At 36.1% G+C, this 72,089-nt stretch overlaps 1 protein-coding gene and 1 pseudogene across 2 annotated transcripts; one reads left to right on the top strand and one right to left on the bottom strand.

Moving 5' to 3' along the window:
- Nucleotides 1-12,404: 12,404 nt before the first annotated feature.
- Nucleotides 12,405-64,041, bottom strand: Bms1 (BMS1 ribosome biogenesis factor). 2 transcript variants are annotated; one of them, XM_076834554.1, is made up of 23 exons: nucleotides 63,854-64,041; nucleotides 62,766-62,968; nucleotides 61,663-61,853; nucleotides 60,576-60,655; nucleotides 58,082-58,270; nucleotides 57,367-57,509; nucleotides 57,146-57,267; nucleotides 56,547-56,740; nucleotides 55,713-55,852; nucleotides 52,476-53,233; nucleotides 52,159-52,260; nucleotides 51,114-51,265; nucleotides 46,815-46,896; nucleotides 24,083-24,156; nucleotides 23,350-23,526; nucleotides 21,544-21,732; nucleotides 21,280-21,460; nucleotides 21,046-21,104; nucleotides 20,191-20,313; nucleotides 18,943-19,090; nucleotides 18,390-18,565; nucleotides 14,453-14,614; nucleotides 12,405-13,993 (listed from the first exon to the last, which is right to left on the bottom strand). In XM_076834554.1, exons 2-23 carry the CDS (start codon nucleotides 62,939-62,941, stop codon nucleotides 13,769-13,771), a joined length of 3,843 nt encoding a protein of 1,280 aa, XP_076690669.1. In that variant the 5' UTR covers nucleotides 62,942-62,968; nucleotides 63,854-64,041; the 3' UTR covers nucleotides 12,405-13,768. The 2 variants fall into 2 exon arrangements, with proteins under 2 accessions (XP_076690669.1, XP_076690670.1); XM_076834555.1 differs by having other exon boundaries at nucleotides 63,927-64,041.
- Nucleotides 41,046-41,966, top strand: LOC143381361 (protein-L-histidine N-pros-methyltransferase pseudogene; annotated as a pseudogene).
- Nucleotides 64,042-72,089: the final 8,048 nt, after the last annotated feature.

The raw sequence follows: 72,089 nt of genomic DNA, 5'->3' as shown, positions 1-72,089 counted from the left end.
TTATCATTTACATGTTCTATTGATAAAAGACACATCCAATTTTATCTGCCTAGAACTTTGGCCAAATTACTGAAGGCTTTAATATAGGTTCCTGAGTCCAAATAAAACAACAGTATTTTATAATCTTTTGTTTTTTCCTTTCGTTCTGTGACTATCTTTCCATTATTTTTACTTAAGGCCCAGAAGTCAATCTGGGGGAATTTCAGTGTCTTTTCCTGTGCCAGCAGGAATTTTTATTTAAAGATTCAACACCCCCACTGGAGGTTTCTTGCACTTCTCCCCATCCCACAGTCCTGGGTGTGGTCTAATGTTTCTGAATAGAGGCTTAACCACCCATTTTGGAAGTTTCTTGCACTAACATCTCAGTCACACTCACACAATTTCCAGGATGTCTCAACCACAAGGAAGTACTTCTTTGTCAAGAATAGATTCCTATTTCGCAGATGATATACATATATGTCTGCTTTATGTGATGTTTGTGCCCATGTGAAAGAGGTGCTTTCATTTATTTAGACGTTTTAGTATAAGTGGGAAGAAGTATAGATGGAATAGGAATGGCAGGATGTTAACAGCTATTGAACTTAGGTGACATGTACACAGAAATTGTTTTTTATTTCTTTTGCAAAAGTTTGGAACTACCAAATTTATAAATTAAGAGATATCCTAAGTGAAAAAAAAATTAGTATAAACTGAAATATGAATAAAGTACCTACTAGGTGCAAAAAAAACACAACAACTCCTACCTTGGCCCTTGCGTGGATTAATTGGTCACTATGGTGCTTGATTGGACCCTTTCCATACACTGTCAATCAACTTTTTATTTCAAGTTCATTGTCAGCTTCAGGGGTTGCAGGTTCCTCCCCCCACAACCCCCAACTCTGAGGCCACCACAACAAGGCAGTGGGATACATTCCTCTAAGGAATGGGTCTCCATGATCCCTGGATGACACAATTATTCCAGATGAGCCTTCAAGATTGTTAGAAATATGAGGGTGCCGCAAGAAAGCAGGCACATACTCAAAAGTCACTCAGCACTTCAGCAAGGCAAACTTTGCAGAAGGGTGTGCTACCAAAGTGTGGCAAGCAAGCACATGTCTTTTCTTAATTATAAAAAATGTACAGTCATTTTTTTCAGATATTTCCTCTTATCTCTTTCTGGCTCTTCCATTAGATAAACATAATCACTTCTTTTTCTTAGCTTTGACTTGTTTCTTTTAGAAGTGCTCCCCAGCCTGACCTCCGACCTCATGCAGTTATTATTTTAGTCTTCCCACAAAGCTCATCATTTCTCTACTTATATTGTTCTTGCATAACTGCTTCTTCTGGCATCACATTTGCATTATGCTCCTGTGGACATGTTTCATGCATATGGAAATGCTTTTTCCTTTCTTAAATGTTCATTTGCTGCCTCCAATGTTCAGCTTGTGATCTTTCCCTCTCCCATGTGATCTCTCCTGTCATGAATCTCATGTTTCCTATTGGCCACTCTCTTTCCCTGGGGAAAGTCAGCCATCTTCACTGGTCAGGTATACAGTTATCTCATATTATCACAGGAGACTGGCTCTAGGAACCCCTGTAGACACCAAACCAAAGATGCTGTAAATTCCTTCTATAAAACGGTGTTGTATTTGCATTTAACCTATACATATCTCCTGGTATACTTTAAATCATCTCTAGATGATATATGATACATAATACCTAATACAATATAAATATTATGTAAATAATTATGTTGTATTGTTTAGGGAATGATGAAAAGAAAAAAAGTCTGCACATGTTCCATACAATTGCAATTTTTTAAAATATTTTTTATCTGTGGTTGATTGACTTCTGGAATATGAAACCTACAGATATGAAGGCTGACTATCCTTGGTAGAGACCCTTAGAACCAAGATGATACCTTCCAGATGGATTTCAAGGCAGGTGGCTTCTCTGGGCAGAGTTTAGGGCAGAAATCTAGTTCCTCTTTACTCATTTCCATGGGGCTACTCTGGCCCCCAAGAAACTTATACCTTCCAGATGGATTTCAAGGCAGGTGGCTTCTCTGGGCAGAGTTTAGGGCAGAAATCTAGTTCCTCTTTACTCATTTCCATGGGGCTACTCTGGCCCCCAAGAAACTTCCTTGTCCTTCTAACCTGGGTGCAGTCTGGGTGTTGTGATTTGACTTTCCCTCACAGTAGGGAGGAAGGAGTTTTCCGGTACTGTCAGCCAACCTACCCAGGTATCCTGGCACTCACTCCACTTTTATTCATAGAAGTGATAAACCTCTACCAAGATTGACAAACACAAAAAGAGGGAACACACAAATCACTAATATGAGGAACAAAACAGAGAATGTTATAAAAGATACTGTAGCCATGAAAAAAAGGAATACTATTAATAATTTTATGCTCATAAATTTGACAACCTAGGGGAAAAAATGGACCAATTAACTGAAAATCACAAATTACCAGAGCTCAGAAAAGATGAAATATACAACCCAAATAATCATATAATCATTATATGAATAGGATTTATAATTAACTGTCTCTGAACATGAAATATAGGGGCCCAGGTAGTTTCACTGGAGAATTTATCAAACATTAAAAAAAAAATTTTTAGATGTTGATGAGCCTTTATTTTATTCATTTATTTATATGTGGTGCTCAGAATTGAACCCAGTGCCTCACACATGCTAGGCAAGCATTCTACCATTGATCCACAATCCCAGCCCCTCAAATATTTAAAGAACAATTAATACTGGTTTTATGCAATCTCTTCCAGAAAATAGAAGAGGAGGGAACACTTCCTGACTCATAAGTCCAGAATTGTACTGATATTAAACAGGACAAAGACAACACAGAAGATAATGAAGGGAGGGAGAGAGGGAAGAATAAACACTACAGACCAATATTGCTCATAAATTAGATGAAAAATTCCTCAAGAAAAATATTAGCAAATCAAATTCAGCCATGTAGAAAAAGAATAACAGATTACAATCAAGAGGAATTTTATTCAAGTTATGCAAGGCTGTTTCAATATTTGAAAAATCAATGTGATCTCCATATAAAAGGTTAAAAATGAAAATTATATGATCATATCAATTGATCTATAAACAAGTTTGACAGAATTCAAAATGTATTCTTTTTTTTAATTAATTTTTATTGTTGGTTGTTCAAAACATTACATAGTTCTTGATATATCATATTTCACACTTTGATTCAAGTGGGATATGAACTCCCATTTTTACCCCGTATACAGATTGCAGAATCACATCAGTTGCACATCCATTGATTTACATATTGCGATACTAGTGTCTGTTGTATTCTGCTGCCTTTTCAATCCTCTACTATCTCCCCTCCCCCCTCCCCTCCCTTCTTCTGTCTCTACCCCCTCTACTGTAATTCATTTCTCCCCCTTATATTTTTCCCCCTTTCTCCTCACTTCCTCTTGTATGTAATTTTGTATACCCCTGAGGGTCTCCTTCCATTTCCATGCAATTTCCCTTCTCTCTCCCTCAAAATGTATTCTTGATACACTCTCTTAGCACACTTATAATAGAGGAAAATTTCCTCAATTTCATAAAAAGTGTATATAAAAATCCATAACTAACATCATACTTAATGATGAATGATTGAATGTTTTCCCCGCAAAAGCCTTTTACCACTTTTATTCAATATAGCACTACAAGTCCTAGCCAGTGCAATAAGGTAAGGAAAAGAAATATTATATTAATTATATTATATTAATTTATTTAAACTGGAGATTGACCCTAGGAGTGCTTAACCACTTAGCCACATCTTTAGCCCCTTTTTTATTTTTGATTTTGAAACAGAGTCTTAATAAAGTTGCTTAGGGCCTCACTAAATTGCTAAAGTTGGCCTCAAACTTGCAATGCTCTTGTCTCAACCTCCTGAGTTGCTAGAATTACAGGCATGCACTACTGGTGCCTGGCAAGGAAAAATTTTAAATGTGCAAATTTAAAATAAAAAAAAAAAACCAGTCTATTTGCACAAGGCTTGATCATCTAGTGGGGTGAAAAAACCCCAAGGAATATATAAAAACATTCTTGATCTAATCAGAACATCAAGGCCACAGTACACAAGATCACAAACTGCACTTTGATGTACTAACAATGAACAAGTGAAACTAAAATAAAAAATAGCAATACTATTTACAAGTGCTCCAAAATAAAAAACAGGTATAAATCTGTTTTAGCTTTTTCACTGCTGACCAAAAACCTGACAAGAACAATTAGAGGAGGAAAAGTTTATTTAGGGGGCTCACAGTTTTAGAAGTCTCAGTCCACAGACAGCCTTGACAGCCAGGGCTCAAGGTGAGGCAGAACATCATGGTGGAAGAGTAAGGCAGAGGAAAGCAACTGGGAACGTGGTACCAGGAAGCAGAGAGAGACTTCACTGCCAGATATAAAATATATACCCCAAAGGCATACCTCAAATGACCCACTTCCTCCAACCACACCCTACTTGCCTTCAGTTATCACCCAGTAGATTTAACATAATTCCTATCTAAATTTCAAAATTTTTTGTGTATTATGTGCATGTGTGTGTTATATATTCTAAAATTTAATAACTTAAATTATTATAAAAAATTTGGTAAAAGAGAAATGGCTCTAGAATAGCCAAAACAATTTTGAACCATAACAACTAAATGGAAAGAATCACTCTAGCCAATAAAGCTTACTCCATACAGTAATCATAATGGGGAAATGATCGAGATGTTGATCAATGATGCAAAAACAGAGAACACAGAAAGAAACATGGAAATATGCTGAGTTTTTCACAAAAATCCAACAGCAACCTAGTAGAGAAGAGACAGGCTTTTCAACAAGTACTCCTCAAAAACTCAGACATCACAGGCAAAAGCGACAAACCTTGACCTAAGCTTCACATTTTATATAATATTTAATTTAAGGGTTATGGATTTAAATGTGAAAATATACTTTCAGGAAAAAAAAAAACCACAGGAGAAAATCTTCAAGACCAGGAGCTATAGGCAGAGTTCCTTAGACTTTGCATCTAAAGTCCATAAATGGAAAAATCAATAAATTGGGATTATTATTATTATTATTATCTCTGCCAAAGATCCTGTTAGGATGATGAGAAGAAAAATTATAGATGGGAGAAAATATCTACAAATCACATATCTGATGGAGAACTTACGTCTAGAATAACAGAAGTCTCAGAATGACATTAAATAAGAAATCCAGTTTAAAAATGTGTAAGACATGAACAGATATTTGATCAAAGAGGTTATTCAGACAGCAAATAGGCACATGAAAAAATGTTCAACATCATTAGCCATTAGGGAAATGCAATTTAAAACCACTGTGAGATATTATCACACTCTATTAGAATGGCTTTAAAAAGTGGTAACATAAAATGCTGGCAAGGATGCAGAGGAAACTGGAGCATTCATACATTGCTTGTGAGAATGAAAAATGGTAAGCCACTCTGGAAAAGGTTTGGTAGCTCCTTAAAAACTAAAATAGAGTTTATGGAATAACCTAGAAAATACAACCAGAGAAGTGAAAACTTGCTTTTACACAGAATCTTATATGTAATGTTCAAAGCAGCTTTATTTGTAGATGTGAAAAACTGGAAATTACTCAGGTGTCATTTAATGGAGAATGGTGGGTGGTATATCTATATTATGGACTATTATCACAAATTAATAGGAACTAATGATACAGCAGCGATGCTGAAGGAAAGTATGCTGTGTGAAAAAAGTAAATCTTACAAGAATACATACTACATGATTCCATATATAAAACACGTGTGAAATGGCATAATTACACCAATGGAAAGCAGATTAGTATTTTCTAGGGGTTAAGGAAGGTGGGGGGAAGGGTCATGTGGCCATAAAGTAATAGGAGGAAACCTTGTTGTGATGATAAATGTATCATGATTATGGTGGTAGGTACACAAAACTATACATAACTATATAGAGTTATTCACATATACACAAATGAGTAAGCACTAACTCATTAAATCTGAATAAACTCTGTGGGTTGTACCAATGTCAATTCCTTGATATTCCTATTACTTATGCCAGATATTAGCATTAGGGAAAGCTGGGAAAAGGGCACAGAAACTTCTTTGCAACTTTATATAAATCTATATTTATTTAGATAATAAAAATTTTTACATAGCGAAGGGATCTTATTCATAGTAATTCATTTTGAGGAAACTAACTAAATAAGGAGAATTTCAGTTTAGGGGAAGCAGACTAAGCATGTTTTACCTTTCAGTTTTCACTGAATGCCACCATAAATATAGGCCAGTAAGCATGGAGAAGCTATTTGAGGACTTTTAAAATCAAATAATTGCAGGTATTTTAAAAGAACATAATTCAAATTTTCACAGAGCTGTCACTGAATTTTACCATTTTCCCTTCCCTGAGATCTCCCAGCCTGTGCTCATAGTGCAAACAGAGTAGAAGCCTTCAGATCTGGCTGGAGAGCTGAAATAGCTCCCTTCTAAAACCCAGAATGCAAGAAACTCCTTTTATTCTTTAATCCATTTCTCATTTCCCAAACCCCTGTGGCCCCCAGGTACCTTCTTTTCTGATAGGTAGAACTATGACCCAAGCAAAGTAGATCCAAGAAGGGGTCTAAAGGAACAGAATCTTGAGAATGAGTTTTCTGAATAGGTTCTGGGATTTCTAGAATTGTGTCTCTAGTCTGATTAGGTATACTAATAACTATTTCCAGTAGCAAAGAGAACACTGATAGTCCTGGCCTTATCTAGTTATAGAAATTCACAAAATATCACTTGGATAGAAGTACCACTTTTAAGAACCAAGGATCTGGATTACACATGCATACTATTACTTTGAAATATTTTTAAAAAACTAATGAATATAATGAGATCAGCTGATTTCTTCTATTGTCACTGGACAAAATGGGGAAAGGAAAAGATAAGCTCAGGTATTCAAATCCTCATATCGAATGACATACAAATAATCTGAAAACCCCCATGTTTTCCCTCCAACCGACCCTTAATTCCTGTAGCACAGGACTAAGATTGCTGAAAATCAAACTCAAAATCTTATCCTGTGAATGTGTGAATTTAATGAAGTTAAACTCACAGCCTTACAAAGTGGGTTTCTTCTGTTAAGGTTAGAAAGGAATGGGGGAGACGGGGTCGTGACAGTTGGAATGGAAATGGATGGAAGACTCTGATGAAGCTGGGGACATGAAGTCCTAAATTCTGATAAGTCTCCTTTGCCAGTAGAATAGGCCTCCCTACCCTCATTTGGGAGCACTGGCCCTATATTGCAGGAGGAAACTGTAATAATTCAGCCCCTGAAGTAGCTGCATACAAGACAATGCTAAGTCTCCTCAGGACCCACCTTCACTATTCCTATTTGCTTCTAGACCTATAAATAATTTTGGGTCTAGCAGGCCCCTAAAGGAAGGAGGTAAACTACAATTCAAAAGAATTACTGGAGCTCACTAATTTATACAATCAGGAAATGAGTATAGGAATAGATACTAAGACTATGGGATAATGATGGAAGAAACAAAGTTGGATCAGCCAAATTTATGTTCACTTAGCAGAGATTCTGCATGTAATATTGTAGCCTGAGAGAGTTGAAAATGCTGGACCTGTCATGGTTTAATGTAAAAGAAGGGATTAAAAGGCTTAGGGAGATGTGGATGTTAGAGTAGACCCACTCATCCACACACAGAGGGTTTAGAAGACATGATTCACCATGACTGAAATAAATTTGTGAGGGGAGCCTTGCCATCCTTGAAGAGTTCTGTGATTGCTCTTCTCTTTAAGTCAGACCTGATAATGGAAATTGCAGTCATTGAATTGGAAAACCTAAAAACAATGACCATAATTGGATCCTGTGGTGTCAGAAAACAAGTGGCAGCACTTAACTAATTCAGGCAAGGTAGGTAAGGTTACTGTAATGAGTGAAGTAGTGATCAGAATAGTTTGACTCATGCAGACTTATCCTACTGCCTAGTTGATCATTGTGTCCCTGTTCTTAGAAATGAAATAGGAAGCTTATTAAATTCTTTCTTGATCTAAGCAGAAATTCTCTAGGTCAAGCAAACATAACTCTAACTTGAATGAAAACAAAGAATCACAGGTACTCAATTCCCAAACTTCAGCCTCCATTTAGACATCTAGTACCCTTTGACTAAAGGGAGGTTGCCTCAGTTTGTTCCTGCTAATGTAACAGAATGTTTCAGTCTGAGTAACTTATGAATAATAGAAATCCACGATTAAGTTCCCAGAAAATCTAGTGTCTGGTAAAGTCTCACTCTCTACTTCATAGCTGTCACCTCTTGCTGCACCTTACATGGGAAGGGGAAAGGCAGCTCCCTCTATTCTTTTATAATCCCATTCATTAAGTGCTGCCTTCATGATTTATTGCTTCTTAAAGTCCCTATCTCTTAATACCATTGTATTGGGACTTAGGTTTCAACATATGAATTTTGAGGGGACATCTACATTCAGGCTATAGCAGAAGTAAAGTCCCCTTGATGAAGTTCATGGCACACTGCCCAAAATCTATATTGTTAAATCTTTGTCATAGTCTTCCCCAGAAGAACCTATGGCTGTTTACCAGGGTAACTGTGCTTTAGAGAAAAAGAAACAATCAGATTTTAGGGGACTATTAGATACTGGTCCTGAACTGAAACTAATTTCAGAAGACCCAAAATGTCACTGTCTCTCTCCCCCAAGTCAGAATCAAGATTTATGAAAGTCAGGCGATAAAATGAGTTTTAGCTCAAGATCTGTCTCACAGTATATAAACCTTATTTATTGATTATTTCAATGCATAATTGGAAAAGATACACACAGCAACTGGGAGAACCCCTACATTGGTTCCCTATAGAGTGAAGGCTATTATGGGGAGAAAAGCTAAGGTGGAAGCCAGTAAAACTACTTCTACCTAGAAAAATAGTAAACCAAAATCATGCAGGATTATAATGGTCCAGGGCCATCAGGAAAAAGGCTAGACTGGTAAAGAACCATGACCAGCTCTAGTTTACTGAAGGAAAGGGAACACAGAATGGGAACTGGAAGAAATAGTCAATGTGACCAGTTACAAAACCAAGGACTGTAAATGTCTTGAGTATTTCCTCCTTATTTGGTATGCATACATTTGTACATGTATACATAGGTGAATATGTATCTCTCTCTCTCTCTCTCTCTCTCTGTTTGTGTGTATGCAAGATTTTAGGAGAAAAATTTTCATGACTGAGGTTAGAAAACGAGTTCATAGAGTGACACCAAATGTATAATCCATAAAAGCAAAAACAAGGTTTACCAAAACAAAATTAGCTTGGGAACTACATGTTGGGAGTAAATATTTGCAAACTACATATCCTACAAAGTGAATATTCCAATATATATAAAGAACTCTTAAGGGAACAGGGTTATAGCTCAGTGGTAAAGACATTGCTTGGCATGCACAAAGACCTGGGTTCAGTCCTCAGCACTATAGGAAAAATATCCACTAGTCAAGTTGGAAAATGATTAAAATTAAAAGTGCGTAAAAAGGCTTGAACATAAATTTCACCAAGGAGGACACTAGTGGAAATGTGAAAAGATGCTCGACATTATTAGTTATCACGGAAATGCAAATTAAAACCACAATGAGATACACACTAGAATGGCTAACAAAAACTGGTGGCAAGTCCAAGTATTGGGGAAGAGGCAGGCTTGAACTCTCATTCTTTGCTGATGGGAGTGCAAAATGATATGGCCACTCTGGAAAATGGTAAGACATTCTAAAAGTCCTATTTCTGATTATTACCCTGGGATTTTAACTAAAAACTTGGTTCTTTTCCCCAGTGCCAATTTAATAATGAGGGCATGGTTTTGAGAAAAAGGAAAAAGATTTATTGCTTTGCTAGCAAAGGAGAAACACAGGGGACTCCTGTCCTAAAGGCTGTGACTCTCTCCATCAGGAGGGACAGGGGGGTTTTAAAGGAACACTTCAAGGGTTATACTCCAGGTGTGCTCTGGTAGGGGGGTCCAAGGCACTGTGATGGTTTGTTGATTCACTTCTTAATTTGGGAGATATTCACTTCCCAAATCCTCAGCAGTCATCTCCTTCCTGTAGTAGGTTCAAGGGCAATTAACTAGAGTAAGAAAAGATAACCCTGTCTCCCTAATCTTATTAGGGAGGGGGAAAGGGGAGAAGACAGAAAAACATTTTTTTTTTAAAAAAAAATAAGCCTCACAAGGGCTATTTCAGAAGGTGAATGAACCACTGTTACAGGGTAATGAAAAATTATGTTTACAAAAAAACCTCTACAAAAAATGTTTACAGTATATATATTCATAATCACCAAAATCTGGAAAGAACTTCAGTGTCTGTCCATTGGTGAATGAATAAACAACTATAATCTGTATAGTTGGATACTATTCAGCAATCAAAAGGAACATACCACTGATAAAACAACTGGGATGCATCTTGAAGGTATTATGTTTAGTCGAAGTAGCCAGTTACAAGGGACTACATACTGTTTTCACTCACATAACATTATGAAACAACAAAGTAACATATCAGCTGGCAGGACTACACATTAAGAGGAAATACTTTTCAGTGATGTGACTCTTTTCCATCTAGTTTATAGTGATGGTTATGTGACAAAATCTTTACACTTCGAGGACCTCAAAAAGTTTTATCTATCAACTTTTACTCGGAAGCCTTCAAAAAGTTGAATTACAGACTGTTTTTTTTTTTTTTTTTTTCATGTGGTCATTTGTTTCTGAAAATGGTGGCATGTCACCAAATAGTATTATAGCAGTTTCAAATTAAGAAAGTTCATGTGTTTAAAAAGAAACAATCTAGCATTTACACTGAGAGGAAACCAGAAATATCTAACAGTTTGGTATGGAATATTATATGCACTTTAGGCCAATATTAGTTTAAAAAAAAAACAAACAAACAAAAAAAAACTACAACCACACGTCCGTACTAAAAAGATAGGTATAAAACGAGTGGCTTATCTCAATTCCCAATTTTTGTCAAATGCAGTATCTTATAACAAAAAAGAATGTTTTATAATTTATAAAGCTTAATACAATTGAGAAAGTGTGGGGAAAAGTGCATGGAGTACTATATACATGGCATACATTAAGGGCATCTGAGTGGCTAGGCACATAGGCAGCAAATCACTTAGCCCTGGGCGTGAAGCCATGTGTTGCAGTCCTTGCGCTTGCTCCTTGGTCCAGTCCTCGACTGGTAGCTGCAAGGACAGTTGCCCAGAAATTGTATTGGTAACTGCCTTTAATCTGCTTACCTACTGCCTGAACATATATACATGGTAACTGCACAATAAAATCAGACCTGCTTCCTGCTTGGTCTCCGGAGGGGGTCTTGATTAGCAACTCTGCAGCCACACTCTCCTCTGCCCTGTTCTGTGGACCTCTTCATCAGAGGAGAGCCCATGCAAGAAAGGTTTCTATTAAAAATCTTAACATATTTTAGAGGGTGAGGGCATACTTTGCATAGCAACTTCAGTTGTCTGAAATATCTTTTCTTCATCATTCCAAGCAGATGTTTGTTTATTGAGCACTTATTTTATGTAGGCTTGACTCTAAGTGCTAAGAAAGTAAACAAGCCAGTGTCTGCTCTCAGGGAACTCACATTCTGATAGAATTTACTTTTGTAAAAAGTATTCTAATAGTATCAAGTGACTAAGACATTAATGTTAAAAAGTAATTTTTAAACTCTTTCAGGCTAGTCCCTACTTAACTACACTACCTTCCTCTAAAATGAATGCAAACTTCAGTTATAAAAATTATGCACATCTTATTGACTGAGCCTGTCGGGATCAAAACCAATAAATATTCTAAATATTCTACAAGAAAAAGAACATTTATGGTAACTTTCAAATGAGAGGTTTCTTCTTTGTTTTTTAGTTGTTGATGGACCTTCATATTATTTATTTATATGTAGTGCTGAGATTCAAACCCAGGGTCTCACACATGCTAGGCAAGCGCTGCACCAATGAGCCACAATCCTAGCCTGAGAGGTTTCTTAAATTTTAAATATTCTTGATATGTGAACTTTTCATTTCTTTTGTTCTCCAAATATAAGCCCAGATTTTTAATATTAGCAGATATTATATACACATACACTATCTTAAGACAATTATCTGCAATTGTTTAAACATTCTTTTACTCTATGGCTAAAGAACATCACTCATTTGGTTAAAATATAAGAGACTAAACAATTATATATAGTATATTACTTGCAATGCTCACTCTGAACAAGTTTACTACTATGAGACACTTTTAAAATTAGGTTTTTGTCTACTCTGGATGACCTTGTAAAAATACTTAACTGAAAAACATGATATGGCTTAGAATGCTTTTTTTAATTGAATTATAGTTTCATATTTTAAAAGATATTAATTATGCCACATAACAACAGAAATTAAAGTATTTTATTAGCACAATGACATATCCAACTACTCCTTAGGAAAAGAGAAAAATATACAACTAGAGTTCCTCAGAAGGGTACAGGCTTATTCCAACTGTTGTTTCCCAGGCTGACGCAGTCTTGGCAGAATTTTCACAGTTCCATCACTTTTTTAAAATTTTATTGGTTCTTTTTAGTTATACATAATGTTAGGACTTTTTTTTTTTTTTTTTTTGTACTGGGGATTGAACTCAGAGGCACTCTATCACTGAGCCACATCTCCAGCTCTATTTTGTATTTACAGACAGGGTCTCACTGAGTTGCTTAGCACCTTGCCACTGCTGAGGCTGGCTTTAAACTTACAATCCTCCTGCATCGGCCTCCTGAGTTGCTGGGATTATAGGAGTGCATCACTGAGCCCGGCACATTAGGACTTATTTTGATCCCATCACTTATCATGAAGAAAAAAGACCCAGCACTTTCCCATTGATAGCTGTAGGCTTTCATAGAACCTACCAGATTAAGCCGATTACTTAAATTCTGCCAGAAAACTCAGCAGTTGGTCCCTGGTGAATTTTCTTTGGCCCACATGTTTTCAAAGGCAACATGGTATTCATATCAGCAGCACAAACTAAAACTGAATCAATATAAGAGATGATTAGCATGACCCTTCTGCAAAGATGATTTGAAAACTTATATAGTTACATAGTGTAATGCATAAGCACAGTACAAGAAGCTTCATCAGTACACTCCATTTCCTTATTTCCTATATGTACCTTGTCTAAAACAGTATAGTTGTTGTTACACCAATGTGCAAAAATATATTAAATAAAATATAAAATGTCCATTAGAGTCAATGACTAAAAAATACAACAAACAATAAAAAAACCCAAAACTCAAAAACAATCACACACCCTTCTCTAAAATTTTACACTAAAGCTGAGAATTCAAATATAAATTTTCCCCCTCCTGGAAGACTTATCATTAAGATAATAGAGTAAGCTATTATTCACAAGCAACTCTCAGGCATTCATACCTAATGAAAACTACTAAATCAAAATTAACACAAAATTATTTTAATATTTTCTGTAGCACAAAATAATTAAATTGAGACAGATATAAGAAAGAGTTCACATGCCAATAAGTTACAGTGCTTTAAATCTTTATATAACTGGATGCTAAGAGGATACACATGCCCTACCAGCACAGTCTTCTTCACTTCTCCTATTAAAGGCACAGTCTGGGTGATGTATTCAACTAGGAGTTCTCTCTTGGGTTCCTGTCTCTTGTTATTTACAAGCACTATAATATTTGAAACCATCCACCTGTACAGATCCAAAAGATGGTCTATCCATTCTGAAATGTCACGTCAATTGCTCTCAGCCCCCTTCAGACTAGACTTCTGATTTCTTCTTTCCCTCTGACCCTGAATTCGGAAAAGCTTCTTCCTTAGGTCCTTCTGTCGCTTCAGCTTCTCCTCCTCTTCCTTCTGCTTCAATTTGACGTGCTCTTTATTGTGCAGATGCCGCTGTTCCTTAGCCTTCTTCATCTTCTGGCTGTGCACTGTGCTCAAAGCATCCAGCAGTGCAAGGATCTAACAAAGACAAAACTCAGTGAGCATCAGATCAGTCTTACCGTTATGGCATGAGACCTACATTTCACGGGGCCTCAACATATGAGCCAACAGCATCAAAACTAGATTAGATCCATGACTTGAATGTTAACTGAGTGAAAATCCACCCTGAACTAGGAAATCACAATTGGCTTGGCGATACCACAAAATCACCTCTGGATACTATGTGCAACTAGCTAAGGCAGAGTGGTTAACCAGTGTATGTATTATTCCCAATTCAAACACATAAGGCAGAGCATTAATGAATCAAAGAATGGAAAAATGGACACTGGTCCTTCCTCCAACTAAGGCCTTGAGTAACTCTGGCCCTTATCTTTTCCAGATGAAGATTGAGACTGCAGTAGAAATGCTAACTGTGCTATGGAAACACTACTTTCGTTTCTAAATGAAATATGCAATACGTTGTCTTGTCAACAGTACCTTCCTCTCATGAGGCTCACGTATAACTGCTGGTCTCATCCTGTCCTTTGGCACCTTGCCTGCCTTTGCTTGGGTCTTGGGCTTATTCTTAAATGGCAGGGCCTTTTGTAAGGCTTTTGGAATGTGCAGTGAATTAAAATGTTTCTTTTGCCTCAGGACTGGCTGAAAAGAAAAACAAAAGACAGTGACACATTTAAATTATGACCTATGTATATTTAAACTTTTGCATAATATCTTCTCAATGTTAGACTTTCCCACAAAATCAGTGACAACAGAGTCTGCTGACCACAGAAATCAGGATCTGATCACCCATCAAATATGGATGACCTCAGTGCACATCCGTATCTGTAGGCCAAACAGTTAACATTTATAATTGTTCCACTTCAATGGTATCTTCTATGGGATCTCAACATTTCTTTATTTCCTCAAAAAATATAGCTGTTGTTATACCAATGTGCAAAAATATATTAAATAAAATAAAAAATGTCCATCACAGTCAATGACTAAAAAACAGATGAGTAGAGTAAAAAGTAGATGAAACAACCCAAAGTTTCTTATAAGGGAAAATCCAGAGTTTATTTTGGGGGCACTGAGATTACCTATCTTTTCTTCTTAACTCTCTGGATTTAAGGACATAGTTCTTGCACTAATAAGCAAAGTATCCCCATTCCTGATTCCAAGAGGTTTAACTTTATTCTGTTTCTGATGGAAGGCTGGCTGAATACAGAAAAGATTTAAAACAGATGAAGGTAAAATTCTCTACTCTGAATTTTCAAAGCAGTCTAAGTTCTATGTTTTAATTAAGAAAAATGATTAAAATTGCCTCAGAAATACTGTCAGTAAGTTCAAAGTTTTGCCACTGGCCTTTACCAAAAGTAAACTATGTAGAAAAATCTTTCAACTATGTAGAAAAATCTTTCTTTTATGTATTTAAATTTATTATTAAAGAATCATACTCAGTAACATTCAATACTCTCTGTTCAGAAATAATAACTGCTTTAGAATTAAGAAATTCAGAGAAATCTTCTCAAAGAAGCAGGAGCAATAGAGGCTGGATAAGGATATCATATTCTGAGTATATCTCAATAAAAATTCATGCAAGATAGCCAGGCTTGGTGGTGCACACTTGTAATCCTAACAGCTTGGGAGCCTGAGACAGGAGGATCAGGAGTTCAAAGCCAGCCTCAGCAAAAGTGAGGTGCTAAGCAACTCAGTGAGACCCTGTCTCTAATTAAAATATAAAATAGGGCTGCAGATGTGGCTCAGTGATCGAAGTGCCTGAGTTCAATCCCGGGTACCAAAAAAAAAAAAAATTCATGCAAGATGAACCAAAGGTTTATTCCTATTTTATAGAAACGTAATGTCTGTGAGACTTCTAGTTCTGATAGAATAACAGACTGAAACCCTAAATCACCCTCTATTTCAAAACAGCTGAATATCTTGGATCAAAACAAGCAAATTTTTTCAAATGTGTTATCAAGCTGTAAAGAAAATAATCAGGGTCTCACTGAGTTGTCTAGCACATCACTTTTGTTGAGGCTGGCTGGTAACTCTCGATCCTCCAGCCTCAGCTTCAGCCTCCTAAGCCACTGAGATTACAGTCATGTGCCAACACGCCCAGCTCACACGATCATTTTGATGCAGAAAAAGTATTTCACAAAGTTCAGCACTTGTTCTTAATAAAAACTTCAAAAAGTTAATGTATAGAAAGAAAGTTCCTCAATACAATAAGGGCTATTTATGAGAAATCCATACAAGACAGGGATGCCTATACTGTTGTCATTTCTGTTCAACACAGTTTTGGAAGTACCTGAAAGAACAATTACATAAGAAAAAGAAATAGGGCTGGGGATGTGGCTCAAGTGGTAGTGCGCTCGCCTGGCATGCGTGCGGCCCGGGTTCGATCCTCAGCACCACATACAAACAAAGATGTTGTGTCTGCTGAAAACTAAAAAATAAAAATAATAATAATAATAAAAAAAAGCCAATGAAGATCATTAAACTAAAAAAAAGAAAAAAAGAAAAAGAAATAAAAGCCATCCAAATAGGAAAAGTAGTAATTTTTATTTTTTAAAAAATTTTTATGGACACAATACCTTTATTTATTTTTATATGTTACTGAGGATCGAACCTAGTGCCTCACACATACAAGGCAAGTGCTCTACCACTGAGCTACAGCCCCAACCCCAAATATTTCTACTTGCAGATGAAAAAATGCTATTCATAGAAAATCTCAAACATCTTACAAAAAAAAACCCTATTAGAATAAATTAATTCGATAAAGTTACAGGATTAAAAAAAAAAACCAACACATGTAAAAATTGGTATCATTTCTACACACAAATAATGACCTGAAAAAGAAAAAAAAATTTTCATTTTATGGCATTAACAAAACAAAAAAGCCTTAAGAAAAAATTTAACCAAGGAAGTAAAATATTTGGAAAAGACAGAAATAAAGGGAAAGACATCCCATTTTTACAAGTCAGAAGAATTATTATTAAAATATCCCAACTTCCCCAAAACAATAAACTGATTAATACAATGTCTTTCAAAATTCCAATGGATTTTCACAGAAGTAGACAAAACATATAAAAAAAATCCCACAATTCTTAGGAATCACAAAAGAAACAAAACAACCAATATTCAAAGAAATACTGAGAAAGAAAAAACAAAGTTGGAGGCATCACATTTCCTGATTTAAAATTATATTATAAAGGTATGGTAATCAAAACAGTATGGTATTGGCATAGAAACAAAGACCAAAAGAGCCCAGAAATAAGTCTAAATTTATACAGTCGACTAATTCTTACCAAGGACAATCAAGACAACACAAAAGGGAAAGGATAATATCATCAACAAACAGTGCTAGAAAACTGGATCTCCCCATGAAAAAGAATAAAACAGAACCCCAATCTTATACCATATACAATATTCTACTCAAAATGGTACAAGACTTAAATATAAGACCTAAAACCTTAAAACTCTTTTAAAAGAGAACAGAGGCTAAAAAGCTTTTTAACATTGGTGCTGGCAATGATTATTTTTGGAATATCACACCAAAAGCCCATGTTACAGGAGCAAAAATAAACAAGTGAGACTATACCTAACTTTTCAAAAAACTTCTGCACAGGAAAAAAAATATCAACAAACGAAAAGACAACCTATAGACTAAGAAAAAAATATTTGCAAACTATGTATTTATAAGGGGTTAACACAAAGGGCTGAGACAGGAAGCCAGCCTCAGCAACTATGAGGTGCTAAGCAACTCAGTTTTCTAAATAAAACACAAAATAGGGCTGGGGAGGGGCTCAGTGGTCAAGTGTCCCTGAGTTCAACCCTCAGTACTAAAAAAAGAACTCTTACAACTAAATAACAGAAAAACAGATAACAATTTAAAAATTGGCAAAGGACCTGAACAAATATTTTTCTAAAGACATAAAAAAGGCAAAAGGAAATGAAAAGATGTAGGTCAAAGGATACAAAATGGCTGATATGTAAGATGATTAAGTCTACAGATCTAACATATAACAGAAGAATTATAGTTATAAAAATGTATTTGGATTTTTTGTTAAATACACTTAACAAATCTATTGTTATAGATGTGTGTTCTTATTACACAAGAATGGCTATGGTTACTAAAATGTATAGTAACATTTTACTATCTATACATATCCTATTATAAACCTCAAATATACACAATAAAGTTTATTTTTAAAAAAGTTTAAATTGTTTTCAATCCAGAGTAAACCCTAGTACCATTTCCCATGTTCCTTTTCAAAACATTTATGAATATACATATTTGATCAAATTTAATGTTAGACTTCATATATGAAAAATTGAAAGCACTTAAGATATTATATACAAAAGCATCTGTGTGACTCCTTGTCCGGTGAGCAGACATAACATCTTCAATGATGCATATATGCACAACTTGTACCTTGTAGAGAGAGTCCTTGCTTGGCTTTAGTTTGATACCATGAGCGAGCCTGAGTTGACCTGTTGTCCGCATTCCTGTCCAGGTGTCTTTCTCACCCACTGGCTTCAACAAAGATGTTACTGGGTTATAAAAGGCTGGGACAGAGACAGGATACCAAGTTCGCATGAAGACGATATCTGGAAACCAGAAGAAATTAACATTTTCAAAAGAAAATTCATAACCATTTTGAAAAAAACAAAACCAAACAAACAATAAAAATCCCAAAATATTCACCCCAAACTTTTCTACCTAGTTGCACAGCACTTGAAAAGAGACTTCATCAAGTGAATTACTCTTATATATCACTAATCTTTGGGCACAAACAAGAGGCTCTAGACATAATGTGAAGCAGCAACTGTATAAGCTGCTTCAACTGGGCAGAACTGGAGTTGATTTGGACTTTCTGTAGACCCAAACTCCAACCTCTAATCAACACTGGCTAGAGATAAAAAAAAAAAAAAAAAAAAAAGTGAATGGAAACACAGTGTTATAAACACACCACAAATATATTTACCACTCATCAGCAACTTATCCTCAAAGCTAGCCCGGAAAGCTCCTTCTGGAGCCCTGAGTGCTTTCTTGATCTGTCCCCTTATTCCACTGACAGTTCGAATCACAGCACCTTCAAATTTGGCCACTTCTAAGGCAGAATTAAACATTCCCTACAGGCAAAAGAAAATTAAAAATACATACACATAAAATTACATACTTTATCTCTGTTCATAAATGCATTATTGGTTAAGAAAACAGTAACAACTCATTGATATGTCAAAAAGAACACAACTCTATTTTCTCCAAAATAACACTGATGAAGATTCTACTGCTGGCTGGTTAGCATGTTCATCACTGGCATCTTTGTAAAACAGAAGAACTTTATGCTGGTGTCTTGTTGGCTGAACTGTAGTTTACATCCTGTCACTAAATAGGTTCAGGCACTTAAAAGTAAAAAGAGCTAAACAAATCCTGGTGGTACCATTTCCTGATTTTACGATCATCTTAACTAATGGAAACACCCCCAATAATGAAAGTTTCAATAAATGATGTTCAGACTAACCTCTCCAAATATTGCAGAACAATATATCCATTTCTATGAAACCTTGCCAAGTTTCTTGTAAATGATTTTGTCTATTTTTCTACTGAACTGTTAGATAAACTTCTTCCTTTCGTACCATAAACCAGAAAGGTAGCAAAATCCAGTGGTTGAAATTACACATTTTCAGTATGAATTCTGTGATACTCTCACATGGAAATATTAATAGCCTAAACTAAACACCTGTTGGACTTAGCCTTAAGACTTTTAAGCATACTTAAGTATCACAGACCAATATAAACAACTAAAAAAATTAAAATAAAATAAATAAAAATCAAGTTTATAAAAGATTTAAAATATTTTTCTAAAAACATTAAGCCTATATTTTAGAAGTACAAGAAAACTTTTTGAGGACTGAAATGACATGAATGGAAAATTCCACACCTTATCTCATGTGGCAAGTTGTAGACAAAATGCAGGCATATTAAAAATATCGTTAAATTGTTTTCAGGCTATGTGTATAAGGCATACAATGAAACATAAATGAATTTTGTATTCAGACATGGATCCCATCATCAAGATTTCTCATTGTGTATATGCAAATATTTCAAAATAAAAAAAAATCTAAAATTTGAAGCACTTCTGGTTCTAAGCAGTTCGGTTAAGGAATACTCAACTTGTATTTCATTTTTCCTTTAATATTTATAAATTTGAATATATAGATATACAGACCTTAATAAATGAAGTGTTCTTGAAAATTTTATATGGAAAACCAGTCAGCTTTAATTTCTTCACAATTTTAATGGACTTATCTAGATCAAGGACAACTCCTGTGGCAGCTATCCGGAAATCAGGCTAAAAGAAATCCCCAAAATTTGAATATAGGAATAATTCATCAGTAAGAGTACAATTCTCTGCGATGTAATAAATTACAAAATTACAAGTTATTTTACTTACAATCAGCTAAGAAAGATCAAGAGAACATACGAACATGCAAAACAGAATTTTAACAAAAGCAACCTGAAACTATAATACTGGCATGCCAAACAAATGACAACTCAAATATTTTCATGGTGATTTCTTTCTTAGTAACATAATGAAAAGGAAAATTCATTTGTAATGTTTAAGAAATTAAAATTTGGATCTCCAGGGTAGATTTCATCTGCTCATTATTCTGTTTTCTCTGATGTTACATGAGCCAATAAAACATGCTCTGACTGGTCCAATGAAGCCTGTGTTTGCTAACAAATGTTTCTACAGGGTAGTTTTAAGTCTAACTAGTTATGATGTATCCTCAGAACTTAATGTAGTGTTTAGCACATGACGAGCACTGCTTAAATACCTTTTTAGATAAATTAAATCCAAACAAGGCAAAAAAACATGAAATATCATCAAGTGCCATTGTAATTCTTCTATTTCCTTCTCCTCTCCTTCCATACCCTACTTAGAATTAATTAGAAAGATCAAAAGCAAAGAGAAATTTAATATATTTAAACATGAGTTATTTTCAACTCACATGTACAAAATCCATACTCAAGATATACTTTTCAAACATAATCTATAAAATAAAATATCCAAGATATTTACCATTGTGCCACTAACAGACTGTATTGCCAAGAATCCAGTTCCCTGTGGAGTAATAGGACCTTAAGAGAATAACAACAACAAAAATAATGAGCCATAAATTTGGGATTCCATTTTACATAATACCCCAAAAAGAAAAATCTTATGAATTGGGATTTCATAAAAGGAAAAGAACAAAACTATAATGATAAAAGTTTAAATTATCCTTACAAGCAAGTTATTCTAACAACATTTTACCCCAAAAGGATGCTCCACAATGCATGTGCTGTGGGGTGTATTTTAGAAGCCTTTGTCTTCCATTGTGGTCTTCAATATAATAGAGTGGAATGGTCTGAAACCTCCTCCACCCTACAGAAAAAATGATTGGATCTCGGGACTTGAGGATTTTCTTATACCAACGATGCTTCTTCAGTCGCATCTAAGGGGAGAAGAGTTTGATAAAATTATGCAGAGTACATCCAAAGAACTTTGGTTGCTGAGTACGCAAGCATAGGTACCTACCTGCACATATCCCACATTGCCCTCACTGTTGCCCAAACCACCTAGAATCATTGGATAGTGGGGGTCAAAGTTCAGCACAAATTCACAGGGGACATTTTCAATCTCAATTCGAACATACATCCCAGGTCGAAAACCCTCATATTGAACTCTGGCTTCATCGTCTTGATCTTCAAATTCTGCTCGGTTAAGCTATATATGAGAGGGAGAAAAAAGTAAAACTCCATTATGCAGTTATCTTTCATAAACATTTAAGATTAAATTTTAAAATGAGCAATTCCTAGGGACTGGGGAATTAGCTCAGTAGTAGAACACTTGTCTAGCACACACAGGCCCTGGGTTTGAATCTCTACAGCAAAAAAAAAAAAAAAAAAACAGAGAAAAAAAAAGAAAAAGAGAGCAACTCCTACATAAAAGAACCATGGACAGAATTACTATTCTAATTGAAAATGTATCATTTTGTTTAGGATTTGCCACAACTATGTTCTTCTCCATTGCCCTAAGGCACAATAAATACAAACAACTCAGAAAAGATCCCTGGATGCTGCTTGGCAAATGCTTGCAGTTTCCTCAACCCACAACTTCTCTTCTCATTATAAATTATTATTTCATACTTTCCCCCGTCTTCAAACATCCAATACCCCCTCTTCCCCTTATTCTCACTCTCAACTGATGGTTATCTCTGAATTCACTCCCAAACCAAGTAATTTAGAACTTCCACATACTAAACCCTCTCCCATGGTTTACTTTCACATGAGGCCTTTTATTGTAGCTCTGTACTGTTCAGTAGCATAGCTACATGTGGCTAATAAAATTAAGTGACACTTAAAATCCAGCTCTTCAGTCATACCTGCCATGTTACAAATAGTCAATATCAACAAGTGCCCAGCAGCCATGATATTGGGTAGCCAACAGATACACAATTCCACCATTGTAGCAAGTGCCATTGGCAGCTCTGGTACAGCTCAATGCCGAACACTTGCACACCATATACCATCCACTCTTGATGGACTTTATTCCAATAGATCACCCCTTTGTTATTTCTCTTCTCTAAAAAGATCTTTTGACTCTACTTCCTCCACCAATAGCTGTCCTAATTTCCATTTCCTTTGGCATCAAAACTCCATAAAAATTTCCTATAGTTGCAATCTCTAGATCCTCTACTCTTAAAGCCACCAAAATTGGAACATTACCCACCACATTAAGAAAATGCTTACCAAAGTCATTGAAGATCTCCAAATTCTAAACCCAGTGGTCAATTTTGTCCTCATTTAAATGTGTCTCCTTTGGCATGAGATCATTCCCTTCAATAGCCTACTCAACACCCACAGGCAGGAAGGTCACATTATATCCTTTTCTTTGTTCCACATATTTCCTTTGTTTTTGTTTCTGACCTCACCCAAAATACCCTCTGAACACTGGCGAACATGGGTTTTCCAAAAACCTCCCCTGGACAGCATGTGTGTTTGCATAAGCCACATATCATCTATTCCTTAAAATGGGAAGCAATAATTAGAAATGTGAAATCTATGCTTGCATTTAAATGAACATACTGTCTCAAATCACTGTACATGAGACCCTCAGAAGCAGAGACTATGTCTTGGTCATTTCTTCTTCCTCAGCACCTCATGCTTGGTGCAAAAGAGGTTCCGATATTTTTCTGGTGAACTTAAAAAACAATTAGATGACTACATGAATAAACATACTCTTCCATATCTCAACCCAGGAGTCCAAAAGAAAAGCACAGGGGAGAGATCAAACAACATCTACAACCTTGGAAGGAGGCTGACAGAAATTGAGTTTTCTTACCTGTGCTTGTTTCTGCATTTCTCCTTTAAGATCATCAAAATATGTGCTTTCTCCTTCATCATATTCTGCATCAAACATTTCCTTCAATTTTCTCTTTTTATCCAAGTGCTTTTTCTTGGCATTTTCCTCTGTGTTGGGGTCAGTTTCTTCCTTAACGTCTTCTTCTACATCTTCAACCTTAAATTTCCAGAAGAGAAAAAAATGTAGTTTATGGAGATCTTTTCATTAAAAAAAAAAAAAAATCTGAGTTGCAAAAATCTTAGTTTTGATCATCATGAACAATATAAAACCAAAACATAGCCTCTGGCTCTAAACAACACATCGCCACAGGAGGCAGTTGTCTGTATTACAATTAACTGCTACTACCTAATCTGGCTGGGAATGCCAAACATGAATATAAGTACTAGCAAATATCCTTAATCCAGATACTTCCAGACACTGTTGTAAAGAAATTTCCAGGATAACAGGGAATTTGTTTTCTGAAAATGACACTTAAATTTAAGAAGAGGAGAATGATGGCAAAAAGAGGTGTAGAGAGGAACACTTAGGCTAAAACTTGCATGAGTGAAAAATCATAAAGAATTTGGTAAGTGACTACAACAAAAGGTTAGTAGTTGTCATTCAAAAGACTGAGAATAAACAACCTTTTATCTGCACCCATATGCCCACAGTTTTAGGAAGGAATCTATAAGTTACACAGATTAAGTTGACAGTGGCCATATCAAAGACATACCTGAGTATCCAGGCTTGGTTTTCCCTTATGAACGTCCCCTGTTTCTAGGTCTTCAAAGTCACCATAGAGCTCCTCTGGAAAAAGAACCACCAAATAGCTATTCTGTAAATGTGCTTGTGTATAACACTAGCGCCATCCAGTTCCAGGCTGACTATCCTCCAAATGTTACTCTCTATCACTACACATATGCTTTTTTTTCCCCTTCTAATTGTATTTCTTCATCTGTTTACATACTTACCTCAAAATCTCAGTTAGTCAAGAGCTATTAATCCAGTATAGGGAATGGACTCTCTGTGAGAAATACTCAGAGGTAGCAGCCATAGCCATGAAGGCAAAACCCCAAAACCATCAGTTCAAAGAGTGAATAGAAAAGTCACAGCTTGACTGTAGCATGTGAAACAGTCTTGAAAATAACTAACACAATATAATTACGTAACACACACAGAGGGAAAATCTTAGATTACATAAACTACAGAAATTAGAGCAAAAGTAGAGCCCCAAACAGAACTGAGCCCACAAGAAACATTCATTCATTCATCCATTTGTTCTTTTTTGGAGCTCTGGGTTCAGTTGCAGGTCCTACTCTCAAAAATAAATAACCTGAAACACTTAGAAAGGTATTACAGTCATGTAAGAGTCTACTTGTAATAAACACACACAAAAAAAGGATAAAAGATCACAAGCATAAACCTAACAAGAAATAGACTGAAACTTTATTTTAAAAATAAAATAACTTTAAAATGTGACCAATGGACAAAGGAGTAACATAATCAGCCAACCCTTTCCAATACTTTCCATACAAGAGAGTGTTTTCAGTACTACACAGGCCTTACATTCTTAAACACAACCCAAGAAAGAAGGTATTGTACACACTACTGGGTAAATAAATTATGTCCCTGGTTTGGAAAGGAAGATTCAACATATATATGGATGTCAAATCTTCATTTAATGTAATAATTATTAAACCACCACCAAGGATTTCTAGTCTGGAGAACACATTTCTCTCTGTTTTTCCTGACTACATATCACCATAAACTCCAGACATAATGCAGGAGACAAGAGACAATCAAAGAACTATGAAAGGTAGAAAGAAAAAGGCTAGTCAGGGAGTCCTGGACTAGAGGAATGACTTGGTCTTGGTGGGTAAGTGACTCAGTAGACCCTACCCAACAGAAAGGCGACCCAGGGCTCAGTGTTTCCCAACTCCCAATCTAGCAACAGAAAAGTGGCCCAGGCAGATTCACTCTTCCCCAGATCAAATGAGATATTGCTGGCAACAGCAGGTTAACCTGGAAGCACTGGCAAAGGAGTTGGGAGTCCCACTGACAGTAATGACAAGGGGGGAAGTGTTCTCCTTCCCTAGAGGACCTAAACCAACCTTCTTTCCTCCACCAAAATATCTAGAGGGCTGAAGTTTACCAGCAAGGAAAATTCTGCCAGGCCTGAGACTTCCCTCCTCACTCTAAAACACTATGTGGCTAGGCAAGACCAGCAAAGGAGACTCTCCCCTCCCTTAAATAAGCAAATCAGTCCCATAGGCGAAGACAATCTTCCCCTACCTAACTGCAACTGGTGGTTTAGCCAGAGGCAGTTCCCATTACCTTAAGCAAAAACCAGCAAGGACAGGTAGGAGACTGAAAGATACCAGATAAACCAAGTGGGCCAAAATAGCATCACAAAGGCTCTGAAATTAAGTTATTATTGGAACCACAGTCACAAAGCACCAGGGCCTGCATATAAAACCTAAACTATTTGATTGCCTGTGAAAATCACATAGGACCCCATCTTCTAATTTATTAACCAAAATGTACAGGAGACAACAGAAAAATCACCTGTAATTCCTTGAACAAGGTAAATTATAAGTTAATGTGAAAAGACAACTGAAGATACCAATTTCAAAATGAATCAGATGTTGGAATTATTGATTTACCTCTTAAAGCAGCCATTTTAAATATGCTTCAATAAGCAACTACAAATCCTACAACAAACAAAAAACTGAAAACATCAGCAAAGAAACTAAGTTAGAATCAAATGAGAATGGCAGAACTGAAATCTACAAAAACAAGAAAAAAAAAAACATTGGTTAAGAGTAGAGGACAGAAGAGAGAATGGGATTGCTGAGGTCTCAGCAACGAATTCACCTGCTCTGAACAACAGACACAAAACAGCATGTAAATAAATAAACAAGTATCCATGGAACCATAACAACCACCATTTACACCATCTGCGTAAATGAGGCTTTGCTATAACAACTGAAGCTCCCCAAATCTGATGAAAGATAAACTTATAGATTCAGGAAGCCAAATGAACCTCAAGATGAACCTAAAGGAATCCACACAAGTTAAAATTCTGAAAACAAAAAGGCAAAATCTTGAAAGAAGACAGAAAGAAATGACAGAATATGTGTAAGGGTACAGTAATTCAAATGACAGCATATTTCTCTTCTGAAATTGTCAGTTGTGAATGCTATATCCAGTGAAACTATTATTTGGAAATAAAGAGAATGAAGACATTTTCAGAGCAAAGAACTACAGGACTTTGTTGCTAGTAGACTTACCTGTAAAAAATGGCTATGGAAAGTACTTAAGCAAAAAGGAAATTATAAAAGGAAGAATATGGGACTACTAGGGAAAAAAGAGAAAACAATAAAAAGATCAGAAATATGGATAAATACAAGAGACTATCCTCCTCATAAATTTTTAGAATCGCATTTGATGACTGAAACAAAAAAATTTAACCCTATATAATACTTGAGGCATACTTAAAAAATTCATTCATTTATTTTTTTTGGAACCAGGGATTGAACCCAGGGGTGCTTAACCACTGAAGCACATCCCCACTCCTTTTTGTATTTTATTAAGATATAGGATCTCACTGAGTTGCTTAGGGCCTCAATAAGTTGCTAAGGCTGTCTCTGAATTCCTGATCCTCCTGGCTCAGCCTCCGGAGTGGCTGGGATTACAGGCATGCACCATGGTGCCTGGTGAGGCAATGATATTTAATAATAAAGAAGGTAAAGAAACCCAAATAGAAGAAAGATTTCCACAAATCAGAGTGCTAAAATGTTGGTACCATTAGGCTATTAATATTACAATGCTCGCTGTGATATACAGTGCAACTACTACAAAAAAACTATAGAGATGCCCTCAAAAACATAAATATATCAAAATGAAAAGAAACAAACAACAGAAACAAAACATCAGATTTAAGCAATTAGTTATAAATAAGTGCCTTAAATATAAATGATATAAACACACCCAAAAACAGACTGATAGAAGAAAAATGGACAGTCTAGCAATACGCCATCTACAAGAAACTCACTTCAATTTTAATGACATAACCATAGAAGAACCTCAACAAACCCTCTGGCTTCCCTTGCTTTTAGCTGACATTTTAAAAAGCACTCAACTACAGGTCACACAGCTGACCAACGTAAGTCTCTCACTAGCTTTGCCATAGAGGACGAAACTAATAGGTTAAAAGCATTCTCCAGTAAAAGTTGTTTTCTGGTCCCGCCCCTTCTATATCTCAAATTGCAAGATTAGCTATTCCTAGAAAAAGAAACTAGAAAGATATGAGTCATAAAATTTACTAATCAGTAACTTCCTCTAGATTTATGGAAACCAGAATATCTGATGGTCTTCAGATAGCATCAAAAATGTGGGCCAAGGTCTTGATAATCTTATTCTTTAATTAAACAGTGAAATAATGTTTAACTTGCAGGGACAATAATGTATTTGCCTAAAAAAATTACAGAAACTAGCGCGTACAATGGCACACCTGTAATCCCAGCAATTTGGCAGCCTGAGGCAGGAAGATCTCAAGTTGAGGACAGCTGGGGCAATTTAGTAAAACCCAGTCTCAAGATTAAAAAAATAAAAAGGGCAGAGCTGGGTGCGGTGGCCAGGGCTCGAGGATCTTGAGTTCAAAGGCAGCCTCAGCAACAGGAAGGTGCTTAACCAATACAAAATAGGGCTGGGGATGTGGCTCAGTAGTTGAGTGCCTCTAAGTTCAATCCTTGGTACCCACTAAATAAAAATAAAAAGGGCTGAGATGTAGCACAGTGGTAAAAGTACCCCGAGGGTCCAATACCCAGTACTCAAAAACAGAACTGAAGGTCAATTATTACCACAGGGACATTCTGGCAGAACAGAAAGAAAAACATCCCTGAGTGACTGAGATGATTACTGGAGGATGGATATGTGGCTCAGCACATAGTGGTCCTGCTTTTTGCCCTCCTGCTCCTCATTTAACTGCCCTATAAGAGCCCTTTTGTGCCCCTGAGTTCCCTAAGACAGTCTTTGTTTGGGGGGATGATAGTTTTCCCTTCCAATTTCTCAGCGTTGGCCTTTAAATAAACCTGATTTCCCTCTTACTTCTCATCTCCCAAGTACTGCTTTTGAGTGGAAAGCAGATGGACCTACCCCTGGTAACGTAATTAGTTGAAAGTAAAAGGATAATGAAAGGATGGAAAAAGTAATGTAAACATTAATTAATTATATTCAATGTGATATTAATTTTTTTAAATAAATTACTTCTTAGTGGTACTGGGGATTGAACCCAGGGCACTCTACCACTGAGTTTCCTCCCCAACTGTTTTAGTCAGCTTTTTTGTTGCTATGACTGAAAGACTCGACCAGAACAACTGTAGAGGAGGAAAAGTTTATTTGGGGGCTCATGGTTTCAGAGGTCACAATCCATAGACAACAAGGAGCAGGTAGAAGGAGAGAGAGGGAGAGGGGAGAGAGAGAAACTCCATTCTCCAAATACAAAATATATACCCCACAGCCACATACCCAATGAACCACTTCCTCCAGCCATACCCCCTACCTGCCTCCAGTTCCCATTAATTAATCCCATCAGGTATTAATTAGCTGATCAGGTTAATGCCATAAGCCAATCATTTCTCCTCCAAACTTTGTACTGTTTCCACATCTAAACCATAACATCAACCCTTTTAATTTTTTATTTTGAAACAGGGCCTTGCTAAGTTGCTAAGGCTGGCCTCAAGCTTGTAATCCTTTTGCCTCAGCCTCCTAAGTAACTGGGATTATAGAAGTGTTCCACTGGTAAAACATTAATTTTGGCTCCATTAATATGTTCTGAAGAAGACTTCAGAGTAAATTATCAGAATAATTTTATCAGAGAAAAATTTTCAAAAAAAAATTATCAAAGCTATAGAGTCTTTACTGCTGCATTTTAAGACTTAAATTTTCATGTGTTGCCCTGGATGAGCTTTCCAGGATTCCAAAGATTTAGCCATGAAGGACCCTGGACCCAGTAGGAAAGGTTCTCCACATGACTTGTCCTTATGAGCCAGGCCAGCTATACTTCAGCCTATATTTCACATCACCTGACCACACATCCACAATTTTATTCAAACAAACCAATGACACTCTCCCAGAGGAACAATGGTCATCCTATACTTTTAATATTATAAAGTCTGCCCCCCTCAGTTGAGGTACCCATTCAGCTGGTCCTGAGCAAAACCCGTGTGGCCCTGCACAGTGTGCAATGTCATCCTCCTCTGAGCATTGAAGTATACATGACAAAAACCTGCTGTTCATATTATCTGAAAAATGCTGGGTGTTATATGTTTAGCGATCTTCTGCTACTTGAGGTGGGGATCCATCCTTCACCAACGGGTGGAATGAAAGTGACTATAAAAACTATGTAATGATAAAAGGATCAATTCACCAAGATATAACAAGTCTAAAGATTAGAAGAGCCAAATAACAGAACCTCAAATATATGAAGTAAAACTTCATAGAGCTGAAAGTAGATATAGATAAAATCCACAGTCATATTTGGTGACTTCAACATTAGTCTATGTCACTTGTTAAAACTAGGAAGAAAATCAGCAAGGATACAGACTATCTGAACAATACAGTCAACCAACAGAATTTAACTGATATCTATAGAACATCCACTAATAGTACAAATTTTTAAAGTACCAACAGAACATCTATGAAGTCAGAGTAAATTCTAACAGTAAAATATATTTCAACAAATTTAAAAGAACTAAAATCATAAAAATATATTACCATAATATAATGCAATCAAACTAGTGAAGTCCCAAAAGAAACACAAAAACACACAGCAAATGTAATAAAAATAGAACTATAAAACATTTAAATTTATGGGGTATAGTAAGTAGTGCTAAGGGGGAAATTCATAAGCACTGAATATTTACATTAGAAATGAGAAAAGGTGGTATGAGGGGAAATGGTGGTATAGAGGCACCCAGCAGCACTTCTATACTATTGCTCCACAGTACAGAAACAAAGCAACAGGTGTGTAACTGCTTGAGTTGAGTGGCTGTGGGTGACCACTGGAAATAGATAGCACAGAAAACAAAACTGGGTGAAATCCAGACACTATACCACAGCTCTAGCACTGGGCACCTCAGTCAGGAGAAGAAAACTCTCCCCTTCAAGGGAGTAAATGTCAAAGAGCCATAGCAAAGCGTGACAAAGAAGGCTGCATCCTACAGATAAACAGTGACCTGTAGTTGACTGGGCAGAGAACAACTACAGAAAACACTCTTGGCTTGGGGGAGTGTCTCTAACACAAACCCACAATAGTTTTATGTCACAGGGAACACAGGCTGTAACATAACAAGGAAGAAAGTGGAGGGCAATGCCCTCTGGAATTAGTTTCAGCCAACCTGTCCTCTGTAACTGGGAGCAACAGCAGCTACATGTAGTTTGATATTGGGGCCAGGTCGGAGGGTGCCAGGATTGAGGGTTGCAGATCACTTGGCTCCCACAACACCCCTCAAGCATGTAACTTGGTGGTTTAATTTCATTTTGTTGCATATGAATTTCCAGTTTTCCCAGCACCATTTGTTGAAGAGACTATCTTTTCTCCAATGTATACTTTTGGTGCCTTTGTCTAATATAAGATAACTGTAATCATGTGGGTTAGTCTCTGTGTTCTATATTCTATACCATTGGTCTTCCAGTCTATTTTGGTGCCAATACCATGCTGCTTTTGTTACTATTGCTCTGTAGTATAGTTTAAGGTCTGGTATAGTGATGTCACCTGCCTCACTCTTCTGGGTCTCTTATTTTTCCAGATGAATTTCTATTTCTATGAGGAATGCCACTGGGATTTTGATTTGAACTGTGTTAAATCTGTTCTACCTTTTATTAGTATTTTTGAAACATAATTTAATTGCGTTTTTTAAAAAAAGTTTTGATTTTCTTTTAAATTTCTATTTTAATCATTTCCCCCTCGATTCTTTCTCATCTATTTTATTTATCTATTTAGTTCTACTATTTTTGTTGTTCTCTCTCTCTCTCTCTTTTTTTTTTTTTCCTTTTAGTGCTACAGATTAAGCTCAGGGCCTTGAGCACATTGGACATCTAAACAACACTGCCACTTAGACCCAGTTCCACCTGAATTCTGGTGAACACTTCTACCTAAAGAGTAAATACACGCTCCCAGCTGTTGACCCCTTCCCAGGCATGCATAGCTGGAGGCTGAAGTACAGCTCCTAAGCAGATATCCCCACAGTAGCTGCAGAGAGAAAAAACACAAATACTGGCATCTATGAGGGTCCTATATATTCAATGCAGCTGTATCAGGTCAGATCACATAGAGCTGCTAAGACTGAAACTGCATCCCACAGAGGGTGAGCTGTGATTCCAGCCCTAGCCTCTCCCTATGATCAGAGGATAAGAGCTTTAGGCTCTTTAACATGACTACAGCAATCAGTGTCAGAATCACTTTTAAGTAACAGAGCTACTATCAAACGTATCTGTAGAAATACCCAACTCCTGACAAAAATACCACTCTGATTGTGGGACTAACCACAGAGGTAAAACATCACATATCTGTTGCCTATATCACATTTGCCTGAATCGTCAGGAGTTCCCTTACTCTTGCAACATCTACAGGGACACTGTGTTTCTCTGATTTTCAGCATGGTATGCTCTGTGTCCAAACACAAATCACAACCAAGAAAGTTAAAGGGAAATTACACTACAGGGTCCAACCGAAAATAAAGTCAAAATTACACAAAAAATTGATGCCCCAAGACACACCATCAGGAGAAAATTTCTTATCTAGGTCATTACCTTAAAGTAGAAAAGATATCTACTCCAATAGATTTATGAATCTCAACATAGAAACCCAAAAATATGAAAAAAAAAATCAAATCCTAAAGCTCCCAATTCCATAGATATCAAAGTAGATGAAATACTGGACAAAGAATTCAAAAGAATGATTTTTATTAAAGCTCAATGAAATCCAGGAAAATACAAATAAACAACAAAATGAATTGAGGAAGACAATGTAGAATATGAATGAGCAATTCAATGGAGAGATTTTTAAGAACCAAAAAGAAATCTTGGAAAGAAAAATCTCAATAAATCATATAAGAAAAAACTCAGTTGAAAGGTTCCATACCATATGAGATCAAGCAGAAGAAAGACTATCACAGCTTGAAGACAACTCTACCATAATATTATATTCAGGCAACAATTAAAAAAATGAATTAAGAGAACATATGAGATCTTTGGGAAATCACAAAAAGATCAAATATATACATAACTGACATGCTGAAGGCAGAAGAGCTACATGCTGAGTGCATATACCTATTCAGTAAAATAAAAGCAAAAAATTTACAAATCTTGGCAAAAACATGGATGTCCATCCAGTTGTTAAGAGGTAGTTAGAATCTTAAATTAAAATAAATGAACATGACCAGAAAAGAACTTTTCCATAACATATAATAAATTGCCAAAAGTACATACACAGCAAACAAAGAATACTGCAACCTGCAAGAGAGAAATGGCAAGTCACACTTAAATGAAAAACCATTAGACTAAGAGTAGACTTCTCAGGAGAAACTCTAAAAGCCAGGAGGGTACAGAACAAGATATTTCAAGCCCTAAAAGAAAATAATTATCAATCAAGATTACTATACCCAACAAAATTATCCTTCAGAATGGAAGAAGAAATAAAGATTTTCCAAGATAGGCATAAAGTAAAGAGAAATTTATAACCACTAGACCAGCATTACAGAAAATGCTTAAGAAAACCTCATACCCAGAAGAGGAAGAACAGAAACACAAATTAAGAAACAGGAAAGAACTGAGAATAAATCAATACAGTAACCAATAAACTTCAAAGATTAATAAAAGAAAAAGAAACATACACAAAAAATTCAAAAAAATCGAAAGAAAATCAACAAAATGATAGGAACAAGCACATGTTTTTCTTTTGATAATAATTCTGACTATAAATGATCTTAACTCTTTAAGATACAGCCTGGCGGAGGTTTTCAAGATGGCAGAATAGAGGAGGTCACGTTCCTGGCTATTCCATGGAGTAAAACCAAGAAAACCGACAGGCAGCTTCTCAGCAAGGTAGGTGAACAAAAAAAGTGGGGAGACTTTATTGGAATTTAAAACTGGACATTCAGAGCAGATCAGGCACTCAGAAGTTTGGATATAACAAAATAAGGAAGAAATCCCCAGCGGCACAGCTGCTACCACAGCCAAGCCAGAAGCTGTAGCCAGAGAGGTCCCGCTGTGAGTATAGTGGAGGGATAAGAGAATTAAAGGAACCCACATTTTGGGGAAGCCCAAGGCAAGTCTGAGCTTTTAGAAATCAAGGACATTGCCTGGCAAATCTGAAAGATGCGCTGTATAACATCCATGTGTGGGGAAAGAAGGTGCCATCTCTCTAGGTGGTGAGCAGAGGACAAAGGAAGAAACCATTTTGCAGTCGCTGCATTGGGGGCTGATTCCAGGCAAATCTGAGTTTGGCCCGAAATACAGGCCTAGTAAACACACACTGCATGACAAAGAGTATGTTTAAGTGACCAGAAGAAAATCAAAGGTGGAGAGAGGTTTACACAGGGCACAACTGGTCATGGAAACCTATCAAGTTCTACCCCTCAAATCAGACTGCTTGCAGGACCTGCTGGAAGAGATGCATCTGCCTGGGAACTTGGAAGGGTGGGGTGGGAGAAATTGTTTGGAGACTGAACCTGAAAATGTGGAGTCTATAGGTGACGTAGAGAACTAAGAATTGGGTCCTCTACACACGAGGAACCCAAGAGAGATCCCTGGGGTAAGGTCCTCCAGCATGGATCAACAAATGCTGGAGGTATGCTAATTTAAAGTCTCCAGATAGACTGGAGCCTAGAGCCCACTTACCCCCAAACCCTGACTCCAGGAATTCTACCTATGGGATTACCTCTTACTCCAGCAATCCAGAGGGTGGAACATCATGCTCCAGAAAACCTCACCTAAAACTGCTAAGAAGAGATGCTAAGAATATTCTGAACTTCAACAGAAAGAATTCTTTAACTTTTCATCAAGATTTTTTTTTCTTTTTAATTCTTTTTCACTATTTAATTGTGACCTTAATGGTATATGGACATTTATACAGTCTCTTTTTTCTTCTACTCATCTCTCGCATCTTTGAAGCCAGTCATTTTATTTTACATGGATTAGTTTTTTGTGAACTAGGATGTTTGATTAGTATATTTTAGTTTTGCTTCGTATTCTTTTATTTTTTATTTTTATTATTTTTTTAAATTTTGCTTTACATATATTTTTTCTCCTGTTTCCCTTGATTCTCTTTTCTTTTGCTCACAGCCAATCTCTAGTGTTCTTTCACTCTTCCTTTAATCTTTTTCTTCTGTTGTCTTTCCTCCTCCCTCATAATCATCACATCTTATATCAGTTCTGTTCTCTCCCTGCCCACCATTTGAAAATGTAAACCTTTTGCAAATTTGCTGCTTTTATTATAGGCAATAACTGATCATATAATTTCGGTTTATTGTGATAATTAACACTATGTCATAGTAGGAACTATTTAGTTTAATGCTGTAAATTGTTTGCATTGGTTGTTATAATTATTGTTTCTCCCTAGGCAGTGAGATACAGACACACAAACAACATAAAAAAGCAAGGGAGGGGGCTGGGGACGTGGCTCAAGCGGTAACACGCTCACCTGGCATGCGCGGGGCACTGGGTTCAATCCTCAGCACCACATAAAAAAAAGCAAGGGAACAAATTGCCCTAAGCAAACCAAGATACTCCAATAACAGAAACCATCGACAGCACAATGGAAGGACTTTAGAATGTACATAGTTAAACCGATCTGCAAAGTAAAGAATGATGTAAGAAAGCAAATATAGGTAGCAAAAGATCACTTCAAAACCAAACAGAAATCCTTGATATGAAGAAAACAATAAACCAAATTAAAAATTCAACAGAAAGCATCACTAACAGACTAGACCACTTGGAGACAGACCTTCAATCAATGAAGACAAAATACATAATCTTGAAAATAGAATGGACCATGGAGAGATGTTAAAAAACCATGAATAGAACTTCCAAGAATTATGGGATAACATGAAAAGCCCAAATTTAAGATTTATTGGGATAGATTAAGGCAAGGAGACACAAATCAAAGGAATGCACAATCTTTTCAATGAAATAATATCAGAAAATTGTTCAAATCTAAAATATAAAATGGAAAAATCAAATACAAGAGGCTTACAGGACCCTAAATGTGCAAAATTACAACAGATTCACATCAAGGCACATTATTATGAAGATGCCTAACATACAGAATAAGGATAGAATTCTAAAAGCTGCCAGAGAGTAAAACTCAGGTAACACTTAGAGGGAAATCAATTTGGATCTCAGCTGATTTCTCAACCCAGACCCTTAAAAATAGGAGAGCTTAGAACAACCTCTGAAAGAAAATGTCAGCCAAGAATACTATACCTGCAAAACTAAGCTTCAGATTTGACAATGATATAAAAACCTTCCATGATAAAAGGACCTCATAACAAAAAAGCCGGCACTACAAAATATTCCCAACAAAATATTTCATGAAGAAATCAAAAACAAAAATGAAATCCAGAAAAGGGAAGAACTACATTGTTAGCCTGTTAATATAACTATGGGCTGATTTCGAAGTCAAGCTGACTTCATTCTGCTCAGACATCTCACCCTATACTCCCTGCCCCCCACCCCCCCACCGGCCTTCCCGCAAGAATCCATTCACACAGAATCTGACATCCACACCCACCTGCACCCTGACCAAAATGATTCCAGATTCTAGTCTACTTCCTGAGTAGATACAGAGGCTGCTAGTTTTAAGAACTTAATGACTGTGTGCTTGCCCCGCTTGACCCCCACTTTTCCTTTGTGGTTTTGGGGGTCTTAAAGTTTGCTCTCCACTTACATTAACAAGGGCTAAACCTGCCCCTAATGCACAGTCTAGGTTCTGACTTATGAAAAGTAATGCTCAAGGAAGTGTTGCTGTTTTCACTGTGCAGAGATAGCCTGTGTCAGGTTCCTGACAATAAGTCTGCTTTTTGCCTCTGTCCTTGGTGTGTATGAGTGGTCAGTCCTGTGTCCAAAACAAAACAAAACAAAATGTACCATTAGCATGGATCTCAAAACAAGCAGGGGTTTCTGTCCTCATATTAGATGAAGTGAACTTCAAGCTGATGTTAATTAGAAGGGAGAAGGCCATTGTATACTACTTAAGGGAACACTATATATCAACAAGACATAACAATCTTAAACATTTATGCACCAAACAATGGAGCATCTACATACATAAAACAAATCCTTCATAATCTCAAGAATCGAATAGATCATAACACAATACTGGGTGACTTCAACAAACCTCTCTCACCAATCAACAGATCTTCTAAACAAAAACTAAATAAAGAAGCTAAAGAACTAAAAAATACAATTAATAACTTAGACTTAAAAGACATATAGAGACTATGTCATCCATCAACAAATGAATATACTTTCTTTTCAACAGCACATGGAACACTCTCTAAAATAAACCATATCTTAGTTCACAAAGCAACGCTTAGCAAATGCAAAAAAATCAGAGGTAATACCTTGCATTCTATCCAATAATGGAATGAAATTAAAAATTAAAAATTAAATAAAAAATAGAAGGTACTTCAACACCTGGAGACTAAATAACACACTACAGAATGACCAAAGGATTGTTGAAGAAATCAGTGATGAAATAAGAAAATAGCTTAAATGTCAATGAGAATAGCAAAAGAACATATCAAAATCTCTGGGATACTATGAAGGAAGTTCTAAGGTGAAAGTGAACTGCATTGAGCTCATTCATTACAAGAAGAGAAAAATAACGAAATAACCTAATTTTACATCTTAAAGCCCTAGAAAAAGAACAAACCAGCACCAAAACCAGTAGAAAACAAGAAATAATAAAAATAAGAGCTAAAATTAATGAAATTGAAACAAACAAACAAAAATTGATTAACAAAAAGTTGGTTCTTTAAGAAAAGGAAAAAAATTGATAAATCCTTAGCCAAACTAACAAAGAAAGAGAAAACCCAAATTACTAAAATTCATGATGAAAAAGGAAATCACTATGGACACAACTGAAATAAATACAGACAATAATGAGAAATTACTTTGAAAATCTATACTCCAATAAAACAGAAAATCTTGAAGACACTGACAAATTTCTAGAGACATATAACTACCCAAATTGAATCAAGGAGACATAGAAATTTAAACAGATCAATTTTAAGTAATAAAATTGAAGATGCCATCAGAAGGGGATGGATTGTGGCTCAGTGGCAGAGCACTTGCCTAGCATGTATGAGGCACTGGGTTCAATTCTCAGCACCACATATAAATAAAACAAAGGCTTGTTGACAACTAAAAAAAGATGCCATCAGAAGCTTACAAAAAAGAAAAGCCCAGGACCAGATGGATTCTCAGCTGAGTTCTACAAGACCTTCAAAGAAGAACTTACTTCCTCCAATTATTCCATGAAATAGAAAAGGAAGGAACCCTTCCAAACTCATTTGATGAAGCTAGTATCACCCTGATACCAAAACCAGGCAAAGAATCATCCAGGAAAGAAAACCTCAAAACAATACCCCTGATGAACACTCATGCCAAAAATTTTCAATAAAATACTGGCAAAAGACACACAAAAACATATTAAAAAAAACCATGCACCATGATCAAGTGGGGTTTATCCCAGGGATGCAAGGTTAGGTCAACATATGGAAATCAATAAACGTAATTCACCAAATCATTAGACTTTTAAGACAAGAATCACATGTATCTCAACAGACACAGAAAAAGCATTTGACAAAATTCAGCATCCATTCATACTCAAAACACTAAAAAACTGTAGATAGTAGGAACATATACTGTAAAAGCTATCTATGCTAATCCAAGGTGAACATCATTCTAAATGGAGAAAAACTGAAAGCATTCCTTCTAAAAATTGGAACAAGACAGGGATGCCCTCTTTCAATATTCCTATTAAACACAGTTGTGGAACCCTAACCAGAACAATCAGACAAAAGAAAGAAATTAAAGGGATATGAATGGGAAAAGAAGAGCTTAAACTATCTCTATTTGCCCATGATGATTCTATATTTAGAAGACCAAAAAAACTCTACTAAAAAGCTCCTAGGACTCATAAATGAATTCATCAAAGTAGCAGAGTTTAAAATCAATACCAATAAATTAACTGCATTTTGATATCAGCATACTACTGTGATGTAGCCACATCCATGTTTATAGCAGTTCAACTCACGATAGCCAAGATACGGAAACAACCTAGGTATCCTCCAATGAATGTATGGATAAAGAAAATGATATATATATACAATGAAATACCACTTGACCCTAACTAAGAATGAAATTATGGCCTTTGCCAATAAATGGATAGAGCTGGAGAATATCATGCTAAGTGAAATAAGCCAATCCCAAAAAACCAAAGGCCAAATGTTCTGATTTGTGGATGCTAACCTATAGCAAGAAAAGGGTGTGGAAGGGAAGAATAGAGGTCTATTAGATTAGACAAAGGGAAACCAAGGAAAGACAATAGAATTAATTGGTCATAACTTTCCTAGCCTTGTATTTGTATACACGATGTGGATGACTCCACATCATGTACAACCACAAGACTGGGAATCTAAATAGAATAAGTTACACTCAATGTATGTATATTCTATCAAAATACATTCTACTGTCATGTATAAATAAAAATAAAAATTAAAAAAGATGGCATAAAAATATAAAAAAAGAACTCAAAACACTCACCAGCAACAACAAAAAACAATCCAATTAACTTATGATCCAAATAGACACTTTATAAAAGAGAAAGTACATAATGGCCAATGTAGTAAAAACAACCAATAACAAAAAACCCCAAAAGCCAAAAGCCCAACAGGGAAATGCAAATCAAAACTATACTGAGCCAGGCACTGTGGTAAATGCCTGTAATCCCAGTGGCTCTGGAGGTTGAGGGAGGAAGATCACAAGTTTGAAGTCAGCCTCAGCAGTGAGGAACATATAAATAAAACAAAGGCTTGTTGACAACTAAAAAAAGATGCCATCAGAAGCTTACAAAAAAGAAAAGCCCAGGACCAGATGGATTCTCAGCTGAGTTCTACAAGACCTTCAAAGAAGAACTTACACGAATATTCCTCCAATTATTCCATGAAATAGAAAAGGAAGGAACCCTTCCAAACTCATTCGATGAGTTTTTTGCAACTTAGCAAGACTCTGTCTCATATAAAAAAATAAAGAGAGTTGGGGATATGGTTCAGTGATAAAGTGCCCTTGGGTTAAGTCCCTGGTACCAAAACTAACAAAAACTACATGCAATTCCATCTAGTGTAGATTCACTCCAGTTAGAATGATATTAAGCAGGGTGCAGTGGTGCATGCCTGTAATCCCAGTGGCTTGGGAGACTGAGGCAGAAGGATCACGAGTTCAAAGCCAAACTCAGCAATTTAGCAAGGCACAATCAACTTAGTGAGGCTCCGTCTCAAAATAAAAAATAAAATGGGCTGGGAAATGAATCAGTGGTTAAGTGCCCTGGGTTCAATCTCTGGTACAAAAAAAAAAAAAAAAAAAAAAAAAAAGCCAAGCAAAAGACAAATGCTGGCAAGGATGTGGAGAAAACGGAAAACAGAGCCTTTATACTGTTAGTGGGAATTTAAATTAGTACAGCTACTATGGAAAACAGTATAGTTTCCTCAAAAACTAAAAAGAGAACTACCCTATGATCATGCTATATCAACCCTACATATGTATCTGAAGAAAATGATGTCAGCATACAAGAGATACCTACATACCTATGTTTACTGCAGCACAATTCACAATAGCCTACGCATGGAATCAGTCTAGATGCCTGTCGGAAGACAAATGCATAAAGAAAAATATGGTGTGTATATGTGGACATATATATACACATACACACAAAACACATACACAATAGAGTATTATTCAGCTACAAAGAATAAAATCCTGTCATTTGCAGGAAAAAAGAGTGAAACTATAAGACACCGCATTAAGCAAAATAAGCCTGACATAGAGAAGTATTGCATAATTTTGTCAGAGGTGGAAGCTAAAAAAAGTAAAAACAAAGAAAAGGTCCTGTTAGGCATTGGGAGGGAGATCAAAGGGAAGGCAGGGGGGAGGCGGAGAAGGGAGGGTAGACATATCAAAGTACAACATATGCATGTGTAGAAATGCCACAGTGAACCCTTTTACACATTAGCACACAATGAATGTGTGTTACTAAAATTTTAAAATAAAAAGTTTCAAACCAATAATTTAATAAAATTAAAAATTAAAAAAGCAAAATAAATCTAAAATGAGCAGAACAGAATTAATGAAGCTAAGAGCAGACATCAACAAAATGGAAAACAGGAAAATAAAAAAAGAAGAAAAAAATCAACTAAGATCATATCAAACATAAAGCCAACATGAAGAGTCTCCCATGAGTTACAAAGGGTATAAGTTTGAGCATCAATAAAGAAAGGGGCACATCAACCATATTTAAATCCATGACTTAATAATATTTAAAAAAAGAAAGTAAATTGCCAGGCATAATGGTGCATGCACTTCCTCCGCCTCACCCCAGAGCCAGTGGTGATTCCAGCAAGCAGCCATGCCCGATGTGACTGTTGGTGGGCTGGCTGTGCCCTGAGCCTGGCGTCCTTGTGGCTACTGTGGAGCATATGGATGCTGTGAAACCCGATCACCAGCCCCAGTACATGAACATGACAAGCGGCTGGGGCTGGAGGAGGCTGTGGGTGGCAGAAAGGACAACCATCAGTGGTATGTGTGCAACAGGGAGAAATTATGTGAATCACTCAAGGTTATCTGTTCAGAATTACCTTTATCAAGGAACACAGATCTTCTCAAACAACAGCATTGAGAAACTGGGCTGGCTTATAGATCATTCATCTGTGTTTAGCCTGTTTATGTCTAGAACATCTATCAATGGGTTGCTAGGAAGAGGTTCAGTGTTTGTATTCTCATCAGATCAGTTTTAGAGACTGCTTAAAACTAATCCAGACTGGAAAACCCACATACTTCTTGATTTAGGTATGGGAGAGGGAGAAGTCACAAAAATCATGAGCCCTCATTTTGAAGAAATCTATGCCACAGAACTCTCTGAAACTATGATACAGCCACTTCAGAAGAAGAAATAGAGTGCTTAGAGTCAAAGAATGATAGAATACAGGGTTCCTGTAATTTGTCATCGCTGCTTGAATTTGTCAGACTGCAGTGATCAGCTCAACTTTTTTAAAGGTATCAGAAGTACCTTAGAGCCAACTGAGGCACAGTCATCCTTGACCAGGTCCTGCCCTTTCGTCCCTATGCGGAAAACAGTGGCAGGTGTCAGAAACCATCAGAAAGTTTGGAAATCAAGGGACAGAATTGGGAAGAACAAGTGAAAACCTGCCTGAGGTGTTCAGAAAAGCTGGTTTGTCATTGAAGATTTCACCAGACTTCCATATCTATGCAAAGGTGACATGTATAATGACTACTATGTTTTAAATGATGCTGTCTTTGTACTCAAACCAGTATAGACTTCTGGAGGCCAAAATCTTCAGAGTTTACCCCAGGATCTACCCTTCAGAAGAGGGTTCACAATTATGTGATGGGAGGACCTTTGGGGACTGCCATTCTAAATATCATGTAGGAAGTTGAAAAGTCAAAATACTAATTATTTTTTTGTATTGTTTAAAAGGAATGTTTCTAAAAAACAAAAACCCAACTCTAAATATAGGTCACACTCCAGTTATGATGGAAGATGTTTTATACTTAATTGCAGTTGGGATTCATTCCCAAACAAAGAAATAGTCATGACTTCATGGAGCCAATAAATGGATTGTTTTTAATAAAATGAAGACTGGCAATAGAGCTGTCCATTCAATTCAAAATATTGATAGTAAGGTATAGCCACTGATATTCTTTCATGTTTAGAAACTCTTTGTTATTCAAGAAAATGTTTTTAATCATACTAATAAACTTTTTTTGGAGATGAAAAGAAAAAAGACTTGAGAGGACATCTCACAAAATAAGATATTCAAATGGCTAAAAAGCACACAAAAGATGCTCAATAACATTATTTTGGTTTGTATGTTGAGAATGATGACGGCACACCTGTAGCAAGGAGGAGTATAGGGAAATTTACAACTCACGATGTGATTTTCTAAGGAAAACAGGGCAAATTTACTAAATTAATTCAAACATGGCTTGGAAGAGCTGGGAGGAAAGCAGAATATCTTAGGGTTTTAATGGTGATTTTAGAGTGGAGTTTTAGGGGAGCAGCAGATATAAATGGTTTGAATTGCTTGCTGGTGCCAAAAAGGGAGCACTGGGCTTTCTTTATGGGCTTATCCAAGCATGGTTCAGAATTGGAGGAGGCGCTTAAAAGCTGTCAGCAAACAATAAAAGTGGAGTCAGATGCAGTTTCTTATAAAGTTGTGCATCCATTTATCTTATAGCCAAGCATTCCACTCCTAAATATTTATCAAGTTGAAATAAAACTAGCTTTTACTAAAAGACCTACATACAAATGCTCAGAGCAGTCTTAACTTATTGAATACCAAGTTCTCAATTCTGCAAATATTTCAATGAAATTGACACATGTGTATTAAAATAGATTTAAAATCATAATTTATCTTATATATTAGTATAATTATAATATAATCATGTTCTTAATAACAGCCTCAAACTGGAAACAACCTAAAAGACCATTAAAAGAAAATGCTTAAGCAATTATGGCATAGTCATGTTAACAGAATTCTACTTAGCAATAAGAAAAACAAATTACAATGATTAAATCTCAAAAACATTATGCTAAGGCTCAAGAATCAAACAGATAACAGTATGCTTTGTTATGTAATTCTAAAAAGACAACCTTAATCTAGAGATCACTGGTTGCTTTGGGGCCGGTGGTGGTATGGGTGGTAGAGACTGACTATAAGAGACATAAAAGTGATTTGTGTGGTGATGAAAATGGTTCTTAATTTTAACAATGGTATGTAGGCATATTTATTCAAGCTAACAAAACTACATTGTTAATACCAACATATCTACTTTTATGAAACATATATCTCAATAAAGTTGATTTACGTAGACTATATACTGTCTGATGTATTTGTATGAAGCAAAAAAAAAAAATCAGGCAAAACAAATCTGTGGGGATAAATCCATAAGAGATTCCCAGGGGCAAGGGTTGGACTGTTAATGATCAACATATACAGGCAAACTTTTTGAGGCAATAGATATTTTCTTAGCTTGCTTCAGGGGGTATGTATAGGCATATACAAAACTGTCAAATTTCACTCAACTGAACATTAAGTTACATTTCAATTTTTAAAAAGTGTGCTGTTTAACAAAAACAAAAAAAAATTTTTTCTAATCCCCAAACTAAGTAATACAACTAAAAGTTGGACTTCATTTTCTAATTATGAAGAAAATAAAAGAATTGAAAAAAAAACAAATAACTTATGAAAATGTTAAAAAATAAACACAAAAATTACAACCATAAAATAAACTAACGATCATAGAAGACACTAAAAACCAGAATTATATAAAATTAACCTCTAAGAACACGTTCTAGATACATAAATATGCTCATCTGCCAGAAATGCTTAACCTGAATCTAATCAAGGCTTGAATTCTAATATGTAGTTCACAGAAAAAAAGAAAGAACAAGTTAAATGGCACTATAAGAAAACTGATCTAGAATTAGGGCCATTTCCCAAGACAATGGAATGCTTCTCTTCCAAGTCAACTGTCATTATAAAAGGATAGGTGGGCAGTTAGGGTATTGCTCTAGCTCAGGTGTTACCAAAGTTTTTTTTCCTAGAACAATCAGAGTAAATATTTTAGGCTTAATGGCTATATAGTCCCTAACCATTCAACTGCTACTAACAAATACATGTGATTGTGTTCCAATACAACTTTATTCATGAAGATTGAATTGGTTTATGACCGTCATAAAATATTATTTGGGAATTTTTTTAGCCCCCCCCCCCAAAATATAAAATCCATTCTCAGTATGCAGGTTATCTATTTGGTGGTAGCTGGATTTAGCCTGTAAGCCAGATTCTGTGAGCACCTGATATAGATTAAAAGACTAAGGAGACAATAGCAAAATATTATGCACAACCTAATCAGAGACTAAGAGGGAAAGAAGAAGATTTAAAAACATTTGGGATTAACTGGGAAAACCTGAACATGGCTTAAATTACATGATAGGTCATTATTATAATTAATTTTCTACATAGATAAGATATTATAGCTATAGAATATCCCCCAGGGTGCCTCAGTGTTCTTGATTTGCTGTGTTTTTAAATGTTTTAGAAAATCATGTACACAAAGAACCAAAAACACACATAGCAAAATAAATTAATGATTGCTGAATCTACGTAGTAGGCACCTGTGTTTATTATACCATTACTTTGACTTTTCTATGTTGCTATTTTTATTTGACAAAAACATAAAAATTAAATAAGAATTAATTTAATTAATTTACTTGAACTAAAGGTTGTGAATGTTAAGGCAATTTATAAAATGAAGCAAATTGCCTTATTAGATTTCCAAAGGTATAATAAAGATATTTAATGGAGAAAATAGAAACAGAAGAATGAAGAGGTCAATAAAAGAGAAGAGACTGCCGATAACTGGCCTTAGACATACACATACCGAATTTAAGAACACACCATGAACCCACGTGATTCCCAACAGTAATAGAGAATCATGATCTGCAAATAAAATTTAAGTTGATCCTTATCTGAGTTCCAGTTAAATGTACAAAATGCAACTATAATTCCAATTCTAGGGTCAGTCATACAAGATTTAAGTACTTCAGTAATTGTGCTGTGAGGGCTCTTTCCAAAGATCTGGAATTAATTAGCCTGAGCTATTTTGCTAAGTTTCTTCAAGGCAAGGACCTCTGATCAGTGCAAATAAAAGTTCCACCATGACTTTTTGTGTTCAAAGAAATTGTGTCCAATTACAACTTTCAAAGGAGGGACAAATGATACTGCATCTGGCCTCTGAAGACTTCAGGCTGGATGGCAGCCTATATTGATATTGCCATTTTGCATCTTTTTCCTGAAATGTACTGCAAATTTGAAAGCACTACCATTTTGGGTCACATAAGTCTTTTTTAGCAATGGAAAGCTGCTGAACTGTCCCAGTTAGTGCAGTAATACAAAAAGATTTTCTGTTGATAATAACCCATTTTGTCCCACTGTCTCCATGTAGAACACGTATAAAAACTTATATACCTTATTTTATATAATACATAATAATATAATATTATATGTACAGTTACATAATTTGATAATATAGCAATATCATACTTATAGTATACATAAGTTGTAGATTATGATTTCCAACCTATTTTAATGAACCTATCAATTTTACTGAAACAGTCACAGAATTCAAAACTTGGGACTTAATGAGTTAATGAAAATAATTTCCCTCCCAAAAGACTAATAGATTTAACTATATAATATTTTGAAATAAATTTATTGTAACATTAAACAAAATTTTAAAATTAACTGACAATAAACAAAATAATTTGAAATAAGTGAAGGGTATTATAAATCAGTAAAAATATAAAGAGTTCATTAAACAAAAATGCTTACTTATGAGTAATCAAAGAAATGTTAGTTAAAATTTTAAGAAACCGAATTTAACAAAAATTTTTATAGATGCTATTCGGCGCTTAATGAAAGCAGTAAAATAACTACTAAGATGTACTGCTCAGACACATAAATAAGAATGACTTTCTAAAAATCAATTTGTAACTGTGATCCATAAAAACAAATCAATTCTAACATTTATGAATCTATCTTACGAAAACAAAACATGAACCAAGAGTTAATTTGAAGATATCCAGTGCAGAGTTTATAGTGTGGACAAAGTACAAAATTGCTAAATGTCAACAAAATTGACTTGGATTATAGTATCATTTCATAAAAATGAAACCTTTGAAGACATTTAATGGTAAAACTTATTATGTATATTTATAATTAAAGTTTACACACACACACACACACACACACACACACAATTCTATAATTCTTAAATGACTAGATGGAAACATGTATTCCTTTGGTACTGACAGGTACTTTTTATTCTAAATTTTCCAAATGATCAAAAGACAAATATAAATGTTACATATTTCATACACAAAAATCTACTTTTAATAAAATTGACAGAAAATTCTTCACTTTTCTTTAGGGTCCATAACTAACAAACTGATTAACCAAGGGGAGAAAAGAAAATCATCATGAAAGGAAAAACCAGTGTATCACCCATAACTTCTGGGAGTGCACCCCAAAGCATTCACAACTATTATTTTCAACTTGACTATAATTTAAGACATTAAAAAAAATGAAGCCCTTACTTACCATTATCTGCTAATATCTTGGCTGCATCTTTATCCTCTTCCCACTTCCCAGTCACAAAGCAATCTTTAATACTGTTCATTACCTTATATAGAAAAGACAGCACTTAGTCGATGTGTTCTAATCACTCAACAAAACAACTGCTGTTGAGAAACACTAGGCAACAACTTGCTTTTAAATACTTAAAAGTACTTTCATGGATATTCTCATCTAAGTGGGTCTGTAAGATTACTTTTGACATTGACAGTATAACCAAAGAGGTAAAACACAAAGGTTACAACAGTAAACAGCAGAAAGGGTAAGTACTATTAGTCTACTGACCTCATAAGCAACTGATATTTACAGTTTTAATTTGCAAAGTGTACTAATGTTTCTAAGGCAATGCAGTGAGAGCATTTTACAAAGTCGGTCTTTCTATTTGTTACCACAAAGTTACTTTGTCTAAAAACATAATTCTTGTAGAATGGGAGAAAATATTTGCAGATCATATATCTGATAAATGACTGGTATCCAGAATATATAAACAATTATTTCAATAAACAATCCGATATTAAAAATAGGCCAAAATATGAACAAGCCAGTCATAGTGATGCACACCTGGAATTGCAGTGGCTTGGGAGACTGAGGCAGGATAATCACAAGTGCCAGCCTCCACAACTTAGTAAAAGGCCCTAAGCAATTTAGAGAAATCTTGTTTCAAAAAATTTCAATAAAAAGAGCACACTGCGGGGTCAAGACTGGGAATGAGGCTCAGTGATTGAAGTGGTTGAGTGCCTCTGGGTTCAATCCCTAGTACCAAAAAAAACAAAAAACAAAAAAAACCCACCAACAGATTATTTCTTCAAAGTATATACACAAATGGCCAATATGCACTTGAAATAATGTTTGACCTAATTAGCTATCTGGTAAATCAATACAACAGTGAGATACCTCTTTGCACCTTCGAAGATGGCTATACTCAAAAACAGATAATAACAAGCACTGGTGATGATTTGAATAAATCAGAACTCACAAGCACTGCTGGTAGGCATGTAAATAGCTCATACACTTTTGAAAGAGAGGTGAATATATGAGAGGAAGAATATTTTTCTATAATCGTATTAATAGTAATGTGATACTATTCTGACATTGTTTTGTGTGCAATGAGGGACAAATCAAATGAATAATGATATGATTTTTAAATTTTATCATCTTCAGACTCAGCCAGGAGATAATTCTCCAGTGGACAATGGATACAGACATAAGATGCAGTCCTAAAACGAACTGAAATATTTGTTTGAATTCTAGCTCTAGCCACGGGGATGACCTTGAAACAATGACCAACTCACAATAATAAGCTTTTTTATGATGAGATTGTTATGTTAAAATACTATTTTCTACTAAAATAAATTACCACTTATGGTTGATTCCACATCTGGCATCAGAAATGAACAAAATACTGGACCCATCAGAAAGCAAAGAGGCCAACTAAGAAAACTAAGAGCATGTTAAATATAAAGCCAATATTAAGAGTCTTCCATGGGTCACAAAGAGTATAAGTATGAACATCAATAAAGAATGAAGCACATCAACTATATTTAAATTCATGACTTAATAATATTAATAAATAAATAAATAAATAAATAAAAGTTGCCAGGCCCAGTAGTGCATGCCTGTAATCCCAATGACTCAGGAGGCTTACAAAGGAGGACCACAAGTTCAAGGTCAGCTTTAGCCTCAAAATAAAAAATAAAAAAGGTTGAGATGAGCTCAATGGTAAAATGCCCCTGAGTTCAATTCCCATTAACCCCTCCCACACACACAAAAAAAAGAAAAAAATTACCTTTGGAGAATCACTCTAAAAATTGATCAACAAAAACAAAACAACAAAAAAGCAAGCATTTTAAAAACAGGTAACCCAATAGTAGGTAAGGGTCAGTCTTTCTTTATATAAGTATTTCAGCTAGTAAAGAGAAATAACTGAATCTCCATATCACAGCCTTAGGTAATTAATGGTCCTAGGCATTACACTGCTAACATCAAGGAGAAAAAGTCAGCCAGACTTTGCTTTCTAATGAAAAAAATGTTACCACATAGGAAATGGGGCTACCAAAAAATAAAAACTTAAATTCTGTCAAATTTATAGACTATTTTGTCTTCAAGGTAGCTATAACCATGTAGCTATTTAAACTCAACTAATTAAGTTTAGTCTTCATTAAATTTATCTTTTAGGGGCTGGGGATGTGGCTTAAGCGGTAGCGTGCTCGCCTGGCATGCGTGCGGCCCAGGTTTGATCCTCAGCACCACATACAAACAAAGATGTTGTGTTCGCCGAAAACTAAAAAAAAATGAAAATTCTCTCTCTCTCTCTCTTAAAAAAAAAAAAATTAATCTTTTACTTAATTAAAAAGGCTGGGGATGTAGCTCAATAGTGTAACACTTGTCTAGCATGCATGAGGCTCTGGGTTCAAACCCCAGCACTGCAAAAGAAGAAGAAGAAGAAAAAAAAAGGATTGAACACAAAAATATAATTCTTCTACTCAGTAGCCACATTTAAAGTGCTGGGTAGCCACAAGTAGACAACTGGACAGTCATGCACAGAGCATTTCAATCATGACAGAAAGTTCTTAATGATATGATTTATTGAAAACCCAGAGGAGGAGAGCCTGATTAAGTGCACAGAGGGATGCAATAAATACAATCCACAAAATCCAGAATGAGAAATTCTTTGTATATCAACACAGGGCTTCTTCAACAAACAAAATGTAAGGAAAATAAGTCATGGAAGGCAGAACGATCACAGATTGAGATTTAAATGACAGATAAAAACAACACTAAAAACCAAGTGAAACTAAATATGTTTAGTGATGCAAACTTTGAGGATGAAATTGGAAAGAAAAGGAAAAATTATGAGTCTGGATGTGATTCCCTCCACAAAAGGAAGGAGAATACAACAGGGGTCGTCATACTGGAGAGCAGCAAAACTTGATTTCTTGACCCAAGTGGTGGCCACAGGAGTATTCACCTTCTAAGAATTCACTGTTAAACAATATTTTTTACAGTAATATGAGAGGTGACATTTAAGCAAATCAAACCTAAATCCTATCAAATTTCTAGATGCTTTGCCTATAACTATAACGATGTTGACTATTTAAACTAAGCTTAATTTTAAATTTTTACTTAATTAAAGGTATGATCATCAGGAAAGATAACAGGTACAATAGAATGGAAGCACACCAACTCTTTGTAAGTCCATGACTTCTTAACATTAAATTTTTAAAATAATCACCTTTGGAGAATCATTCTAAAAACTGATTTAAAAAAATAAAAAACAACAACAATCAAACTGAATGATAGGAAGCCAGCCTTGGGAAGATCTAAAAAACATTCCAAAGAAGAGAGAATAAGGTGGGGGCCAGGGGGAATCTGAGATTAAGACTTTGTAAATTTGAGAACCAAATAAATTCCAGTATAATTCCAGCCCTGTCATACATAGTCTCCTTCCTTTTGTGGAAGAAACCACATCCAGACTTGTGATTATTTCCTTTTCTTCATAATTTCATCCTCAAAGTTTGCATCAGTAAACACTGCAGTATAGCTTCACTTCGTTTTTAGTGCTGTTTTTATCTGTCATTTGAATCTCTCAATCTGCGATTCTCCCTCATCCCATCTTTTTCCCTTACATTTTATTTGTTGAAGACACCAAGTAACTGATATGTAGAATTTCACAGATTCTGGATTGCACTGCTTTCCTGTGTGCACTCAATCAGGCTCTCTTCTCTGGGTTTCCTATAAATTGGTACAGAAGAATACTAACAGGTGAACTGGGGGAAGAACATTCATCAGTTTCACCATAAATGTAAACTTAAAACACTAAGTATATCCTCATAAGACACAAAATATTTCAAATGTATGAAAATTTGTATACAGTGCTTCAAAGAAAGAGTAATGTTACTATTCACACTGTAAGTTGAACATTTTCCTTTTCTCTATGACAAACGTTAACTAAACTCAGTACTTATGTAATCACTCAGAATGTATAAAATATCCACTATAATATTTTTAAAAATGACCTGTTTTAACTCATAAAAGTAAGACGCCAACAACAGATAAGCAATACTAAAATCAGATAATGCTCTTCTAGGACAAATTCCTTATTCTTTCATTATAATTTGTTTTGTTTTACTGGTTGTGTGTGTGTGTGTGTGTGGTGTTAAAAATCAAACCAGGGCCTCACAGACGCTAGGCAAGTGATCTGCCACCCAGCTATACCTTAAGTAATCCTAATTCTTTCCTAAATTAAACATAATTACTCAGCCTTACCTCCTCTAAATCCCAATCATGGGGTGCCTCCACAAGAAATTTGGAACAGTCCAAAGAATCAGCCTTATGTTTACACCCTCTGTCAGGCTGGCTGACACGAAACAACCCTCCAAGCTCTTCTCGGGTATCTTCATCTTCATTATCCTGTGTTACTAAAGAGACCACCAAGAGGAAAAGGTAAGAACAAACACTTCACCTCTAGAGGACTCAGAATCTTTAACCAGTTAGGACACACATCTCAGAAATCAGGGAACTGGGAATCCCTATTTATGGTAGGTATGGTGGTGGCCCTGAGTCAATCAGCTACCAAGAGCAGGACAGTCACAAATGAAGAAAAGCCCAGGAAACCACCACACTCCATATTTGGAAGACTCTTCTCTCCTACAAGGCAGCAGCAAATAGACCATTGAGGAGTGAGAATACTAGGGGGGTTGGGGAAAAGAAAGGAAATTAAAGGCGAGCTTTAAATTATTATGGAAGAGTTTTGGGGAGGAATGTTGAGTTTCTAGTCACTAAAAGTCCTTAAAGAAAATCTAAATCAAACTCAGTAAACACCAACTCTCCAATTCAATACTCCAAGCCCAATGTCCAATCATGTAGCAATGGGGAAGCACAATGTAAATCTCACCACTTTATATTTGTTTCTGCATTATTTTTTCCAAAAATAACATACAAGTTTAACAAAACACAATCAGAGAAGAAGGGCAAAAGGAAGAACAGAATGCATTACATAAGATTCTCAGTCTAAGGAAAAAAAAATTTACAGGCAGAAATATTTACCAGGCATTATATTATATTCTACACAAAACTTCTCATAAAGCACTTTATAAAATAATAAAATGGACTGTATCCCCAATATAATTTTTATGGCAAACCTATCAATCTATTTTGTATGACCAGTTTGTGGTCTTCATGAGGTAACTATTAAAAATATCTGCCAAACATAAAATGTGACAGCCAAGAATTATGGACCAATTCCCTTATCCTCACTTCAGAAATAATCTAAGAAAATAAAAAATTGTAGCTCTGAATCACAGTTCTTTACCTGCCCCATAAATAAGTTTTCGGAGGTTTGGAGTTGCTTGTTGCTGCCTTAGAAAGGCCTCCGCTGCCTTCCTGGAAAGGTCTTCCTTCCACTTTAGGGCACCTAAAAGGTCAATGTCAATATCCAGTTACATCGTATACTTGTCCTTGCTGCTTCAAGTTCACAACTCATTCATTCTAAAACCCATAACATCTGAACAGTTAACAAAATCTCCAAACAGTATTATTATTCTACTGACAGCAACAATTTTAAGTGCCAAGTCTCAAAAAGCAATTAAATTTAAGCATATTTGAAGTTATCATGGAACAGTTATTTACCTGAAGTTTCAATGGAATAGTTATTTTCTTCCTTGTAATCATCATCCTCTTTAAGTAAATCTTCAATATCACTGGTCTCATCAATTATGTTCTCAGACTCCAGTTTCTGCCCACTGCCCACTTGCAAAGGTTTTGCAAGCTTTTCCCTAATAGCCCCTCCATTTTCTGGGTTTTCCTCCTCTGAACTGAGTAAGGAGCTTTCTTCAGATACATCTTCAGAAGGAAATGCCTCTTCAGCTGTGCAATGACCAGAATCAGAAGTGGTGAGGGCTGCTTTTTTAATTGATGAAGACTTCTCTAGAGTCAAATGGTCATTGCAATGAGTATCTGGCAATAGTCTTGCTTCACCACCTTCTCCAACAGCCTTCGATTCTAAAACATCCCTCTCTTCCTCTGCAGAAGAGTCTTCTTCACTGCTTTCATCAGCTTCCTCTGCTTCCCCTTCTTCCCCTGAGCTCCTCTCGAGGTCATCATCACTATCAGCAAATGCTGGCAAATCCACCTCACTGTCTTCCTCCTGCTCAAGTTTCTGTCTTTTGATACCCTTAATGGTCATATACTTAGTTATTTCAGTACCATCTTTCTCCTCTTCTGTTTCACTATCACTAGAGCCATTCTCTGACCTGTCACTTTCAGACATTTCATCATCTTCATCATCACTATCTCCAGACTCATCTTCTTTATCTCCAAAAACAGCTTTGCGACGCACTCGACCAGTCTTCATATCCATTTGCTTTTCCTCTTTTGGCATCCACAGCCTATAATTACCAAGTAAATACAAAATAACAATTTGTACAGTAATTGACTAATCTAGAAATGATAAGAAAGCCAATAAAAATACAAATAAATATAAAATGTTAAGGAAAAGTTTAAGATGACACAGCATAGGAAAAAATGATTTGATAAACATTGGAATAGCTAATAAACAAACTCATGAACAGTTTTCTAACAACACACTTATAAAGAACTTATGGAAGGAAAAAAGAGATAACCTTTTTAAACCTGTATGTGTATATATATACATACATACATATATATATACATACACACACAATGTAACATGTAATTATACGTACAAACTAAATTTTATTAAATTGTTATAACACACACACACACACACACATATATATGTATTTATTTATTTAAATTTTTAGAAAATGTGTTCAAACAGAAGTTAGTATTTAGTAGATCTTTTGAAAGACTAATATATTTCTAAGCGAGATACAGATGCTCTTTAAGGAAATAGCTGACTCCAGGTCCAAGGAGATCAAAATTAGCCTAGTTCATCTTTTTGTATCAGAAAGCAAGACACACACAAAGACTAATCGGGATGTGCCAAAAGGACAGCAGAGACAGACTGAATGCTCCTGTGATCTAATCTATTAATAACATAGGCACTGGAAAGAATAATGACAGCAATAAAACAGTAGCACATGAAATAAAAACAAGAATTCATTAATCAACAGTGACAGTGAAATAAAGTAAGAAGTAAAAGCTTTTTGTTAAAGAATGTAAGCAATTATATGTAAAAGAATGGCAGATTAAGAAAATTGCCATTTTCAAGTGACCTATGCTGTAACTGGTACAGAATCATTAACACGCTAAAACCACAGAATAAAATAGAAATTATATGAAGCTATTTAATGTAGTACTACATATAAAACTATGAATAAACACCAATTTAAATCACACCATAAGTAAGTCAAAATACACCAACAGTAACAAAACGATGACTATACCAAGACTATATTGAAATATTTGGGATATAAAAATAAAAATTTACATGTATTATAACTATATGCTAAAAAACAGCACCCATACAAACATGGATGACAAAAATAATACACAAAAATGAAAACAGTTAATTACAACAGATAATAACAATGATTTTTTAGTGAACTTTTTTTTTAACCATCTGATTTATTTTTATTTTTTTTAGTCATATATGACAGAATGTATTTTGACATATAATACATACATGGAATGTACATACATCAATCATAGCCTATTCTGCTGCCCTTACTATCCCACCTACTCCTCCCCTCCTCTCCCATCCTTTCTCTCTATCCAATCTAATGTGACACACTTTTTTTTTTTCTCATCACAACATCATATATGTATTCTGTGAAACAATGAGGTTCTCCTTCCATCTTCCGTGCTACTCCCCTTCTCCCTCTTTTTCCCTCCCATCTCTCTTCCCTATTTAGTGGTAGTCTTCTCATGCTCTTCCTCCCTATCCCATTTTGAGTCACACCCCCTTATATCAGAGAAGACATTCGGCATTTGTTTTTTAGGGATTGGCTAACTTCACTTAGCATAATCCGCTTTAATGCCATTCATTTGCCTGCAAATGCCATGATCTTGTTATTTTTCAGTGCTGAGTAATATTCCACTGTGTATAAATGCCACATTTTTTTAATCCATTCATCTATTGAAGGGCATCTAGGTTGGTTCCACATTCTAGCTATTGTGAATTGTGCTGCTATAAACATTGATGTGGCTGTGTCCCTGTAGTATGCTCTTTTTAGATCTTTTGGGTATAGTCCAAGAAAGGGAATAGCTGGGTCAAATGGTGGTTCCATTCCCAGCTTTCCAAGGAATCTCCATACTGCTTTCCAAATTGGCTTAGTGAACACTTTTTAATCTGTCAGGTATTAATAGATGCTAAATAGTTATACACACTAGAACAAATAATATACTAGATAATCTCAATCACTTTCAGATTAATTAAAGGCATAAATCAATACAACAAAACCAATGTTTAGCAAATACCCACTATGTTTGAAGGTATATAAATTCCTTACCGGGTCTAAAGAATAATTCAAATGAGCCATAACATTAGGGGACCTCGTTTACAAAGATACAATGCAACATAAGCAAAACATTCAGAGACAAAATGTGTGGCTCTGAATAGCACATGAATAAGCTCCCTGATTCTGCTCTAGAATTTTAGTCACCAAAAGAAAGCTAAGTGAACTCAGGTCTCTAAAAGAAACTAAAAGAAAACTACAGAAAAGATTTTGTGGTATTTCATGAGTATTCTGATTCTTTCTGTTGAAAATAAATCCTGAATTTCATTTTGAGAAAATACTTCCATGTGATGTCTTGTACCTGAAAAACCACACATATACAAAGCAAAACAAAATAACCTGGATTGAATCTCACCAAAACAAAAACTGTTATGATTGCAGAATGATGGGTAATTGTTATAATTAAAACTAGAAACAGTAGGCTTACCCTTGTTTATCTATTTCCTCTGACCCCAGAGGTTTAGAATCAGAAAAAAGTGTCACTCTGCTTAAAGCCATCTTGGCATCAATAGTGGAATGTGTGGTGATAAGACTTTGAACCAATTCACTGGTGGGTCCTGCCTCCTCCTGTCAAAGATAACACTTGAAATTAATTCCCACCTTCATTAAAATTTTCTAAGTTCATAGAGTATATCATTTAAATAGTTACCGTAGGTCCTTCTGAAGCACTGTTCTTTATTTGCCTGGGGTGGGAGGATCGGGGGGACACCAGAGGTTTAACTCAGGGTCACTCAACCTCTGAGCCACATCCCCAGTACTATTATTTGTATTTTATTTAGAGACAGGGTCTCACTGAGTTTAGTACCTTGCTTTTTGCTAAGGCTGGCTTAGAACTTGCAATCCTCCTGTCTTAGCCTCCCAAGTCCCTGGGATTACAGGTTTGTGCCACCATGCCTGGCTGAAAGCACTATTTTAACCCAACAAAAATCCCATTTTGAAACTAAAAATAAAATCTCAAAAAAAACCCAAACAGAACCATATCATTCTGAATGAGAAAAACACCAAAAAGAGAGGAAAAAACACATTTGTTTGTATAGAGGTGCCACACTGGTCCATAGGAAGTCAGGATTCTTCCTTTCTGCTTGATAAACTGAAACTGCCTGATGTTCTTCTACATATTTAAAATATGCATTTGGACCTTTATTACAAGTGTGGATAAGGAGAAGAAGCTTCAACAAATAAAAACAAAATACATTAATTACTATCATAAAAAAAGCAGCTCAGAAAGAATGAAAGAGTTCAGAGTAAAGACTCCTCTTACCGATGCTTGAAAACCATGGCTGCCACCAAGGTCAACATAGACAGCATCTTTGTCATACAGCACACCCCCAACTCCAGAAAGAGGTGCATAAACCAGCTTCTCCTTTTCATTTAAACAGCGCTTCTTCTGCTGTTCAGGAAGAGCACAGGGATCTGGGAGGAAACTGACATCACTCACAGCAAAATCTCCTACACCTAGAAGAAAGAACCCAGGAAGTGACTTCAGCTGACTAGATAATCAACCAGTATTAACTTAAAGTAAAAACATCCCACAGACTGGGGCTAGGGATGTGGCTCAGTGGTAGAATGCTTCCCCAGCATGCATGTGGCCCTAGATTCGAGCCCTAGAACCATTAAAAAAAAAAAAAAAAAAAAGTCCCATAGCCTAAAGGCTTAGGATTCTGTAAAGGGCATTATTCAATAGTAGAACTGTACCTTTCTAGTTAGATGATACCAGCATCCACTAACACATTTGCTAGTTGACGCATACCCAGGTTATGGCAAAGTAGCTCAGAATTGTTTGGACATTTTTCAATTTTCATGAGAAATGAAGTCATCTCAAGAGTACTACAATATAGTGTTTTACAAGAAAGAGGATACCTGGCATGTGAACTTGGCTTTTATTTTTCAAGTGTGCTCCTCGTAAATAACCATAAAGAGACACCTTTCGGTCACATTTGATGTTTGTTCGGATATCTTCAGGGTTTGTCAAATCTTCCATCCTAGAAAAATAAAACTAAGCACTATTACAGTTTTGTTTTACTAACCTTTTTAGCTTTAAATTACATGGACTGGAGAAAAAAGTTTACATTTATTTTTACCTGTCTGCCAAGATATAAGGATGAGAAGTTTGCCATGTGAGAGGCCTAAACTTCATAACTGTAATAAAACGGCCCAGATTGTGAATCTCTTGGTTCTGGTATTCTCCATGTACCATTCCAGAAAGATAGAACAGTTTCGCACCCTAAATATTAAAAAAATATATGAAAATTTAAATTTCAGTTAAATTCTGGTCAATATGGTGCCAAAATAAAGGTCCTAAATAAGACAAAATCCCAAGAAGGCAGACCACTGGCAATCCAGTAAACTCATGCTTGCCGAGCCTGCCTGGGCTTCTTCAGGACTTGTTGTATAAGGGATACATAGGAAGAGATTGCTCTCCAGTCAAGTAGTGGCATCTATCTGGGCATGGCAAAAAGAGGACAATGAGACTCCCAGGCAGAAAAAGGATTCTATGACTCAAGAGTCACAGAAGGAAGACAAAAGTTGCAGTCCCTAGTCCTTCATTAGGGAAAACTTCTACTGTGCTTTAAATTATGACCCCAAAAATAAGACAGATACTACTTGTTATGGCAGCTAACAGAGACAAATGAAATATGATAAGGGGCCCAGATTAAAGATTCTCTGAAGGGAAATATTCCAGGGACTGAGAACAGATGCATAAAGGATACTCAGGAAGCCAAGCCTATAAAGATGTTTATTAATGTCCCTTCATTATATTTTAAAAGGATTAATTCAAATAATTTCTCTTCCTACCGGGTAGACTTCTGTCCAGAATCTGTGTTTTAATCGCTTCTTTGTCTTCTTCAGTTGCTTATTATGCTTGAAGGAGTCTAAGTGGGTAAGAACTCCCATAATTTTAGGAAAGCCATGTACTTGACAGATGTTCAGAAACTCAAATGTTTCCATTTCAAACCCAAAGCTGGCATCTATAAGCATGAGAACCTAAAAACAGAACATAAAATTTCTCAAAGCAGGGGTAAGCAAAACATAGCCCACAGGCCAAATTCAGTCCATCACCTGTTGATGTAACCAACGTGCCACTGGAACATAGCCACGTTAATTCATCTACATACCATCTACAGTTGCTTTTGCACTGCAATTGCAGAGTTAAATAGCAGCCATAGCAATTGTATGAAATACGTATTCCTTAGCCCTTTGCAGGAAAATGTGATTTCTGCACTAGACTCAACTCAGTGGCCCTTAGGAAGCACTCTGACAGTGAAAGCACCCTCTGACTGGATACACCTGTCAGGATGTAAATTTACATCTCAAAAATCCAAATATATGAGAAAGAACTCAGAAAAAGCTGGGCCAAATTTGGCCCTTTTATAAAAATCCTGACTTCAAGAAATGAAATTTTTTGTAAGGAAGCCAAACACTTGTCTTTAACATCCAAAAAGTGGGTAAAATGATAACAGCTTCAATTGTCTCATAGGGGGGAAAAAAAAAATCAACCTTTTTTTTTTTTTTTTGGCTAGGAAGTATGAAACAGAAAAGTTCTATCTTGCATCTTAACTGGTATCATTCAATTACTCAGAAATCATTTTTTTCAATTGATAAATTGACTCTATTTTATTCTCATCTTTTTGTAGCTAACTAAAAATATCAAAAAACACAAACAGGTAAGGGGGTATAGCTCAGTGGTATGGGATGTGCCTAACATTCACAAGTCTTATCTTTGTGTGCACAAATCACACAAAGGCAGGTTACTAAGTGTTGTGAGCAAGCACACAGCCACTGCACATACCAGACTAGAGTCTGCAAGAAGAGTTCTCCAATGACAATGGAACAAGGCAAAGATGGGTAGGCCGGCTATCAAATATTAGAATATCCTGACACCCATTTGACACCACAGTGTACCAAAAGACAAGTAGTTGGTTGTAAAATCAGGAAGACAAGGTAGCAAACAATCACTCAGCTGCCATCTGCATGAACTAAGTCTGTTTTACACCCCCAATATCCACATATGCATGTTCATACACAAATCCATGTATTATGTAGGCCTTTTCCACATGACTTAGGAAGCTTTCTGACAACCCAGAATGGAATAATCAACATAAGTCCCAGGTTAAATTATGGTACATCCATAGAAGGAATACCAAATTGAAAAGAATAAGGTTGAGCTATAAAAGTTACTGATTATATACATCCACATACATTATATGAAGAAGCAAAGCACAGGGTAATTTATATAATAAACTACCATTTTTGTTTATAAAAGGTTACACATGTGTTTAAATGTATCTGGAAAGATACTCTTCTGAGGTAAACTAAGATACCAGGGACAGAGCCAAGAAAGAGAAAATATGAATGTTTGTATCCTACAGTACACTTTTGAATATTTTACCAAATGTGTGATCCTTTTAAAAAATCGTAACAAGTTTTACACAAAAGGCTTCTTTTTTAATAGGCATGTTTAATTAGGAAAGTACTAATTCAATCATTTCAAAACACAAGGTTTAGTAAATTTATACTACTTTGTGTTGATAATAAATATTTATTTTTACTATTGGTAGCCTTACATGTTCAAAATGGGGATGCTATTTAATTTTCTGAAATTAAAATGGCCTGGTTTTAAAAATCTGTATTACTTGTATTTAATAGTATTTTAGGAGTCTTCCTAGGGGAAAGGACAAAATCTGTATCTTTGTCAATAAACAATTCTCCAGAAAGAGCTGAATTTGGGGGGGGGGGGGGGTGGGGGGAGAAAGTAACAGTCATGTCATCCTATCATGCTAGTTTATAAGACAGTCAACAGAGTATCATAAATAGTGAACATTATCACTTTCCAGATACAATTGAAGCTGGTTTTCCACATTCTTATTATTGTCTAGTTTTTCCATTAATAAACTATGACCGCTGCATTAGGGCAATCCATGTACTTATGTGACCATAATCACTAAGAACAAAGGTCTAACACTAACACTAAGAACAAAGGTACACACACACATACACACTTATATTTACACTAATGAGCTTTTATTGGCTATGTTCATTAAAAGTTTCCCCTATTCTATGGTTTGCTTTTAGATCTTAAAATGCATTTATCAAATGCATACCATTTTTATCATAACAATTATTAGCAATAATTACAATTATTAGTAATAATTAGAATAACAATTATTAATTCAATCACATTTACTGTTTTAATAATCACAAAATATTCTCCCTTTCAACATGGGATAAATAGCTTATGACATTTTTTGTAAGTCTTCATCAGAAACCCAGGCTGCCCCTATTAACTTACCAGATCCGCTACTTTGGCCAGATCAATCATCATGTTAATGTCACACCCACATTCAATAATGGTGAGTCTGCGTTTTTTACCTATAAGCAAAAAAATGAACATATTACTTTTAAAAAATCCTGAAAAGGTAATTTATTAGTTCACTAACTAATTATCATGCTTTAACTGTATCCATTAACATAACAAGTACATTTATAAGAATATGCTAGAAGTTCATTTTTATGTGAGAAAACTAGCAAAATAAAATACATCCCACCTTGATTTGTCATGTTCTCTCTTTAATTTTAAAACAATACCAAGTTTACCCAGATAAATGAAAATGTTCATATAGGTAAAATTGTGACTGGACAGAGTTCATGATAACTATGATCCTGTTGTTTAGCCAATTACTTTAACTTGATCACTATAGTTAAAACATCCTCAAATCTAATGCAACAGAAAAATCCATGGAACAATGATTATTTTCCAGTTAAAAGGCCTGACTAGGGCTGGGGTTGTTGTGGCTCAGCAGTAGAACTGCTTGCCTAGCACATGCAAGGCCCTGGGTTTGATCCTAAGCACCACATGAAAATAAATAAATAAAATAAAGGTATTGTGTCCAACTACAACTAAAAAATAAATATTTTTTTTAAAAAAGGCCTAACTATATTATTGTTGCAAGACACTTCAGATTCTACCATTGCTATTTTATTTTCCATTTGGAAAATTCACTATCACTCCAACGTATCAAAGGGAAAAAGAAAATGTCTTTCACTTCCACAAGAATGAGTTTTAAGAGGGAAAGTGGGTGTGCATGTTCACAGTGGTACTTACTACCTGTTTAAAAAAAATGTCCATGGTTACCTGACCAGCCTGCCTCTGCCTGCTAAGCCTTTCCAAGGAACACTTGGCAAACCTAACAGAGCAATCAGGTAAGGTATACATATATATCATTATCTCTAGGAACCTATCCTTTTCTGAAGCTACAATCAATCAGCACAAAAGAATACAATGTGACAATATTACTTTAACAATTTCTACTCAAGAAAACAAAAAGATATGTATGTCACTCAGGTGACAACCCCTGCTATGTGGCAGCAAAACCTACCTGACACAATCGTTACAGGGCCTCTGATTTCAGTCAACTTTTGCCTGGTAAAATTCCGAATGAGGCACTGTATCAAAGTGCTCTTTCCAACTTTTGGAGGTCCCATCACCACTACCACTATTGGTGGGGGCTCTAGTGGAGTTCGATCAACCACTGGAATGTGATGCTTTTTGGTCTTTAAATCCTGAGTCCTATTTGTAAAAATAAATTAATTCACTTTCAAAATAATAAAGGTTAGAACTTTGTTAAGTACAGATTTTATAGAGAGAACAGAAAATACATGGATACAATTAACTTGTTGTTAACTTATTAACTTCTCACCCCAAGCAAAGTAACTGCTTTCAGTAAAGATGTAACAGGATGACTTCAAAAGTAAAGTGAGTTGAGGAGCTGAGATTGTAACTCAGTGATAAAGTGTGTGAGGCACTAGGTTCAATTCTCAGTACCACATAAAGATCCATCGACAGACAACTAAAAAATTTTTTAAAAAGTAAAGTGAGTTGAAAATTAAATACATCTTAAATCTGATTGTTTTAAGAGTTAAATTTAATAGTTTAAAAGGAAACAAAAGATAAACTCTGAGGCAGTGTGTCATAACAAATAAAAGCAGAGGTTTTGGAGATCAATTTGACTGTTGTATTTACTGGTTATGTGACGGAGGAGGTAAAACTTGTTTTCTTATTCATTAAGGACAAAAATAATTCTTAATCTGTTAAGGCTGTTGATATATTTGATTAAATAATGTTTTAAAAACAATGCTGGCATTCAAGAAGGATTCCCTAAATAAAGCTACTTTAGTATTAAACGTTACAATTTTAGAATGATGTAAAAATTTTTAGGGGGAAATGCACATAACATCACAGACTGTTAAAACTTAGGGGGAAAAACTATTAAATTAAATTCTGTAAATTCTTTTTTCTTGGGCAAAAATAACCACAGTGGGCAGATGCTGGAGGCAAGGCTGCTTCTATGGGAAAGGCTTCTCATGTTTTAGTAAGACACATGGCATGCAGGTGTCTTTCAAAGCTCAGAAAGCCAAATACTGTCTCCCACCACCTAAGAAAGAATAAATAGAACCACCACCAGAATTCAGAGAAACATACCTGTGAAAGGATCTAGCCATCCGCACAGCAGACTGAACTGCAAAAGCTTTGGGGTTTCTCTTCCGGGCATCATCTTCATCTCCAAGTTGAAGATCCTGCAGATGCCGTTTCTTTTTCTTCTCAGCTTTGGGCCCACTGTGTTTCTTTCTGTGTTTCTTCTGATCCTTCGACTCCATAGTGGCTATTTATCAACTCACAAATAACTATACAGTATGGGATGGAAAGGTGGGGGAAGTATTTTACAATGAAGGCAAGGAGGTGGGCAGGGGTGTGCCTGTGCAGTTAATTCCACTTATTTCTTTATGAAAAGATGATGCATTTATTCAACCAACAGGTACAGAAACTACTTAATACCACCCTCCATTTCACTTCTCTCGGTTACGCCATAAATTACAAGAGTTATCTTGCTAAGGATACCTTTATGTTTGTTAAATTTTATTCATCTTAAGTTCCTGTCAATATCAGAGGTATCCACTCCTGTATAAAGATGGGCTGGGAATATAGCTCAGTTGGTAGAGTGCCTGGGTTCAATCCCCAGCACCACAAAAAAAAAAAAAAAAGAAAGAAAAGAAAAGATTCTCTATCTGTATTTTCCCATACAGTAAGCCACAAGGTCACTATATGGGAAAATACACTTAGGGAAACTGGAAAAAAAAATAATCTAAATTTTAATAAATTTAATTCCAAATTTAAATAGGTATATGCGGCTAGTGGCAAACATACTGGACAGCTCAAGCCTAGACATCAACTGATTTTATGGTCTTCTAACTTAAACTAAAATTTGAATTTCTAACTTAAACTAAAACGTCTAAAATATTTTATTGGCCGTCCAATTGCATGTGCTAGACGGGCATATTTTCTAACTGCCAGAGAAGTAAATTTTATCCTACTTGTACGGGCTGCCTCCTACCTTCCTCTTTTTTTTTTTTTTTTTTTTAAGCTGGATAAACTCTAGGTCGCCGCTGGGACCATCCTGCCACGAAACTACCATTCCCTGCCACCTTCCCTCCTGGTCCGGGATTTCTGCCAAATTCACTCCGCTATTCCCCAATGACCTCAGAGCACAAGACTGCCCGGGGGAACCGTACCACGATCTCGACTCAGTATCCTCCGAGAGACCCAGAGCCCTCAAACTCGTCGACCCGAACCCGCAGCGGTTACCGGGTTCACAACTGCTACTCCTCAGCTCCACATGGACGCCACCGGAAACGGAAATTCGCACCACCCGCTGGCTCTCGGGTGGAAAACAAGAAACAGAAGAAAGATATCTACAGAGGGACCAATTTCAGAGGAAAATGCCGGAAGGAAGTCTTGTGATTGGCTGAGTGTGAGCGCAAGCGCCGTCTGCGCCGCCGTTCTTTCCACCCAGCCGCGCTCCGCGGCGCTCCGCCCTGCTGAACGAATCCCCCGCCCGGACGAAACTCCGCTGGACCGCAAGTCCGGCCGTGTCAGTGCGGAGTGGAGGATGCCGCGCGTGCTTGAATCCCAGACCAGGGCCAGGGCTACAGTGCTATACGAAGGGCGGAAGTGGGTACATTTAGTCCACCTAGTCACCGTGTCCGTACCCTTCGAAAGCCTTGAGTCCCACAGCCGCCGACTCACTGAATGGACTTTTCACTCCATTGGCGTCCACTTCATTGACTTAGAGACGGCAGAGCCAGGGAAGGATTCCTTGGAGTTCTTTGGATCTCTATTGCCCTCTTTTGCCGGGACCGATAGACTCTCAGAACAAGGATAAACGGCCCCGGCCTGAATTGCTTCGCCCTTCTCCTTGGAAAAAAGGATTTTCCTTGAAGGAATGCAGCATTCTGCAGTTGTCCTTGTGCACAGCTTTGCCATACCCATTCCTAACTGAGGAAATGTCTTTGAGTCCCTTTAATCCTGGTCTCAGCTGAACTTAGAAAGTTTGGTCAGAGGATGTTATCTTCCTCTTGTCTTGCAGGGTTTCTTTTCAATATGATTGCACCAGTGCACCTGGGGGACTCAATTCTGTGCCACATAACTAGGCTCACTCTAATAATAGAGACCCCCATACTCCATTTCATTTCACAGTGAGTTTGTCAGACTCTCAGCATTTACAGATATTCACCCTGCACTTTACACTCTGTGCTGTTCTGGGGAGGCTAACGTGACACATACTCCCCTTATACATGAAGAGCTTGGGATGTTTTAACTCCTCCAACATTATTCCCTCTTTCTTCTTGGAGATTTCAGTACACAGGTAGATGATCCTTCTAACATCTTCTTGGGCCCAGGAAGCATATTCTTGTACTCTGCCTTACCTTAGCTTCTCACTCCCCGCCTTCATCCCATCATACTTGACAGATATGAGGACTGCAAGCCCTGTGGCATTCTAATCTGCACCACTACCTCCTATCTTTCCAGGCTACCTCATCTATTGTCCTGAAACAAAATTTCTTTTACTTTACCAGCACCTCCAATCTGATTTTACTTCCTGTTCATTGTTTCATCCTGCCTTAATAACTTCTCTGTCTCCAGCAGGCTAGCCTAAAGTCCAATGCTGATGCATCAGTTGAATGATTCATGATGACCAATCATTTTTGATGGCCAATTATCGGCACTGGTCTCTTGCATATCTCCTCAACTCACCCACCTCCCCATTACTTCATCATCTGCTTGGTAAGATGGGAGCCCTGGAGAAATAAAATTCTTTTATTTATTTTTATTTTTCACATTTTTATTGGTACATTATAATTGAACATAATGATGGGATTTTTTGTTACATATTCATATATGCACACAATATAACAATATAATTAGGCCAAAATCACTCCCCAGCATACCCCCCCTTCCTCCCTGTCTCTTTCTGCTTGATCCTTTTCCTCTATTGATCTCTCTTTGATTTTCCACCTTTTTCCTTTTTGTTCTCTAGCTTCCCAATGAAAGAACTCCCTTCTGAGTCTGACTTATTTTGCCTAACATAATGGTCTCTAGTTCCATTCATTTTCCTGAAAATGACATAATTTTATTTTTCTTTATGACTAAATAAAACTCCATTGTAACTATATCTCACACTTTCTTTATCTTAATCTGTTAATGGACACTCAGGCTGGTTACATAGTTTGGCTATTGTGAATTGTGCTGCTATAAACATTGGTATGCATGTATCACTGACATATGATGACTTTAATTCTTCAGGATGAATACTGAGGTATAGTCTATATGGATCATATGGTGGTACCATGCTTAGTCTTTTGAAGAACCTCCATACTGATTTCCAAAGTGGTTGTACTACATTAAAACTTTTACCAACAGTGTAAAAATGTTTCTTTTCCTCCACATTCTCTCCAGCTTTTATTATTATTTGAATTCTTTTTTCATATTTTATTGGTGCTTTATAGTTGTACATACTGATGGAATTTGTTATTACATATTTGTACACGTACACCATGCATAATATATCAATATAATTTGGCCAGTATCACTCCTCTTGAAGACTACCATTCTGACTGGTTTGAGATGATATTTCAGTGTAGTTTTTATTTGCATTTCCCTAGTTGCTAATGATGTGGAACATTTTTTTCATGTATTTTTTGGCCGTTTGTATTTCTTCTTTCGAGAAGTGTCTGTTTAATTCATTTCCCCATTTATTAATTGGGCTATTTGATTTTTTAGTGTAAAGTTTTTTGAACTCTTTATATATTTTAGATAATAATTCTCTGTTAGAAGAGTAGCTAGCAAAGAATTTTTCCCATTCTGTAGGTCCTGTCTTCACATTCCTAATTGTTTCCTTTGCTGTGCAGAAGCTTTTAAATTTGATGTCATCCCATTTATTAACTCTTGGTGTTATTTCCTGAACGTTAGGGGTCCTATTGAGAAAATCCTTCTGTGCCTATATCCTGGAGTGTTGACACTATTTTTGCTTCTACGAGTTGCAAAGTTTCTGCTCTCATTCCTCAGTCTTTGATCTATTTTGAGTTGATTTTTGTGCAACAAGAGAGATAAGGATCTAGTGTTATGCTCGAATTCGGGACCCCCAAAGACCACCAGAGACCCAAGATCGATGTAAGCAGCAAAGAAGTGTTTATTGCGAGCTAGCTCGGTCCTCCATGCACACACACAGCAACTGGTGACGCTGAGAGGCCCCGAGCCCTGGGTTTGCAGCATTTTTATACATTCTTTGGAGAAGGCAGGGACTTCACATACATCTTAGCCTCTTTTAGCAAATCATCACACACCGTGGGAAAATCAAATAACAACTCTAAAACATGATTAGCACATTCACTGGTGGGAACAAGTTGGGTAGGGGTGATTGGTCAGTACAAAAGGGGTATTCATTTGAACTGATTGGTTTAAGCCAAGAGGGGTGTACATGCTGAACTACATGGTTTCCCAACATGTTATCAACCACCATAAACTACTGGGAGGGTCATCTGGCATCCCAGGTATTTCCCTGTCTCATGCTGATTGGTGGCTGCTAGGGGGTTGCTATGGATCTCCACCTAGCCTGACTTGAGTTAGGGACACCTGGCACAGCAGATCTCTCCTTTATTTGTAGACGAACAACTTAGCAGGGTGGGAATGTGCTTAGGAGTACTCTGTGGGTTTTTCCAAGGACAAAGGCCATGTCCCTTCCCTGGACATGCTTTGCTCTGAGATAGAGGCTGGTTTTTCACTAGTTTCATTTTTCTCCATATGGATAACCATTTATCCCAGCACCATTTGTTAAAAAGGTTGTCTTTGCTCCAATGTATGTTTTTAGCACTTTTGTTAAGGATCAGATAACTGTAGATGTGTGGGTATATCTCCATGTCTTCTATTCTGCAACACTCTTCTGTGTCTGTTTTTATGCCAATACCATGCAGTTTTTGTTACTATAGCTCTGTAATATAATTTGAAGTCAGGTATTGTAATGCCACCAGCATTGACTTTTTTGGCTTAGGATTGCTTTGGCTTTTCTGGGTTTTCTATTCTTCCAAATGAATTTTAGGATTTTTTTCCCTAGTTCTATAAGGAACATCATTGGTATTTTGATGGGGATTGCACTGAATCTGTATATTGCTTTTGGTAGTATGGCCATTTTAACAATATTAATTCTAATTATCCATGAACATGGGAAATATTTTCATCTTCTGAGATCTTCAATTTCTTTTTCCAGTATTCTGTATTTTTCACTGTAGAGGGCTTTCACCTCCTTGGTTAGATTTATTCCTTGGTATTTTGTTTTGAGGGTATTGTGAATGGAATTGTTTTTCTGATTTCTTTCTCAACAGATTGACTTTTGATATATAGGAGAGCTATTGATTTTCATATGTTTATTTTGTAACCTGCTGCTTTACTAAATTTGTTTATTAGCTCTAGCAGTCTTTTGTTGGAGTATTTTAGATCTTCTTGGTACAAAATCATAACATCTTCAAACAGTGATGATTTAATTTCTTCCTTTCCTATTTTTTGGATAAATCCAATTCTATTCTGTGCTATAACAATGCAATGAAACATGAGTGGTGGGAAATAGAACCATGCCTGCCATCCTCATTTTAATAATCATGTTTACATGATCTATTCAATCTCCCATCCTTTTTCCTCCTTGTCTTCAATTCTTCCATCTCTACCTTCCTTGCTTCCTGCTTTGATCAGAAAATGGAAGTGATCAAAAGAGGCCTCCAGATTTCCTCCAGATTTCACTCATCTGCCTCTGCTGCCCACCTCTTCACTATAGTTGAACCACTGCTGTGAAGAAATCCTGCAATGAGATGCTGGATCTCATTATCTCTTAATGCTCCAGAGTGTCACTCCAGACAGTTTTTCCAACATTATCAATTTTGCCATTTTTGCTTGACTATTCCCATCATCGTATACCATGTGGCATCTTTCTTATCTTCAAACCAAACTTCTCTTGACCATGTTTTCTTTCCTAATAATTGTATATTTTCTTTGCTCCCAGTTGTACCAAAATTTCACAAAAGAATTTCCAATATATTCTCTGGTTCCACAGAGAAATTTTTAAGGAGATGTAACTGTTCTGTATTGTACTGAAGTAGTGAATACATGACTCTAACCCCATAACACCCACATAGTATATCAGGAAGAATAAAGTTTAACATATGTAAAATTTAAAAATCAACCAGGATATCTGAGTATATCAGGATGGAATACAGAATGACAAATAATCTACTCAAATTCTAAATGTATGGCATAATTCCATAAAAGGGGAAGAGCAAAAAGGAACTTTGTAACTTCAAAAAATATCTTGGCTAAAAACTGGAAGACAAAAGGAACTTTACAAAAACACTGTACTCTTGTTGATATGTATGTTCATCAAAAGAGTGCATGTAACGTGCACTTCGTGTATTTGAAAAATTGCTTTACTTTTATATGGAGGTTAAGTAAATGGACATTGTTTGATGACAGCCAGAATTCTCACTGTTGGAGAAAGAAGTCACAAATAATTAAGAAGGCAAGACTGGAATGCAGGGATAAACACCGTGCTGATGCCTTAAGTTGAGGTGTGGTGTGTTATGGTCTAGCTTTGTTCACCTAGAGGGCCTGGAAGCCACAATACCTTAGAGTAATGAGCCAAAATACCTAGATCTTGGTTTCTAATACCATTCTCCAAAAAAGGAAACCAGGGCTCCTTAGAAAAATGGCTGACTCTAGGGTTGGTGCAGGAAATATATGTATGACAAGCCTGCAACATCTTGTAGTGCCAGAAAATAAGAAAGTGCTAAAAAACAAAGGATAGTGTGATTGTTAATTTTAAGTATCTATATGGGTGTTTCCAGAAAACATTGGTATGTAAATCAGTGAACCCAGGGGTGAATACTCACCTTGAATGTAAGCAGCACCATCCAATCAACTAGGGGCCTAGATGGACCAGGAAAGCAGAAGAAAAGGGACTACTTCTCTCTGTCATTCTTTCTGAATTGGGGTGTGTTTTGTTTGGCTGCCTTTGAACATCAGGCTCCAGGTTGTCCTTTAAACTCTGGTACTTGCACCAGTGGTCCTCAGAGGTTCTCACTGAAATCATCCAGAAATGTTCCAGAGATTACTTAGGATATCCTTAGCTAAGAAAGTGGTTCTTAACTTATTGAAATTTACAAATTTCTTGCAGAATTTAATGCATGTTTGGAAAAATGTACTTGTATACCCTTACACAAAATCAACTCAATTCCATACATTTTTAGACATGTGAAAACCTACGATGGCCCATTTTATGGACTCCTTTCCAGAGTCATCTTCTGAAATCTTCAGGAAATTCCTGTAGGGAGAGGAGACAGTGTCCAAAAAGGAACAGCTTCCTCCACATTTCTTGTTTTCCAGGCAGGGCTGAGGTTTCTGATTTAGAGGAACAACTATTGGGGAATGGGAGGAGAGGGAACAGCGGTATCAGTGAACCTATAGTCATAATGTCAACTGTCACAGAAGCCACAGAGTGGGCAGCAGCTTTCCTAGGATGATTTCTGAGCCAGATCTGATTGGTGTAATCACCTTGAGGCAAGTTTACTGTGATGGTCAGGGTTCCTGGGACAATGTACCACTAGCCAAACTTTCACAGGCACATATAGTGCCATGTGAATTTTGGCATTTCTATTTTTGAGTCTGGTTTATTTCACTTAAAAAGATGTTTCTCAATTTTTATACATTTTATTCTTCTTTATGGCTGAGTAAAACTCCATTTTGTATAGATATCACATTTTTTTTTTATCCATTCATCTATTGATGGGCACCTGGGCTATTTCCATAACTTGACTATTGTGAATTGTGCTGCTTTAACATTGGTATGCCTATATCACTATAGTATGCTGATTTTAGTTCTTTTAGATAAATATCGAGAAGTGAAATATCTAGGTCATATAGTGGTTTCATTCTTAGTTTTTTGAGGAATCTTCACACTGCTTTCCAAAGTTGTTGTATTAATTTGCAGTCCCACCAACTATGTACCTTTTCCCTGATATCCTTACCAGAATTTATTATCATTTGTATTCTTGACGACTGCCATTCTAATTAGAGTGAGATGAAATTTCAATGTAGTTTTGATTTGCATTTCCCTGATTGCTAGTGATGTTGAACATTTTTTAATGTGTTTGTTGGCTATTTGTGTTTCTTCTTTTGAAGATGTGTCTGTTTAGTTCACTTTCCCATTTATTAATCAAGTTATTTGGGTTTTTAGTGTTGTTTTTTGAGTTCTTTATATATTCTGGATATTAATCCTCTGTCAGAAGAGTCGCTAGCAAGTATTTTCTCCCATTCTTTAGGTTCTCTCTTCACACTTGTTTTCTTTGCTGTGCAGCTTTTTAATTTGATGCCATCCTATTTATTAATTCTTGACATTATTTCCTGAACTTTCAGGGTTTCTATTAAGAAAGTCAATGCCTGAGCCTACATGTTGGAGTGTTGACCCTACATTTTTTTCTAGGAGTTGCATAGTGTTGTCAGGTCTGGGAAACAAATTTGGATCCTGGCAGATGAAAGATAATGCAAGAGGCAATTAGGATAGTAAACATGCTTTATTCAGAGGTGGCAACTGCCTCCAGCTTAAGCTCCAGCCATTTCCATTTAGCTCCTGTCAGTTCCATTTATTCCCCTGAGTCTTTTCCATAATCCTTTTTTATATGCAGGCAAGACAAAGAAGACATACTGCCAACAGATTACATAAGTGATCACAAGCAACTGTTTATAACCTTTAGTGCATACACTGAATCAGAATGTTTCTGACTTTGGCTACACACTAACCATAACATAGCCAATTCATGGCCTTGGCTACATACTAAAACCATAACATAGTCTGCTGGAAGACCCAGTGAAGGAGCCCAATTTATAGCCATTTTGAACTTGCCCCAACGCATAGTTTCTGATCTAATTCCTAGGTCTTCAATTCATTTTATAACTCAAAATATTTTAAAGCTTTTCTTCCTGGATGTGTGGTTATTTAAAAGTGTATTGTTTAATCTCCAAGTTTGGGGGGATTTTCTTATTATCCACTGCCAATTACTAATTTAGTTCCATTCTGGTCTGAGAATATGCTTTGTATGGCTTGTATTCCTTTTAATTTGCTAAGGTTTATTTTATTGCTGGAATGGAATCTATCTCGGTTAATGTTCCATGTGAGCTTGAAAAGAATGTGTCGACTCCGTCCAGCAGAGTCGAACAAAAGAAAGACAAGGACCCAGCGGAAATGTGACAGGTTTTATTGAAGGCTCAACAAGAGGAACCCGGTACCAAGAAAGTGTGTAGTATATATAGGACATAGGAGCCAATCACAGAGGAGGTCACATCTCAACCTTGTGGACACATAATAGGAAAGACAGGAAGCATTTACTGGGCCCGAGCTCTTGTGGTTTCTACCGGCCAATGGGGTGGACT

The sequence above is a fragment of the Callospermophilus lateralis genome, chromosome 15 (assembly GCF_048772815.1).
Source record: "Callospermophilus lateralis isolate mCalLat2 chromosome 15, mCalLat2.hap1, whole genome shotgun sequence".
Taxonomy (NCBI): Eukaryota; Metazoa; Chordata; class Mammalia; order Rodentia; family Sciuridae; genus Callospermophilus; species Callospermophilus lateralis.
The sequence above is the reverse complement of the archived record's forward strand: the minus strand, read 5'-3'. Positions and strand labels throughout refer to the sequence as shown.

Coding starts and splice junctions, on each gene's coding strand:
- Bms1 (XM_076834554.1), bottom strand. CDS start 62,941: ATGGAGTCGAAGGATCAGAAGAAACACAGAAAGAAACACAGTGGGCCC. Junction 58,271..60,575: donor TGGCCAAAGTAGCGGATCTG/GTAAGTTAATAG, acceptor TTCTGTTTTTAG/GTTCTCATGCTTATAGATGC. Junction 21,733..23,349: donor AAATGCAGAAACAAGCACAG/GTAAGAAAACTC, acceptor TCTCATATATAG/CTTAACCGAGCAGAATTTGA.